General features: G+C 31.3%; 6 protein-coding genes and 1 non-coding gene across 15 annotated transcripts; 4 read left to right on the top strand and 3 right to left on the bottom strand.

Moving 5' to 3' along the window:
• Window positions 1–8,114: 8,114 nt before the first annotated feature.
• On the bottom strand, window positions 8,115–8,964 carry LOC129316131 (uncharacterized). Its single transcript, XM_054960402.1, has one exon. The coding sequence runs from the start codon at window positions 8,948–8,950 to the stop codon at window positions 8,399–8,401; it is 552 nt and encodes a 183-aa protein (XP_054816377.1). The 5' UTR covers window positions 8,951–8,964; the 3' UTR covers window positions 8,115–8,398.
• Window positions 8,965–11,176: 2,212 nt separating this feature from the next.
• LOC129315813 (30S ribosomal protein S16-2, chloroplastic/mitochondrial-like) lies at window positions 11,177–13,692 on the bottom strand. 2 transcript variants are annotated; one of them, XM_054959884.1, is made up of 5 exons: window positions 13,433–13,692; window positions 12,706–12,847; window positions 11,861–11,906; window positions 11,471–11,667; window positions 11,177–11,385 (listed from the first exon to the last, which is right to left on the bottom strand). In XM_054959884.1, the coding sequence occupies exons 2-5, from the start codon at window positions 12,836–12,838 to the stop codon at window positions 11,339–11,341; spliced, it is 423 nt and encodes a 140-aa protein (XP_054815859.1). In that variant the 5' UTR covers window positions 12,839–12,847; window positions 13,433–13,692; the 3' UTR covers window positions 11,177–11,338. The 2 variants fall into 2 exon arrangements, with proteins under 2 accessions (XP_054815859.1, XP_054815858.1); XM_054959883.1 differs by having other exon boundaries at window positions 13,396–13,686.
• An 8,021-nt stretch (window positions 13,693–21,713) lies between these two features.
• LOC129314995 (protein DUF642 L-GALACTONO-1,4-LACTONE-RESPONSIVE GENE 2) lies at window positions 21,714–24,184 on the top strand. Its single transcript, XM_054958487.1, has 3 exons — window positions 21,714–21,905; window positions 22,409–22,903; window positions 23,496–24,184. The coding sequence occupies exons 1-3, from the start codon at window positions 21,812–21,814 to the stop codon at window positions 24,014–24,016; spliced, it is 1,110 nt and encodes a 369-aa protein (XP_054814462.1). The 5' UTR covers window positions 21,714–21,811; the 3' UTR covers window positions 24,017–24,184.
• A 3,450-nt stretch (window positions 24,185–27,634) lies between these two features.
• LOC129315220 (cytochrome b5 domain-containing protein RLF) lies at window positions 27,635–31,586 on the bottom strand. Of its 3 annotated transcripts, none has more exons than XM_054958787.1 (6): window positions 31,432–31,586; window positions 30,540–30,640; window positions 29,959–30,376; window positions 29,140–29,274; window positions 28,953–29,003; window positions 27,635–27,899 (listed from the first exon to the last, which is right to left on the bottom strand). In XM_054958787.1, the coding sequence occupies exons 2-6, from the start codon at window positions 30,573–30,575 to the stop codon at window positions 27,823–27,825; spliced, it is 717 nt and encodes a 238-aa protein (XP_054814762.1). In that variant the 5' UTR covers window positions 30,576–30,640; window positions 31,432–31,586; the 3' UTR covers window positions 27,635–27,822. The 3 variants fall into 3 exon arrangements, with proteins under 3 accessions (XP_054814762.1, XP_054814764.1, XP_054814763.1); XM_054958789.1 differs by having other exon boundaries at window positions 30,545–30,640; XM_054958788.1 differs by lacking the exon at window positions 31,432–31,586 and adding an exon at window positions 31,266–31,421.
• A 9,567-nt stretch (window positions 31,587–41,153) lies between these two features.
• Window positions 41,154–46,867, top strand: LOC129315800 (cycloartenol-C-24-methyltransferase). Of its 2 annotated transcripts, none has more exons than XM_054959862.1 (14): window positions 41,154–41,392; window positions 41,487–41,591; window positions 42,252–42,318; window positions 42,863–42,936; window positions 43,029–43,118; window positions 43,211–43,261; window positions 43,857–43,911; window positions 44,232–44,279; window positions 44,505–44,588; window positions 44,974–45,090; window positions 45,472–45,555; window positions 45,660–45,785; window positions 46,020–46,117; window positions 46,560–46,867. In XM_054959862.1, exons 2-14 carry the CDS (start codon window positions 41,509–41,511, stop codon window positions 46,621–46,623), a joined length of 1,041 nt encoding a protein of 346 aa, XP_054815837.1. In that variant the 5' UTR covers window positions 41,154–41,392; window positions 41,487–41,508; the 3' UTR covers window positions 46,624–46,867. The 2 variants fall into 2 exon arrangements, with proteins under 2 accessions (XP_054815837.1, XP_054815836.1); XM_054959861.1 differs by having other exon boundaries at window positions 41,155–41,392; window positions 41,493–41,591.
• A 1,555-nt stretch (window positions 46,868–48,422) lies between these two features.
• Window positions 48,423–48,495, top strand: TRNAR-UCU (transfer RNA arginine (anticodon UCU)). Its single transcript has one exon. It is a non-coding gene; the product is annotated as a tRNA-Arg (tRNA).
• Window positions 48,496–54,822: 6,327 nt separating this feature from the next.
• LOC129316341 (pentatricopeptide repeat-containing protein At3g53170) lies at window positions 54,823–61,293 on the top strand. 5 transcript variants are annotated; one of them, XM_054960706.1, is made up of 5 exons: window positions 54,823–55,236; window positions 55,787–56,882; window positions 57,331–57,453; window positions 58,104–58,299; window positions 60,785–61,293. In XM_054960706.1, the coding sequence occupies exons 1-3, from the start codon at window positions 54,892–54,894 to the stop codon at window positions 57,351–57,353; spliced, it is 1,464 nt and encodes a 487-aa protein (XP_054816681.1). In that variant the 5' UTR covers window positions 54,823–54,891; the 3' UTR covers window positions 57,354–57,453; window positions 58,104–58,299; window positions 60,785–61,293. The 5 variants fall into 5 exon arrangements, with proteins under 5 accessions (XP_054816681.1, XP_054816684.1, XP_054816679.1 ...); XM_054960709.1 differs by having other exon boundaries at window positions 60,776–61,293; XM_054960704.1 differs by lacking the exon at window positions 60,785–61,293 and having other exon boundaries at window positions 58,104–58,742.
• Window positions 61,294–71,309: the final 10,016 nt, after the last annotated feature.

The raw sequence follows: 71,309 nt of genomic DNA, 5'->3' as shown, positions 1-71,309 counted from the left end.
TAGTTGTGACTGTATGGGCTCGCCCTGCCCAATTTGTTGCTGTGTGGGCTCCGGTTGTGGCAGTGAAGGTATGTCATTTCCTATTGGCTCTATAGAATCACCGACAATTTCGCCACCTCTCCTAGTTTTAGACACCATCTCTCCCCTCCTAAAGGATGGAAGTCACATAATTAAGTTAACACTAATCTCAAGACAAGAAAAATAATGGAGAAGCATTATAATTTAATAATGTATATTCCCAATAAACTAGGTTAATGTATAACAATTTCATAATTTATAAGAATTGGAACCATGAAGCTCTGATACCAAAATTTGTAACACACCAAAATTTTTTTTTTAAATAATTTAACTCAACCATAGTTGGGTTACAGCCACCCAACACATTTTTATATCAATAATTTCGATATAAAATATTTTATAATTGGCTTCAACTTACACACTATAACATTTCAGATAAATTTTTACCTCCCACATGCCATTAGGCTAAATCACATTTGTCCATCCTTATACTCCCAACAAGTAAACTAAATCACATTTGTCCATCCTTATACTCCCAACAAGTAAAATAAGCAATTTAGTCAATTTTCAACACAAGCCAGTTATTTGGCCTTATAATCATGCCATTTTAACCAATCCAAAGTAAACCAAATATTAAAATTACAGTCATCCAAATTGTACCAAAAATAGAAATAGTTTGAAAGGCATGATTACATTTATATATTCATATAATTGACAATAAACATAAAAAAAGTCCTAATATTGGCAATATAACACATTATAAATCATAAATTAAATACCCAAAAGAGACAGTGGATCTATACCACTAAGCCTCTGGGACTCCTCCACGTGTCACTCTTGGCTCTTCTCCTGAAAATTGTTAACCACATAATGAGACTCAAAAGTCCCAGTAACCAAAGCCAATTTATGATAGTGTATACAAACAGTTAAGTGTGTGCTTACTAAGTGAGAATTAAAAATAATATAATTCCAACAAATATAAGAAATATTATAATAAACACAAACAACCATCCTTATATCCCTCCATTAACCTCGAGCCGTAGCCCTCACTCGGTACTAAATTACCCGGCCAAAGGTAGATTAGCCCGAGCCCTTACAAACCACCTATTGAGCTCCAATAGGGGCGTACCACGTGGCACATAAATACAACAACAATAGCAAGTCTCCCAACACCTCCCACAATAATTAAACAAATTCATAATAATATTGCACAATTATACAATATTACAAAATTCATAATTTTCTCAATAATCACCCAATTAACAAGAAGTAACACTAATCACAAATTAAAAGCATGGTTACCTTGTGGCTTTTTCAATAAATTATTCCTTAAAATTTCTCTCTCACCACAATCTTCACCAGTAATACAATCTACAAATAACATATTATTTATAAATATTAGTTTCAATTTTTGAAACTAATAAAATAATTCTAATAATAGAATTAAAAATATAACATAATTCTTAATCTCAATCTTAATACAAATCTATAGTTAATACTATTAAGTATAATTTTTAACTCCTCTTTTAATTATCAATAAACATTGATAATCTAAAAATCAAATTTTAAACTAATTTCTATTATCAAAATTTTCTTTTTATTTTATAAATTCGTACCTAAAATACCCAAAAATAAAAAATTAAGTCTCTAGCTTAGAATCATAATCCTATAACCATAATAATTCATTTCTCATCCCAAATAATCATCTAAACCTCAATAAATCAACATATATTTTCAGATCTAGTTTAGAATTTGATCCATAAGCCATAAATTCAAAGATCATTAACAAATTTATACTCTATAACATTTATTATACTACTGACAACCTCAAAAACCATATTTATTCAACATAAATTCATCCCTCTTTCAGATCTTAAATTTTCTACCACTACAAACTCAGAAACTAAAGAAGAAGGATGACTAAGAAAAATTTTTAGAACACTTACTTAGTCTTGAAAAGCTTAAAATCACACCCTAAATATCCTATTAAAAACTCTTACCTTAAAACCCAGCACCGGTGAATTTGGCTCACAGATGCTCTCTCTGCCGAAGCTCACGCACGAAAGAAGGAATGAAGAAATGAAGGAACAGGTGAGTTTTTATAAAAATTCAGTGGGTCCCACATTTTTTTTAAATTATTTTCTCTCTTCTTCTTCTTTTCTTTTTATTATTATTTTATTATTGTTACTGTTGAGGCGGCGGACGAAGCAAATTCGTTTTCTTCTTCTTCTTCCTTTCTTTTCCTTTCTTTCTTTTTATTATTATAATAATAATAATTTAATAATATTTTATTTTTTTATTTATTATTATTATTTTTTTTTTTTTTTATTTATTTTTTTTATTTTTATTTATTTATTTTTTTTTTTCATACCTCTTTTTTTTTATAATAATAATTTAATAATACTTTTCAAAATTTTTATTAACCCAAATTAACTATTAAAATTTAAATTGGGATGTTACACGCCATAGTGGATAGTACATGCAACCCAGTGCATGGTTAAATTTTTTGATAAAAAACACACGAACCAAATAGAAAACCAAAAGGAGAAAACAAAGAACAAACAAAATTTCTCTACTAAAGCTTGCTACATTGGAGGTTTAGGAATATTTTGAAACTTCTTAACATCAAAGGTAAGTCTCATATGCCCTCTACTTCTATTTTTCTTCTATTTTCTTAAGGATGGAGTTAGGGGTTTAAGTAAGAATAACAATTTTCAATCCATATGAGTTACGGATCTGAACTCATTGACTAAAATGGAGATAATGAGAGTTATTTAAAGTATTTAAACTTAATATTAATGGTTTTATGAGTGGTTAGTTGGTGAGGGCCATTAATGGCTAAAAATGACATTAATGGAAGATGTTAGAGTTGTTTTGAAGCCATTAATAGTAGTTTAATGGCTCATTAATGATAATGTAGACTGTTGGAACATGTGAACCTAATGGGTATGATAGGAGATTGTATTTTATATGAGTTGGAAAGAGTGTTTAGTGCAAAAATTATTTGAATGAGGGTAATAATGAATGTCCTCGTGATTGAATTGTAAATTAACTAATTTGGCACCATTCTAGCTTAAAGAGGGCTTTAAGAAGTCTGTGTTTTGAGAAGTAAACCTTTGACTTCTCCATAAGGTAACCGAAGAAAATCTAGTTTGTATAATTGTTTGTTAATTAATTATTGTTGAATTAAATTGTTTGAAACTTGTTGGGTGTTTAAAGACCCATTGATGAAAATTTTAATAATATGATAAATTATATATGTATTGATGTTAGACTGTTGACAACAATACGTATGATTATACATATGTGATTAAAGATGATGATTGAGAACTTGTCATTTTGAAAATGAATAATATGTGATATTTGGTAGATTATAGACAGTATATGAGATATAATGGAGTAAAATTATGTGAACATGAGATTATGTGATTAATGTTGTTAAAATGATATCCTAAGTGTCAATATATGTATAGCATAATCATTGGTGGGAGTTTCACCAAGGGAGAGGAGTAGTGTTAAATCTACATGGCAATGACAGCTTACCGTTAGAACCAGAATCTTGTCTTAGCACCGACTGTTAGAATCGGGAGGTAATCATTATCCTATAATTGATTAGGGACTGTGTCACTTATTCTTCGAGAGATTCGAACCTAACTGGTCTCCACTGGTTCATGAGAAAGCTAGATTAAGGATACAATACTCCATGATTGTTAGTATTGGGGAAAACCATGGATCACAAGTGAGTAGGTTTGTCCTAGCCCAGCAGCTCCTTACGAGCGAAAGGTTAGGTTAGTCTGAATTATAAACATAGCTATTGAATAGTCACTAGTTTTATGGAAGAGGTATCAAGAGAGCATAACATTGGCATTAATCATGTATCTAATTCCAGCCACATGGTTGTTGTTATTGTGGTTTTGTGTATTTGTTATTACAAACACATGGTTGTTATTATTGCAACCCCAAGATATGTATATTTTTGAAACATATATGACAACATGCATTTCATGTCTGGTTACATGGTTGTTAATTTTGTGGTCGAGGCTATAATTGTGATTTATGTATGTGATACTTGCAAAGTTATAAGTGCCATTTGCATTTGTAATTAATTGATATGCAGTTGTATAAGTTAGATTGAATTTGGCTATTGAGTGGTTATACTCACCCATCATTCTTCAATATTATAAGGCCTAACCCTTCGGATCAAGATCAAGGAAGACGACTAAAGGCATAGGATTCTATGTAAATCCTACATGCAGGCCTCTTAGTTTAAATTATGTGTATTTGAACAGTTAATTTGCCAACTAGGATCTCATGCGATTCTTTTAACTACTTGCTCTATTGTGTTAATGGTTTGAATGTATTTTGTGCCCTAGATTTGTTTGTGATGAGGATTGTAAAGCTTAATTGGGCCGAAATACTAATGTAAGTAGGGTAATGTGAAATTGGTTGACATTGATGTATGTTATGTTGATATATGCAAAGTTAACTCTCCCTAATGTTTCGTTAATCAAAGGGTTGAGTGTTGAAATTATGAAATATGTGTGCTTATTTGGTTGTGGTGTGTCGCACGAGTCCTATACAATCCATTGAATGTGGTCTGTACTTGAGTCATGAATTGGACACCCTAGTTGTGTGTTTAAGTCAAAAAGAAATGAGTTTTGTACAGGGTATCCAACTTTCAATAGAAAAATAATTTAACTGTAAAATTAGTGCCATTATTTAGAGTCAGGAGAAAGCTCTCTGTAGACACCTAGATTACATCAATTGAACGTCAGATGGAGAAATAGGACATATCGAAAGTTCATCCTAGGAGTTATAATTTGACCACAAAATGCTATCAAACTCATGCAATGCGTCATGGTGCATGGTGTCTCCCCACGGCACACCTCTACTACACTGTTTTGTTGTTTTCGATTACTTTGGCAAATGCCTTAACTTGCTCAAAATCCCATACTTCCGCATATGTTTAAAACTCTGATTTGTAAATGTTAAAAGTGTATGAGAGCATTATATAATATGAAAATTTGGGATCCCCATTTGCGTAATTTTACAAAATTGATAATCTAATTGGATTAGTTTCATGATTATCTCACTTTTGGAGTTAACTGAGATATAGAGGGAGGAGTATTACAACAACCCAATGTTTGAAGAACATATTGTGTGTCATTGCTTCTCCTAGGGGATCATGACCTAACCCCCCCAACTATCAGCTCATGATGTTCCACAAATATAGTGCAGGAAGTTGATGAAAGAAACCAACACAATAACCAGGCTTTATATAGCAGGCAAGCAGCAAACAATTTACGATCAAGTTACATGTGCGGGGAGGATGATAGAAAAGTATGAGACAGCTCCAATTTCAATTGGGTCACATCACATAGAAAAAGGAAGGAAGGAAGGAAGGTTATTTCTAACAACAATAGTCAGTGACTTTAAAAAGAGAAGAGAATTCATTATCTTAAGAATTTTCCCCACTCTTTATCGCATTCCTTTATCTTCTAACAACCGATGCAGTACCTTGAATTCTGAGGGTAAAGACACCAATTCCTTAATCGACATGAACATTTGGAATTTGAACAATTTTGGATCAATCTTCAGATCCTTCCCTTTGCCATCTTTCCTTAAACATTGTACAGTCAAATATCCGTAGTGTCTGTAAATTGGACTGTAAGAGCATGGCAAGAATGGACTTATAGCTCGTGGAGTAACATGAGATTCCTTATGGACTCCGGAAGTGATGTCAAGACAAAAGCATTTGACGAGTTTAAGCTTCTTTAATGATGTGAGACTGCCGATCGATTCTGCAAGAGACACCAAATTAGAGCATTCTATGAGTTCGAGCCTTCGCAGTGATGTGAGATTTCCTATTGGCTCTGGAAATGATGTCAAAGCAAAGCACACATTGAGTTCAAGCTCTTGCAATGATGTGAAATTTCTATCTATTCAGGGATTGATTCCAAATAATTGCAACGATCTATTTGAAGTTCCATCAATGATGTTAGATTCCCAATCCATTTTGAAAACTTTTGCCATAGTTATTATGGCAAGAGGGAGTCCAGCACACCACGTGACTATGTCTCTTCCAATCTCTACCAACTCAGCATTTGGTTCTCCCTCCTTTTTTAAAATAATTTCCACTATTGTTTCTAAGATCTTGTTGCACTTTCTCCATCTCATTACAGGTTGCTTGCCCCAAAATTTTTTGGGCTACTTGTTTTAAGCCGATACAAAGCTTGGTTTGATCTGGAGAAGAATAAGTTCACCTCTTTGGCCGTCTTGTTTCCTGCCATGACGCGTCTCCTCAAAGCTTCAGCAGACAAATCATCAAGCACATCATCAGCGCCAAGAAACAAGTCTTTTGACATTCTGTAGCCAGTCGCTAACTTGGAGATTTGTGCCCTTCCTCTCCGCATCGGCAAGCACAGCTCTTATAGGAGACATATTGATCTTCATGTTCTCCAAATCTTCTTTAAAATTCCAAATCAATCCTAATCCTTTAGCATCCTGAGTTTTGCAGAAATAACATCCATCTTTTGACGAGAGAAGTCAGATTTGCTCGCAGAGAAATATCTTGAACTGTTTGCTGTGTAAGTATTGGAGGGAGAGCAATTTGTGGTAATATCAGAACTTTAAGAGTGAGATTTTTACAATTTATTATCGAATTTATATTCCGTCAGATTGTTAAACTTGGAAATCATAAATAGAAAGAAATGAAAATAGAAATAAATAGATTTTGTTCATATTTAGTCCAGTCCCCTCTGTTTCAATAATGGTTTTCTTTTTACATAAGTGATCCAAATTCTTGCTTTTTGAGGACAATTACACATTTATGCGTTTACTTTGTTTTATTTTTCCCCCTCTTAAAGAAGCATTTTATCACCTCTTACTTGTATATTTTATCATTTCCTTGTGTTTTTTCATTTGTAGAAACTGTGTTACACAAACGTTGAAGTTTCATATAAAATGGAAAGTGCTTGATTTTCCTTTTTCACCACTCAACTAGATATACGTAAATTTGAACTTCTAGCATTTCTAAAAAATAAAAGTTAATGTATACTATGTATTCTTACATTTTATCGTGACGCTTCTTTTTTTTTTTTTTTGGGTCAAATATCGTGACGTTATTTAGCCACAAACTGAATTGAATGCAATAAGATTATAAGCATTCCCTTCAAAAAAGATTTAAACAGAACACACAATTACAGAAGTGGTTAAACATGAAGCAGAAAATATCACCATATCTATCTAGACTGGCTGGGCTCTGAAGTACAGTCGACGAGATAGACCCATTCCTTGGACCTGCTCCACATTGAGTTAAAAGGATTTTAAACACAACTTAAACTAATCCAAATTAAGTCGAGTGAAGAACTTTTTGAGTGGAAACTTTACTATCAACACTGTTGCATCATCAAAATTCAAACTTGAAATCTTTGATTAAAATAGTACAAATCTCTTACAAGCTAAATCAAGAGTAGGTAACTTCCAGGACATTTTAATTTTAATGGCTTAAACTTCAAAAAAAAATGATCACTCATATGAATTCACAGATCTTTACTCAAAGTATTTTGAGGCCGATGGTGTTTCACACAACTATCACTTGCAGTCCACCAAGTGATCAAAATTAAGGGTGTGATTGTTCTGCTGTGGATTTGTATCCCCTAAAATTACGAACTTGATGTTTCTAACTTCTAAGTTAAACCATTTTCACCTATTTGCATCACTGTCTCATCACAGTAATGCTTTCACACTCTCTCTCAGTTCAAAAACAATTTGGCATCAAAGAATCCAAACCAAATTCGCTGTCCTCCACAGCACTTACCATCTTGGGAAACAAGAGATATACAAATGCGTAACAAACAGCTTGAAGCTTTAGAGTTAATCAAATAAATTATTGCAGCATCCGTCAAAATTCAGTAAAATCAATGATCAATTTGAAGAACCTATCGGCAATATTTCCTCTTTTTTCTTTTTTTTCTTTTTTTTTTACGGGCAGAACAATCTTTCCTATATTAAATCTTGTCGAGCTTTGAAGTTCTCAAAGTTTCATTTCCTGTAACATAATTCTGATAATATAATAGGAAACAACTTGGAACAGAGAAACAAACGGACTAAAGCTCAATATCTCTGCATAACTTAAATGTTACAATTTCTCCAGAATCTGTGATTTTCCAGGGGGGGTTACCAAAATTAAGATGGCAAGAACAAACCAAAAGTGAGAAGTAAGTAGCAATCCCTAATCAGAAGTAAAATTTTCAATACAGGTGAAAAATCTACAGTTATAAAGCATCAAAATTAGATATTTATCTACACAAACTGTGAAACTGGTAAAACGAAAAATTTTCTATTCAACCAAGAAAAAAGGTCAAGAGAAGAGAATTGATCAGCTCAATAGAGGAGTCATACTGCTGTGCAGATTCTCAACTTCTTGGACCCTTCGAAATTCTTCTTGTCCTTCTTCATCTTCATCGTCCCCACACTCATACATAGATCCAACCAGACGAAGCTGATCCTCCAAATACCTATGCAAGAGACCCTTCTCCTCATCTCCGCCGCATCCGCTGCAACCTTCCTCGCATCGTCTCAGCTGCTCATCGTCGCGGGAATCGCGGAAGAGTTTCCGCCAGAGACAGCGGCGGAGGCAGAGATCTACGGCGCAGAGAAAAGGGAAGGCGAAGAACAGGAGGCATAGAAGAAGAGGAGAACAGAGCAGGAGCAAGAGGTAACGAATCCGGCGATTGCGCAGCCAGGAGGAGGTGGCAGCGACGGCGGTCACGAGGGACGGCGGTACGATCGAGGCGGTGGCGAGGCGGTGGGAGTCATGATTGTACGGCGGAAGGGAGGGGAAGGGGCCGGTGGGGACGACGTCGTTTTTGGGTCTGGCGTTGCCCCCGCATGGGTGGGTTGTTTTATTAAGCATGACATGAGGGAGCATGTGACGTCGTTGACTGTGTTGCTGGTTTTTTACTTTGAAGCCGCTTAAAAACGGTTGATCAGTTGGACGCTTTGAGATTTTTGGGCTCTCAAATGGGCTTTCAGGCCCATCAACATTGTTGCATTAACTCTTTCATCAACTATGATTTTTTGGGGAAAAGACCATTGGATTTTTTTTATCAAAGTAAACTTTTGTTTACCATATAAATAATAAGATAAATTAGTTCACTGGCCCCAAAAAATCTTGTACTCAGAAAATGTTAACCAAATTTTTGAAAATTTCAAAATGTGATCAGTTTACATTAATATATATATATATATAAAGGGTTTATCATTTTTATCCAAGATAATATCATTGAAAATTTTAAAATTTATAAGGAATTTATTATTGATATACAATGGTATATCATTGATAAATATAATAAATCAATCATAATATAAAATATAATAAATGTTGGACTGTTTGCTTGATTTGATCCTATAATATAAGATATATCTGTAAAAGCTCCTAAATAATATTGTATTGTTTTAATTGTTAAAAAAAACATTGCACCACAAAAAAATTGAACATACCACTTGCGTGAATAGCTAGAAGACAAAAGTGCCATTTAACCCTAATAAAAGAAGAGAGCAAATTTCATATCCCCTCTAATCCTTACAACCTTAATTAGACACATTCTAAAAAAAGATGTGTGATTTTTATTATAAATCACTTGATAAGATATTGATTAATTTTTTTTAATATTACCTTTATTTAAAATTATTAGTTATGAAAGATAATTTGAAAAGAATTTAAAAATTATTTAAGAACAGATAAAATCAATATTTTATTTTATTTTAAAATAAAGCTAATGATTTAATTATCTTTCATCAATTCTAGTAAAATAGTTAAAGGGAGAATTTCAGGTAAGAACCACAGAAACAACTTATTTATCAGCGAGTCCGAAAAACTTTGAAACTTCAATTCATTTTAAGAGAGAGAACTCAAAATAATTTTAATAGTAAAAAAATCAAAATACCCTTCACTTGTTATGCAGAATCACTAATTGTTATTTTTTTTACTTTACTTGTTAATTTACTAATATGAGTTACGAATTATATGAGTTGATATGTTAATAATTATATAAAACTTGACATCAGTTGTTAAATTATTATATTTACTTGTTAATTTACTAATATTAATTATAAATTAGTAATTTATAATTAATGTTAGTAAATTAATAAGTAAAGTTAATAAATTAACAACTAATGTTACTTATCATTTGAAAAACGAATATAATTTATAACTGATATTAGTAAATTAATAAATAAAATTAAAAAAATTAATTAGTGATTCTACAGATATTTTAATTTTTTTATTATTAAAATTATTTTAACTTTTTTTTAAACTGAATTAAAGTTTTAAAATTTTTTAAAATCCACTAACAATTAAGTCTTTTCTGTGGCCCTAAACTAAATTCTTTCATAATTTTTAATATTTCTTATAATAAGAACCGTAAAACTGCGACATACGTAGAGGGGACTAATAAAAGGTGCGTGATCCACTCATGTGAATTTTATCGGGCCTTACATTACATACTTTCAATCTGTCTTTCCAAATTAATGTGGTCAGAGATGTCGGACTTAATAATTAAAAAAATGAATAAAATATATGAATTTTTTTTTTTTGGTCGTGGATTAAAACATGATTGGAAATAGTGTATACACACAAAAAAAATATACATGATTAGAAATAACAATACCAGAGATATTACATCTTTATCCCTCTAAAATGTGCTAACATGTTACTCCTTTGAACCACAATATAAAATATATTTAATTAATTCATAATTTAAAAACAATATTAATTAAAATCTTAAATTTTTAAAAATGTTCATATCTTTTAATTTATATCATCATTAAATTTCCTATATTAAAAAATTTAATAATAATAATAATTAAAATTTCAATGCATGATATTTATAAAAAATAATAATAAATGAAGAATGATTATAATTGAAACAATAAATATAAAAATTACCCAATACTTTATATTTTGAATTGAGTAAATTTTTTAAAAAATAATTTATATTGTAGTGGAGAGAGAGTATATCAAATGTTTTCCCCCCCAGCAAAGCACTCAGTATTTTAGGCCTCCTACATTGAGTTGAGGAGCGCTCTCTCTCTCTCTCAAGGAGAAAAACATTTGGATCTATTGTAAGGAAGTCCTTAACATATTGGTCCCTACTTCATCACCAAGATTAACCATCAATTCCTTTCCAGAAATAAAATTCTTATTTGACAAGGTGGAAATGCCATCAGACTCTTTCTCTGGCTCTAGATGACATACTACACATTCACAAACCTTTCCCGGTAGGCACTTTCAACAAACAAATAGCAATTATTCTCTTCAAGTAACTAGTAAGGCGATTGAAAATACAGATTCTGGTGACATACCTAGAATAGAAGGGTCAAAGAATTAGAAAAAGTAAAACTTAAAACAGCACAATAATGTTTTATGGAGTGGGAGTGTCATCTTCACCATCATCTTTATTGTTGTCATCTTTAACTGGCATCACTTGACTCAGGATACGCCCAGTTAGAGCATCCACAGGGCGTGTATCACGTGGTCCGCCTTTACGTCCCATAGCCACCATTGGTGGTGGAGGCAATAACCCTGATCGGAATAGAAGACGCTGTACCGGCTCTGAAGGTTGGGCTCCAACAGAAAGCCAATACCTGGGGAAGAAGGCGATAGAAGTTAATGCTGTCAGATAGCAATTAACATTTATGTTCCAATGAATTCATATGGGTGAAGTATTTTTGGCCAACCATATGGCTGAAGTTGGGCCAATAGCCAATCAACTGCTTAAATCAACAATGATATGTGCATTAGAAATCTAAACAACCGTTGAAAAAGAAAAATACTTACTTTACTCTTTCAAAGTTTAGACCCATTCTTTTTGCATCATCTTGCCCTGTTCAAAATTAACACAAATTGAAAAGAATTAAATGGTATCATTGGAACCATCTATGAACTTGCTCATCACTAAATAATGAAGACAGCAGAGTAACAGATATAACTAGGCATTTGGAGCCATTTTCTCTGGGTCTAGAGTGTATTAAATTCAAAAGAGGGGAAAGGTACAAAAAATGTCACCACCTCCAAAGATACGCCTGGGTTTGAGCAAGAATGCAAGATAACTCTTTCAATCACAGTTTCATTTAAAAAAATAAAAAATAAAAAAATCTAGTGGCATTCATAACTCAGATTCTAATTCCAATGACTCCTTGAAAGGCTGAAAGCTAAGGTTAACACTATTAACAATCGGACAAAAGAGGAGGAAAAACATCTTATTGATCCAGTGTCATTGTGTGCACCTACCAATACATCATAATCTATCCTAGTGGACATCAAAAACAGCTCTGTGCAGATACTTATTCACTTTTGACCACTAGAAAGATGCAAGCCAAAATCTGGTAACTAGTATAGCTTTATTTCCAACAAACTAATTTCGACAACGCTCTAAATCCATTTACTATAAGCAGTTAGGTTTCGCACTTAGGAATCTGATTGCCTTGAGCCTGATATTCCCCTCAGTAGTGATGACTTTCTGTACCTTGCTCACACTTTCTCGGAATTCAGACAGAAACAAGAATGCTGCAGTTACCGCAATCTGATCCCTAAAGCTAAAAACCATACCTCCCCTTACGAAAACACAGATGGACATTCCAAAACCAAAAAAAGGGGGCGAATAAGAGAGAAGAAGCGAGAACCTGGTAAGGGGTTGTAGTAACCTAAAACTTCAAGTTGCTTGCCATCTCTTGGGGATCTGCTATCGGCAGCCATGACCCGATAAAATGGCTTGTTCTTGCACCCAAACCTTGATAATCGAATCCTTACCACCATTTTTGAATTCTGTTTGCCAAGTTATGAAAACCAGATTGGTCATTGAACCGGCCGAGGTTAGGATTTAAGGTTTAATGAACCAGAGGCCTAACCAGTCATCAGAAAATTCAATACATTCATCCATGTCCAAGACTTAATATCTCATACAACGCACGACAAAAATTCTAACAGATTAAAACACATAAATCAGGGGTAGAAGATCAAGGAAATTTGAAAAGAGAACACTAGAACATTAGTATTCGAATCCAAAACAAAACACTCTAATTTATGTCTTAATATAAACTGGATAAAAACATTTGATTCCATAGCTTGCAGATACAAAACACGACTCAACAATGATATCAGAGGTATTTTAATGACTTTTTTCCCTAGTAAGGAGCAAACAATGCAGATTCAAAACAGTCCTATAACGACGGCTTCCATCAACATAGCATTAGTCCCTGTGAAATCATTCAAGAGTGAACCACAAATTCAAGGTCGAGACCCACAGAACCACAAACAGTACTATAATTACTAAAGTGAAGAGAGGGAAGAGAGAAGAGTGGGAGGGAGCGAACCAGAATCGAGTGAGGAGGGAGAGAGAAGCTGCCGGACCCACGACGACGAGAAAGCCAAGACCCACAGACACGCGACGACAGACCTACTGCCGGGAACACCGAGACCCACGGAACGCCGAGAAGGTCGAATCCGCCGGAGGGGAAGCAGATCGCAGACGAGAACGCCGACTGAAGGGAGGAGAGAAACGAGAACTCGGCCGAGAAGCGAAGGCCTTTGAGGGTCAGGACTGCACGCGGCGAGGCCGAGGATTTTAAAAAAAATAAAATTAAAAAAAAATGAATCTACAATTCCTTTGCCGGATTCTAAATGAAGCCCTTGCTTGATATATTAAATATGTTAAACTCTCATCGTTAAAATATTTTAGTTTTATCCTTTGAAAAATGTAGTTAAGGGTTTTTATACATTTATTAAAGGATTATCTAATTTCAGAATTAATTTCACAATTTTTATAATTAAAATTTTATATAATTAAGATGTGGTTTTGGGTCTGGCGTTGCGCCCGCAGGGGTGAGTAGCTTTATTAGGCGTGACATGAGGGAGCATGTGGCGTCCGGTGTAGCTGGTTTTTTAATTGAAGCCTCTTCAAACCGGTTGGCGAGTTTCACGTTTTGAGAGTTTTAGGCTCTCAATTCTCAAATAGGCTTTTAGGCCCATCTCCATTTATGTAAGATCTCTGAGGCCGACAGTGATCTTTCCTTGTAAGCCCACCCATGATTTTTTTTTTTTTAAACCCCATTCAATATCTTTAATCAAAGTTAAATATTGTTGTTACTAATAGGGATAATATTGTATCATGTTTAATTATTGAAGGAGAACATTGCACCACAAAAAAGTTTAAGATATTATACACTCTTTCATGAATAGTTGGATGACAAAAATACTCAAAACTCTAATAGAAAGGAAAGCAAATTTCATATTTCCTCCTATTTTCATTATAAGATACATTCTAAAAAATGTGTAATTCTTATTATAAGTCACTTGATAAGATATTAACTCAGTTTTTTCTAATATTATGTCTATTTAAAGTTATTACTTATGAACAAAATGTTATGCAAATTTAAGAAATTTTCATTTAAGGACAGATAAAATCAAAAATTTATTTTATTTTAAAATAGAGTTAATAATTTAATTGTCTCTCATTAGTTCTAGTAAAATAATTAGATATCCTTTATAATGAGAACTATAGCACTACCATGCATTTAGAGGGGGGCTAATAAAACATGCACAATCCACTCGATTGAATTTTATTAGACTTATCAGACTCAATTTGTCTCTCTAAATTAATGCAGGCAGGAGATTTAATGATAAGAGGTCAATGTCCACCAAGAACATGAAGGTCTTAAACTTTTCCAGATCCAGAGGAAATATTCTCTGTTCAGCGAAATCTACTCTCTATTATCATTATCAAACTCTTAAATTAACTCTTTAATTTTATCTTTTTTACATTTTTAATTTATAATCGTGTTAATTTATTCATAAATTCATATTAGATAAAATTCAATTATCTTTAGGTTTATCATTTTTACATATCCAGCTTAAGTGCCAACCCCCTCATAAACTCATTGAATAAAATAAGTATATATTGCATAGATCTTGGTTCATAAAAGTGATAGGATCCAATTCAATAAAAAATAAAACTCAAAAAACAAAAACTAATATTAATAAAAAAGAAAACAAAAAATATTAAAAATAAGTTGCCCTATTTTAAAATTTTTATATTAAATGTAATAATCTCTTAATGTAGATGAATTTAATTTCAATTATCTATATTTAAAATATATTTAAATTAAATTATGATCATATTTTATATTTTAATTGTTCAATTATATATTTTTAAAGGCTACTTATTAATAAATGTGAACTTTTACGAGTTTACGTTCTAAGTCTATATTTTGCATTATATTCCTATATTATAAGTTTATTTAAACTCATGAATTTAATAACCTTACTCCTTACACTTACAAACAAAAAATATTCCTGGACCTAAAAGATAATCCATACACCTCTTTTACTTCTGAGATAATAGAACATTTTTAACCGATCGTGTGAATTAGAATAAGAAGTAGAAAATAAGCTAACAACTTTAATTTTTCAAAAATGATCACGTCTTTCCAAAACTATCATTTTTGTTTTCAAAACAGTGTATGGCTATTTTGTTGGTAATGAATAGTGTATGGCTTTAGTTATTTTTAAAACGCTGGATACGTTGGATAAGAAATCTTTTGGTAATATATTCAAGAATACAGTATAAGAGAGTGGTATAAAAATTTTGCATTGACTTCAGGATTTAGAATAGGGATGTAAGAAGGAGTAAATTGAACTTGCTTCAGTTATATCGTAATCGGGAGGGGAAACAAAAAACTTAAAGTGCCTGTCATTGTTGTTACTCGTATGTGAGTTTTAATATATATATATATATATATATACATACATACATATAATTTCAATTTATGTTTATTTTTTGTGCAAGACATTTTTAGTATTTTGATTGAAATTAAGAAGAAGTTGTTAACTCAATAACTTTGTAAAAGATAGTAAGAAGTTTTCAACTCTACCCGTATATGGACCCCTGATTCAATAAGAAGAGAGTCAAATGAGGGAAAAAAAAAAATCAACAAACATTAAAAGGCGACAATATGAAAAAAATCATAATAAATATTTTTTCAAGTGCCTTATAAAAAAGATTAATTATTTCTGTTGAAAGTGTTATATAAAAAAAAAGACTGAATAAACCTTTAAAAAATAAAATAATAAAATAATAATATTTCAAAAGCTAAATCAAGTGACAGAGTATAATAATGGAATGCATGATCCATTCCCATTCACATGGACTCATGTGGATATGATGGTAATAAATAGTAGTAATGAAATGGAAAGGATAAGACTGTACGCGAGTCTATCTGTCGTCTACACAAGCCTGAAGCGTGAAGGAGTGAGGCCAGAGCTTACAAAATTTAGCCGTGTTTTGGCGATTTCGGTGTCAGACTCATGGGTTTATATTTTATTATTTCTTTCGCTTTATTTTTTAAAAAATAAAATTTTTCTTTATATTATAATACTCTAATCTTATATATAAATCATTTTTAATATATTTCATTAATATTAAAAAAAAATTAAAACTCATAAATTCTGTCTTAAAATTTAATAAGTTATCAACTTTACTTTCATTAAATATGCACACTTCAATAATATATTTTCTCTTTTCAATATTTAATGGAGGGTAAAAAAAATTATGATAAAAATTTAATAATGTGACTTATATATAGGATTTAAAAAATTTTTGTCTCTCTGCTGTATAAATAAGATTAAAAAGAGTACATTTTTCAAGGAAAAATGACACGAAAATACATTAAAATATGCAAATGATAATGAGATCGTGTAAAATGTAATAATTCTTCTTAAGTCTTTTAGGACCTTTTTAATATTAATGTCTTTTTTAAAATGATTATAATGACCTCAATTTAAGAAATTAGTGACAAGTTTGATGAAAGCAATGACTATGCTTTTTTTTTTAAAAGCAATGACTAAAATTTGATAGTAAATGACAAGTTTCACACTGAAAATTTTTTTAATAACTAAATTTTATGTATTGTAAATATTAATAACTATGTTAGTTTAAGTGATTATTACTTTTTTATTAGTAATGACTAAAACAGTATAAATAATTATAACTTCCCTTCTACAAATTTTTCAATAACTATAGTCAAAATGTTATAAATATCAATAACTATTTTAATTTAAGAAATGACTATTTTTATTATGGTATAACTAAAAGTGATAATAAATGACAAGTTTCAATCTACAAACATTTTAATTACTTATCTTTTTTTAATTTTAAATTAAAAGTATTATAGTCATTTCATAAAAAATATTAATGTTATAAAAACTCTGAGAAACTTAAAAAAAATTATTTTATTTTTTAAGATCTCATTATTATTTGAACATATGAGGTAATTTTTTGTCATTATTTTTTTAAATTTCAAAGAATAATTAATAGCAACATTATTTTATTATTTATTTATTTAATATTTTATTTGCTGGGAGAGAGAGCACATGCACTGTCTCGTTTCAGGAAAAAGATGCACTTATGGCCCTCGGTCCACACTCCACAGTCCCGCCAACAGGTAAATTATTACGGTTTGCATTTTATTACAACAATGAACTGATGATTTCTTTTTCATTTTGTTTTCACATATACAAGCGCATGTGGTCATCGTAATGAATATTTGATTAGTTATTAAAATCCAGAGGTCAATCTAAAATCAGATGGATGATAATTAAAATATATAAAAATATTCATACTAAAATATGAAAAACAGTAATATTTAAATAAAAAGATCATTAATTCTCAAGCAAGTGAAAAATTAATTCATAAAATATTATTTATATATATCTCGTAAAAATACTAATTATAAGTTTATAAGAAATACAACAAAATTAAAAATATTAATTAAGGAATTTAAATTTGATTTATGGTTCTATGTTAAGAAGAGGAAAATGATAAAATAATAAAATCTAACCCTAGTAAACCCATTTAACCTGCCGAGTTAACTAGTCTGAAACCAAGTCGTAGAGTGACTGATTTGTTCATTAACCAGACCAACCATGCGACCGATTCATGGGTCAACTTCTGGGTCGGTCTGAGATTGCTTATCATGATTGCAACACTTCCAACTTTTTTACCATTTACCAAAAAAAAAAAAAACTGGAATAATTTTTTTTTGTGTGGAGTAAACAGTAATACCATCTCCACCTAGAAGTAGCAGTGCCAAGATATGACAAAGCAAACAAGAATTTAAGAGGTATTATTAATGTATTATGTATAAATTATAAACCGTGTCATTTCCATTTTTTGTTTTTTTTTTTGTTTTGATAAGAATAAAACGTGTCATTTTATTTGCTTCACAATTCTATGGAACAAGGACTTACAGTCTAATTTAACTATAAACAAAGAAGGGGTAAAAAGTTGGACTTGCAGTCTAACTACAATGTTTGCGCATCAAAGAGGGCAATTAATTTGTACGTGGGGTGGGGAGCCACCTTGTTAATTAAGGTAAGCTTCATTTGGACCATCATTCCACACGCCAAAGCAAATAATAGTAAATAAAACTCACCTTGGAGAAAGTAATAACCTATAGGGAGAATAATAAATACTCTTAATAGAATTAATTAATTAATTTAAAGTAAATTTTAAAGTGTTAAATTTTAAAAATTTATAAGTTTAGTCCTCAATTTTATAAATTTATTATGACAAATTTATAATTTATGTTTTAAATTTTAACAAAAAAATAAATTTATTTATTTTTCAATCATATTAAAATTTTAAAAATAAATTATAACATTTATAATAATAAAAATGTAAAATTAAAAATTAAATTTATAAATTATTGGAGTTTGGCACTTTAAAATTTATTTTAAATTAATTGATCTCAATCCTCCCTAATATATATTGTAAAAAATGAAAATGAAAATATTTTTTTGTTTAGAGAGAGAGGGAAGCCTTTGGAGAAAGTAGAGTGGCTAGTGAGCCCCATTTTATATTGAACCACAAATAATTTCAACACTTTTGAAATTAAGAGCATCTTTATCAGTATCTGATTTCGTGCCCCACATGCACATGCACTTGTTTCCTTCTTCCATTCTTCCCAACCGCGTTTCTATTCAATTCAAGTGCTTTTTGCCCGTCGTTTTTTCTTCTAGTTTTCACTAACACTGATATGTAGAATAAATGATTTCATGACTAAAAAATCCTTATGCTCAATTTTTTTAAAAATATTTAAAATGAATGAAAATTATAATAATTTGAAAGCTTAGTTTTTTTAAAAAAATTAGTGATAACGTTAAAAAATACTAATAATAAATTTAATCTTTTTCAAAACTACTGATTTTTAACTTTCTCAAAACAAAAAAAATTTCATTTGCACTTTTTAGTTGAAAAAATTTTATATAAAAACTTCGTTTCATTTTTTTAAATAAAAAATTTGATCTAGACATAAGGTGCATATCTTTTTTTTTTTTTGGGGGGGGGGGGGGGCCAGACATCAGGTGCATGTCTAGTTACTGGTAAACCAAACTTCCCATGTATGCATGTTAGGTGCAGGACTTCATTGCTGGATTGGAGGCTGAATGGTCAAAAAGCTTGTTAATATTGAATTATGAGAAAGACTTAACTATAATTTTTAAATTATTTGCTGCTATATTTTTAAATAAAAACTAAGATATATGTATTTATATTTTAAATTTAATTAATTGTCAAATTTTGATTACTTTTAAGAAATATCCATGTAGGGCTCCATGTTGCCTATCTTAATTTCCATTTAACAATGATTTTTGAATTATAACTTAAAAGCATGTCCTAATATGATGAGTTCCCATAATTCAACCTACCTAAAATTCGTTTAATAAAAAATGGATATGATATTTTTTGTTTTAAAGATCCCATTCGATGGATGATATTAATTTGTATATGATGTATATTTCTCTTAAAAATATAAAGTAACTGAGATATTTTTAATTTTATGCAATATTTTATTTTGACTTAACTAATATCATTTTATTTTTTTTTATTACATGAACAAAATAAAATTATAATGTCGTATCTTACAATCAATAATAATAGATAGAATACTACATTCTCCCCCTGCCTTATCTTCTTTATCATCTTAATAAAAAACACGCTTTAAACTTCAAAATTTTTAATAAAATTTTTAATACCTAATATTTTGTCCTGATTAATATCTAAATTTAAGCTAAGTACATTGTATACTCATCCATATGATTCAGGTGTTTTTTTTCCCACATAATCATATCTCAGTCTTATTGCATTTGCATAAAGTCTAGAATAAATTATATTGTCCATGATTTATAATTTTTTGAAAGAGGAGATCTTCAATATAATTCAGTTGATGAATTGACATAAATTATTAACACAAACTCAACATTTTATTACTTTTTTGGTATGTAGGAATATAATTTTTTAAATGAATCATCTGGTATTTCAAGCCTATCTACATTGAGTTGAAAGAATTTAATAAGAATTTAGGCCAATTTGAATTAAGTCTGAATGGGATTTGGATAGAAATTCTATAACTAATGTTAACAATTTTTTTTTAGATTCAAATTTGATACCTCTAACTAAACAAATATAACTTTCTTATTTGTGTGTGTTTAGTTTTTAGTTTATCAAAAGTTTATTTAACAAAAATCAGATTAGTGAAAGTCACTTATTATAACAAAATTTATATCTGAATACTTTTTTCAAAAGTCATTTTGATTTACTGAATATTGTTTGGGTTATAATAGTGAAATGTATTTTTGAACGTAAAATTATAAAAAATGACATTGATTTATGATGCTTTATAATTTTTATTATACAAATGTAATATATTTAAAATATTTAAAAATGTGATAAATATTTTAAATAATACAAAATTTGATCTATAATACTAAAAACTTGATCTCTAGTTATTTGTACTTTTTAATTTGTAATTTTAGAAAGTGTGACAAAAATTTGTAATTTTTATTATACATTAATGTTAAAAATTAATACGAATAATTATGCAATTTATAATACTAAAAAATTAATACCTAATTATTATTATTGAAATTTTAATTATATTTTTAATGAAATAATTATTTTTAAATAAAAAATAAGAGATTAAATTAAGGATAATATGATCAAATAATATCCTACTTTTTAAATTTATTTTTTAAAATTTTTAAATAGTTATATTTTTTAAATTTATTTTTAGATGTGTTTTTTATGAAATATTTTATTTAAATAACTTTCAACCTTTTAAAAATAAAATTTTATTTTTTGAATATGAAATGCAAGCAAACTAAATGGCCCTTAGTTGTATCAAGATTGAATGTGGTTATTAAGCGAGGGCATTTAATTAATGCGATCAGTTCCCAGTGGAAAACAGAAATAGAGACGTTATGTTTGGCTCCACTCATTAGCCATGGATCCCCAGTGGCCTCCAAGAAAAAGGCAACTGTCACACGTAATTTGGTGGATAACATTAATCGTCCCACGCCTAATCATAGTAACAGACAATCCACCGACTTTAAAAACGAATTTATAATTCAAACCACCCTGAAGGAGATATAAAAAATATACTTTATAATAAAAAATAAAAAAGACACAATCAAAAAGTCCTATTAAAATGTAAACTGTAAAGCACAATTATAATTTCTAAGATACCATGAATTGTGGAGAAAAACCCGGTTAGAAAACTGAGAGAAAGTTCTGTCCACGTGGGCTGTTTAACGTGATTTTTGCTTAGTCTTGTTCAAAAGACCACTTTTCCTTGCCACTATAAAACGCTGTAAAGCTTCACTACCAGCTTCTCCAACCTCAAAACCCTATTCTTCCCTGTAACTTCAGCTTCAGATTTGAGCATTTTGGCAGTGCAAATGGGAGTCACAGTTACATTCGTGCTCTGCTTGACTTTGCTGTTTGCTGCTTCAGCTTTCGCTGCTGTTCATCCCAGACCCAGAGTTGCAGAAGGTAATGCTTTGGGGGGAAAATGTGAAACACTTTATGCATTTTTTATTTACCGGATCAGCTTAAGCTACATTTGCTTTCATTCTGATGTTGATATGTCTAAACTCTCAAATCTATTCCTTTTTCCTGCTTTATCCTCTCTCATTCTTACTAAGAGTTTTTACAGTGTAGTGCCTTAACTCAAGATGAAGTTTTGGAGTCTACTGGAATCTGATATGCTTGTTGAAATGTGTCTATGGTCTTACTAAGTGCTGCTACACCCTTTATGGCTAACCTTAGAATCATTCCACTGTCCATTATGCTGAGAAAGAAGATAGATTGTGCTTGATTTTAATATATGCACTCTTGGCTTCACATAAATTCCACTTTTCTGCTATATCTACTCTCATTCTCATTTCCTGGGTGTGGCTAGTGTCCATGTGATTTTTGCTGTTACTCTACTCTTTGAGGTTGAGTTTGGAAGTTTTGGGTTACTCTGCATCTGAAACTTTTTCTTCTTCTGGCAGCTTATCTTGAAAATGGAAACTTTGAAGAGAAGCCAGACCCCAAAAACCTCCAGAAAACAAAACTTGTTGGAAAATTTGCCTTACCCAAATGGGAGATCACTGGTCTGGTAGAATATGTGACTGGGGGACCACAACCTGGAGGCATGTTCTTCCCTGTGACCCACGGAGTTCATGCTGTGAGGCTAGGCAATGATGCTTCAATTTCTCAGACCATTAAGGTCAAGCCAGGTCAATTGTATGCCCTAATTCTGGGAGCCTCAAGGACTTGTGCTCAAGATGAGGTCTTGAGAATCTCAGTGCCTCCACAGAGTGGGGATGTGCCTTTGCAGACACTGTACAGTCTCAATGGTGATGTTATTGCTTGGGGATTCAAGGCCTCTTCAAACATTGCCAAGGTCACATTCCACAACCCTGGAGTTCAAGAGGACCCTGCCTGTGGACCACTCTTGGATGCAATTGCTATCAGAGAATTCTACCCACCAATGCCTACCAGAGGTAATGAAACCTATCTATATACTTCTGATCTGTGAACTGTGAATTCCTTTTATAGTATCATAACATGTTTGGATTTCAGCAATAATTTGAGTCATTTTTGGTTTCTTATTTTGATAAATACATGTTTGCATGTATCTTTTTAGCACGTTAAACTTTCAGGTCATGCTTTGTAGATTAATTATTTCCATATTCACATCTCTCAGATGTTATTCACATTTTCACAGACTTGTAAATACTTCCAAGTTTGTCCTTGCTGCCTAAATCATCAATATAAAAGTTGTAGTTACTAAGAAAAATCCTTAGGAGAATCTAGTTTATAAAATATGAGTAGGTCAATCTAATTTTGAAGAGACAGGTGAACCTGTCAATAACGCTTTTGAGTAGGATTCACATTTGACATGCTTATGTGTTTTGTTATGATTAGTCTAATCTACCTATCTTTTGTAGACTAAAGTTAACCTATAATAATATATCTACCTTAGTCAGCCACATAGATTGAACTAGAAGTGTGTTTAGGACTTCAAATTCCTCTGGGATTTCTATTTTGGTCCATTCAAGTGTGTTTAAAACTTTCTTGTTTGGTGTTTTACAGGCAATTTGGTGAAAAACTCAGGCTTTGAGGAAGGTCCATTCCCTATATTCAACTCTACCAATGGTGTGCTTCTCCCTCCTAAGCAGCAAGATTTCTTGTCTCCGCTTCCTGGTTGGATCATTGAATCACTCAAAGCTGTGAAATTCATTGACTCATGGCATTTCAATGTCCCCTATGGACATGGGGCTGTGGAGCTTGTTGCAGGCAGGGAAAGTGCCATTGCTCAGATCCTCAGAACAGTTCCAAACAAAGTCTACAACATCACTTTCGCTGTCGGAGATGCCAAAAATGGCTGCCATGGATCAATGATGGTTGAAGCTTTTGCAGCCAAAGAGACTCTTAAAGTTCCTTACAAATCTGTAGGGAAGGGAGGCTTCAAGACTGCCAGCTTCAGATTCAAAGCAATTGAGCCCAGAACCAGAATCACATTCTACAGCTCCTTCTACCATACCAGAATTGATGACTTTGGATCTCTCTGTGGTCCTGTCATTGATCAAGTTGTGGTGTTCCCTGTTGCTTGAAGTTGAGTTCATCAATTATAGTAATACCTTGTGATTGGAAATTTTCAAAACAGTTCCTTAATCTCATGTTTTTTTATAATTGTAAGATGATCAAACATATTGTCTTCTGGTTATAAATTATTTATCAGAAGACTCACAAGTCACTACTTATTAAGTGTTTGATTTTCACTTTCTTGTTCTTTACATGACGAGGGGATCAACCCAGTGTTCCTCAAAGACTGATCCCAAGTAATTAATTGTATAACAAAATTTATATATTCTTATCGAATGGGTTGGCAAGTATTACTAAAGGACTGATCCAAGTAATTAATTATATAACTAGTTTTTCAATTCTAATTGAACGGGTAGGCCAAGAGACGCAGGTGAGCAAGTGATGTGTAGGTGGTTAGGCAAGAGGCAATGGTTTGAAATTCAAGATGGTCAATTTCTTCGACCAAACTGCAACATTTTTTTAGGTGAATCTTTTGTCCTGACATAAAATTGGATTAAACTGAAGAATTAGATTGCTGAGATACGCATAACATGACTCATACAACACGTGACTGCAATATTATTGTTGTTATTTTTAAGTTGTTCCTCTACTTATATCAAAACTAAGAAGTAAATGACCTGTCACATTATAGACGACATAAAACTCTTGTAAGAAGCTCCTAAAATATATCCGGATATGTCATATGCGTGTGACCTTCAGCTTCTATACACAAAAAGGAACATGATTGGAGTTTTTTCAATTGAATTTATTGTTAAATTTAAGTGATTTAGAGGGTAATTTTACCATTAAACTATAGATCTAGGAATGTCTAAGACTCTAAACTTACTTTTGGTGCAATATTCTCCTTTAATTTTTTTTAACAGTAAAATGTCACCCCAACATTAACAAAAAAATAATTTTAAATCAATAGTCATGAGAGCAACGTACTTATGCCAAGATGCCTCAAAAAACAAGGTCGGAGGAAGTTGCTTATAAATCGATAATCTCTTCGGACTACTTTTGATGGAACTTGTGTCGATCACGTGTGTTGAGAAATGAACCATATTATTCAAGACTGGTAAAAAAATACGACTCGTTATAGATTTTATGATATAGAGAGTACAATCGAGTTTTATATCCATGACCATTTCAAATATCAATTTGGGAGCTGAAATAGGATATGCATGTGCTGAAGCAAACGCTGAGCCAGCAGGATGTTGAGTGGTGGTCCCACTTATCTTCAACCCAATCATGCTTCTCCCAACATCAAGCTCAAGCAAGACCATGCCTTCATTAACAGAGCTAAGCAAAGCAAGACCTCTCGGTAAATGCAACCCTGTAACATATCATGTCATGTGCTTGACGAGTCATTGAGATCTTCCAAATTTGTCCCTTCTGTCAAGTTGCTTGCTTAACTTGTATGGGATATAAGATTGATGATAGAGAATGGGATAAATTAGTGTGAGTGCGTGTGGTTTTTTTTTTTAATAAATAATATAAAACCTATAGAAAGCCACATCATTCATAAGTGATGGGCAATTTGACTTTGTCCAAACTCTATGCAAAACATGAGCATATAATATAGTTTAATTGACAATACTCCGTCCGCTCTTATTTATAATAACAAAAGAATAATTTTTTTCTTCAATTTATGAGATATATTATTAATTTTTATCACAAGTTTATCCTTTTACCTCCCATTAAACATTAGTGAGAGAAAGTAGATTGTTAAAGTTATATTTGTAGGGGAAAAGTTAAAAATTTATTAAATTTTTAGATAGAATTCATAAGTTTTAATATTTTTCTTGATTTTAATAAAACATGTTAAAAGTAAATTATTAATAGAACTGGAGAGAGTATAAAAATAAAAAAAAACAAGACACAATTAAACATCACAATTGCTAAAGGACTGGCAGAAAATCTAACAAGAATGGAGAAAAAGGCCCAGAACATCGTAAAACTAGTGGGATTGCCCATGTGAACTAATAAGAGTAGATCCAAGGAAAGGGGGTCTTTTGTAATGAAGTGATAAGATTGGATCTATGCATAGTAATCTGTGAACTCAAGTAGGGACAAGTCCAGATCTTTTGGATCAGACAACCACAGGTGGATGCATCTCTAGCATGTTATCAGGCTGGAAATAAACAAGACAACATGAACAAGTTTAAGCATCTTGATTCGCGACAATGTGTTGCACGCGGAACACCTTCCTGAGCAATCTTGATCTGATTAGGTTTTCATTTCAGAAAGTATCAGTAACCAAATACCTTAAACTACATTGATATGATGATATGATCATGATTGAAAATTTCTTCTTTTAACTTCAATCGTATTTTAACCACCTACTTATGGGTTATGACACGATCACACAATCTCAAGTTGGTTTTCGCCTTTTAGGTAGGTCTACTTTGCTTCCTTTGATTTTGAGCTTTTTATCAATTTTTTTTTTTTAAGAAAAAGCAGGGGACCTCATAGTTTGCCAAGATTTCAGATGGGGCTCATGTAAATGCGAAGTTATCCTAACTAAAAAGAAGCTTTTACAAATGGCAATTCTTCAAGGGCAGGTAATATTAAACGCTTCGTTGTCAATGAAGCCTAGATGCAGCTAGATATGCATAGCGTACAATGTTCCCTACTTTATTATTTTTTCTAATTACATGGTTTTTCCACAGCCGTTTATATATATATAAAAAAAAGTTCGGATTGAAGATTTTTTTTTTTTTTGGTTGGGGGGGGTGGAGGGGGAAATGGTATGCTTTAAATAAAGAAGAATCTCTAAATAAAACCTTCCTTTCCCTTCATTTTTTCTCCATTATCCTCAATCCCAAAAATGCCCTTAAACTAAAAAATCAGTGCAGGCGAGATCATGCCTTTTGAAATTTAGGTTATGACTTGCCTGCAGCAACTGCCCAGCTCTATCTGAGAGAGCTACAAGCTATAAAAATTCCAAGGGAAAAACTACTTTATCACCTAAAAAGTTTGAAGTCAATTTCAAATCTGTCTTGCATATTTGCAAAAACTCTTAATATCTCCCTAAAAGCTATCAATATTCAATCACCGAACAGAATCAGATGTATAACAATTATTAGAAGATGCAAATATGGAGACCACACTGCCTACATAAATATTGCACAACCTAATGTGATCACCCTAGTCCTTGAATGTCATCAGTTTAATTTTTCTCTTCCTAACCTAACCTAGCTAGTTGAGACTTGCTTCCTAACCACAACAATCCTTTTCATAGCACTCCTACATGGACCAACCAGAGTGGGTGCATTTGCGAGGCCTTGCATTTGATAGGTTAGCCAACTCTATTGAGCAATAAGATGATACTAGCATTTAGGAAGACATTTGAGAATTTCTGCAAACATATATGATGAAATTGACACAAAATAAACATTTGGGGCAAAATTGAAATTTGAAACATATCCTACACTTCTGGGATACAAAAGGCACTTTGGCAGTTTTTTATATTCCGATTTGGCTTTGAGCTAAATTTATCAAGTCCATTTTTGGTCTAGCATATAATCAAATATGTCATGCTCAAATTAATACCGAACGCCATTACAGACCCTTAGAGAGGTGGAGCAGCAACTTATAATTTACGGAATAATGATATGACTTCCTTACCAGAATGTACAAGTTCATTAAATTGAACAGATTCAACGATCACATATTAAATGCAGATAAATATCCCAGTTTACAACTTAATACTCGTGTAATTGTACATCAGATTCCCATAGGGATTCTATAAAAATAAGCATGTGACAAAATTTTATTCCTCATTGTATATGAACCCTTACCAATTCATTATTAGAACACAACTGTTCTTTCTTCACTGAGTATCGTCTAAAGTGCCTACAAGGCATTTCTCCAATAAGAATTCTGCATTAACCCAAGCATGGTATTTATCTGGATTAAATGATTAAGGATACAGAGGCGAGTAGTCAATTAAATAGCAAAAACTGTGTAACAGCCCTCCGCTCACCGCGCCTACCCGAGGTCTTTTGCGGCGCTGGACACTCTCCCCCCAGGCCTCACAACAGGGCGACCCCACCCCTTACGGTGAGCATCAGGAGACAAAGGCTTCCCCGCAGTAGTGTGCCGGATTATTCCCCTTGCGAGGAGCCTCCCCAGGTTCGATCCTCCAACCTCTCCTACATAACAAAGTTGAAGCTGAACCTGGTACCACTGAGTCAAGTTGATTCAATGATACCAGGTTCAGCCTCAACTTTGTTATGTAGGAGAGGTTGGAGGATCGAACCTGGGGAGGCTCCTCGCAAGGGGAATAATCCTGCACACTACTCCGGGAAAGCCTTTGTCTCCTGATGCTCACCGTAAGGGGTGGGGTCGCCCTGTTGTGGGGCTTGGGGGGAGAGTGTCCAGCGCCTCGGGTGACGGTGAGATCCCGAGGAGGGCTGTTACAAACTGTGCACGATATAGAAGTATAAAGAGAAAGTAAACCTTAAAAAAAAAAAAAAAAAAGAGCAAGCCCTGTCTTCCTATGACTTCAAAGGATCTCATGCATGGGATGCATGAACAAAAAGGTAAGAATAATCAACATAATTGATGAAGTGAGACTTCTGAAGCACTTAGGTCTGTCTCTCAGAAATTGTACTTGTTCCAACTTCAGATGATTTTGAGTCATCTAACACAATTGTGCAACCCAAACTCCAACTCCCCGAAAATAAATAAATAAACAACGACAAAAAATACAAAGCAATATGTTGACCTAATTCAGAAGTGCAATTTTCTACACGCTTTTCAATATCTCTTGCGAGCAAGAAGCATTTATCAAGGTTAGATAATGTACGCAGAGGAAGCTTGAAATTTGACTCAGCAAGATAAGATGATGATGATGATGACAACGATGATGATATATCCACCTAAGTGATATAACAATAGATTCATTGAAATATGCTCAACCTTAAATTACTTCACATTGGAAAACTGCAAAAAGGATACTGAACAGAGAGGTACAATCTTTTCCCACGCCCTTCATTAACATATCAACACCTGAGAGACAAATTTTGTATTGTTCTTAAGCAATAAACTTTACTCTTTTCAAGAAGATAGGAATGTTTCAATGAATTTGACTAACAAAAATTGAAAAAACTAAACCAAAACTTGCAAACTGAGCCTATAACCATACCACCAGGGTGAAACTTCATATATGGGGATATATTGTAAACACGTCCTTTTAAAACAGTCCACATTTGCCCTTCTGTTTGGTGTTGTCTAACTTCATCCATAGAAATAAGTCTTCTGTTGGACTTTCCCTTCAAACCTGGCATCAGATGGCTAAGATTAAAAAATTACTTCTCAAAAGATGTCACAACTGGCAGAGAACTCATTCATCAGAATGGAATTAAGAGGTGAACTTGTAGCTAAAAAGCTCTTAGATGAATTATTTTATTATACGTATGAACAGTTGGCCGATGTCATCTTTGAAAAGTTACATTAAATGAGTAATTAGGAATCCAGGAGTCCCTACCTGCTCAAGCACAAGGGCGCACAGAGCTTAATTTTCTTTGGAGAGACAAAAGAAATTCTTAACAGTAAGGAACTACAGCCATACAGGCGTTGAAATGGCACATAACTTAAACAGACACAAATTTGTATATGAAAAAGTGGTATGATGAAAAAAAAATCATGTTCAGGAATAACTGAAAATCTTTCAGGCTTAACCCTCCAATCTCATCCAAACAAAGACAATACAGGAGACAAACACTTTGAAAGGATAAAAATTGGAGTCAAGTCATGGACATACAAAGTTATAACGTCTATAGAAGTTAACTTTCTTCCAACCCATTGACATCAACTACCAACTTGTATTGATATCTGAGTAGTTTAAGTGACAGAACAATAAGAGACAGCAATAAGAATTATTTTCTTGCATGGGACCATATAATTTTAAGTTTCCAAAACATCCAAATGAACAATTGCATTAAAAAAATTTCAATAAGAGAACCTGCAATGTCAGGATGTGATCGAGTAAGCTTTAACCAGTCCATTTGGCTATAGCCCTTTTCAAAAGGAACTTTGGCCCGAGGTGCTGGCTTTTTCATAGGTTTCTTTTCTTCTAATAACTTCTGAAGTGAATTCTCAGCATCACTATATACTGCTTTTGTGTTCAATTCATGTGCCTGATTTGATGGTGTTGTGTCAGTTACACTGTAAGATAAAGAGCCAACTGAAGCCTGCTTCTTAGAGTTGGGATTATTTGGCAACCCATCCATCCATAGGGCACCACTATTCTGACTATGATTATGACTACTAATATTACTACTACTAGTAGCATTGGAGGATTCTTCTTTTATGGTAATATCAGCCATATCTGAAGCAAGCTTGTTTGTTTCGAGATCATCCTGATTGATAGGGGAACTGACCTATGCAACCATGACATCAAAGTTAGAAAGAAATGTACAAAGCAACGATATAAAGTCAAACAAATTTGCATTGCAGAGTGTACATCTGAATAATAAATTTCATAACACAAGAAAAAGGAAGGTATAGTATAATTTTACTGTCTAGAAAAAGTAGTGATCTCACCTGACAAAATGTAAAATCGTTATTATTGTCCATCATAGACCCACAACACAGTCCCAGAACTTTTTATTATTGACTCCGCTCCGCCAGCTGGAATAAATTCTCTGATAATGAAAAACAAAGTCATTATGCAAGCATTTCCTTCATAAAAAAGATTAAAACTTTCTATCAATAAAATAACCTGCTCTACAATGAAAATGCTAATCATATTGTGAAATCAATAAATTTATAAATTTACAAAAAACATTTGTCTACATGTTTTAAGAATTGCTAAAGACAAGGATGCGGGACCTCAAACTTTTGCGACCCAAGCAGTATCGTTTAGGCACACTAGTAATCATATAATGATGATGACGAGGAGGAGGACTCCTCATCCTCCTAGGAGGACAATTTCATGGCTAAATGGTTGCTAACGGGAAACATTCATGGCTCAAAGCAACCATTCATTATAGAAATTTTGTCCTTGTGTAAAGCTTAATCAAGAAAGATGATTCTTCAACCTAAAATTGTTACTAAATTCAGGAAAGTGGAATCAGAATCAGCTAAAACTTTGTTCATATCTCTAAGAACGCAATGCAAGCGATCTTGACACCAAAACTCCGAAGTCGGTATTTTAAGAGCTGCCAGAGAACTAAACAATGATTGCCCAGAACCTATCCAGAGTAAAGAAGCAAAAACCTAACGGTAAAAGAGAACACAGTAGACAAACTTCAGCCAATCGCATCGAACCTTAGAAATTGCAGAAACAAAATTTTACTCCAAAAGCATGCACCATAATTCCCCCATCAGCCAAGCAAAGCAAACAATCAAATTCATGAATTCATATATTTAAGAATTCTTAAAGAAATCTTCAATGAATTATCGAAGATTCGAGAAAGAAAAAGGAACAACTCACTGTCAAATTTGGCAGGAACAAGCACGACTTTCACCTGCGAAATGGAACGATGGAACAGGATTTTTTCAATTTTTTAATTTCCCGATTTCAGAATCTGGCGCGTCAATGTACTTCTTGCTGGCGCGCGTAAGTCAAACCACAATACCGAATCTTATTCCCGCTACCGTTTGCGCTTCATTTGTCCCCCTCCCTTTCTCTGGCCATTGTATAATTTTTCTACATATACACGAGTGAGAAGATTAATTTAATTTTAGTCTAACATTAAAAGATTCTAAAATTAAAGATAAAATGTATTCAAGTAATCTGATATTTATATTTTAAGATTTGGTCGATAGCAGTTTATCAAAAAAAAATGTAACAATACTTTAAAATTGTGTTAATCAGTCACAAATGCAAGATGCATGTCAGTGCCATTGCCTCCCATACTAAAGCATTATTTGTAATTATGAAAAATTTTATTTGTAAAAAAAATATTGAAATCAATTTTTGCCCCCAACTTTTAGATAAATTTTCAGTTTTTCCCTCTACGTAATGGCTTCTAGATTCGTCCATGATGTTAATGTTGAATTTAGAATATCAATGTTAAATTTGAGAACATTAGTTTCAAATTTTGCAATTTTTTTGGGATTGAAGAATAAATTTATCTTGAATTTTTTTTTTTAAGGACGTTGGATATCTTCAATTTTTTTATGGAACATTTTATCTTGCAACTTTCAAAGAGTGCTTTTTTTTTTTCCTACCGTTCTACTTATCGTTGGTTGACTGTTAAAGATCAAGTTTGACCATTAAAAGGAGACAAGGCATGCTATGTTGGATAGTTTATTAATAAAAATAAAAAAACTAAACATACTTTCTTCGTTCTAAATTCTAATCAGCCCAAGACGCCATTTCCTCTTCCTCTTCAGTCTTCGTCACCTGCTTCCACTTCCATCGTCACTTACTTCCATCACCAGCACCAGCATCAAGTAAGATTGAGTTATTAACTGACCTATGCTAGCTCTTTCTCTGCACTGGGTTCTCGCAGGAACCATCTAGGAGAAACTGTAGGAACCTTTCCCATTTTCCTGTCCCAAAAAAAATCACAAGAACCATAATGGAGAGCGTTAGGTTCTTGCCGGAGTCTCTCGATTAGCCCTAAATGTGTTCCAATAGAGGAGAGATCGTGAACTAATAAAAGCTTGATCTCTCGATTCTTGTGGTTGGTGCGACGATAAGGAAGAGACAACAAACTGATGAGGACGACGGTAACATCGAACCATCGTCTTCAACCTCATTGATCTCGACTTGCGATGAGTAGAAAGTTTCCCGTGAGAAGATGCGATTTCAAACACAAATCTAGATTATGTTGACATTAATGAGAAATTTTGTTTTTAATCTGCAAATCTGAAAAAGTTGTTTGAGTTTTCATGGCATTTTCCAAAGAAAAATATGGAAATGTTCTTGTTCTTGTACATTTTGAATCTAGAAATGTTCTTTCTCGTTCTTATTCTTGTTTTTCATTTTGAATCGGCAAATGAATCCAATGTAAATCGAGTAGGCATGGGTCGAACGAGAATGTGTTTAATCAATTGAGGGAGCTCTCTTTGCCTTTGGTTTTTCTCAAAGTGAGTATCAAAATTTTGAAAAGTGATTTGAACACTGAAAGGGTTTTTAAATTTGGATACCATCAATATTCAATTTTAATTTATAACTAAAAAGTAGCACCGTTGTTGCCTAAATTTGGATGGATCTGTTCCTTTGTTTTTATTCGAAGGTCTCTGAAAAAAAAATTTCAGGATAAATTTATTCTTCAATCTTATTTTTTTATGAGTAAGGAAGGAGTATGAGAAACAACGTCAAATTTTGGAATATCAATATTAAATTATCTATTGACCTTTTAGCTTTTAGTGTCAAATTCTGATATTTTGTGTGTGTGTGTGTATAGCATACATGGCGTATTAAGTTAACTTTTACTCTCCCATGCATGTAATGCATAAGAACAAGAATATGAACGAAGAGGTAGGAGATAAAATACTTTAAAGAGTTCAATCCTTCTAACAAAAAGGTGAATTATAAATATCATAACTCTAGACATGATTAGATCTTAATTTTTTTTATACAATTACCCTATGCCCTTGTATTAAAAAAGAAGATTGAGTGAGAATGAAAATTCTTAAATATTTCTCTTACATCTTATCTTTATTAAACATTTTCAACCTCACTTCTTTGTTACCCCCCCCCCCCAAAAAAAAGAAAGAAAAACCACACCCCCTCTATTTATTAAAAAAATCAAACACTTTAACACGTTCCTTATCCCCTCCCCTCTATCTAAACAGGGGGTAAAAAAACAAAAAAAAGTTAAATATTAAGAAAATATTGAATTAATAATTTTACAATAAATTACCGTATTTAAAAGATGTAAATTAGAAATGTATAAATAATTGCAAATAAATCATTTTTATAAGAGTTTCTTTTAATAAGATAAAATTATTATTAAAAAATTATAATTCTGGACCATACTAAATTTGAATTCTAAGAAATTAAAATGTCATTGGTGTAATAAGCATCAGGATTCATCTTATAATTCGTTTGATATGATAGAAGAGTTTTTAATAAAAGTATAAATGGAGTTGGAAGTAAAATTGAAAGTAAGAGTGAGTTTAAAAATATGTTTGATATGTTGATGGAAATAAGATATAATTTTGAAAAAATTAATCTTTTAGTTCTCCAACTTTTAAGTCACTTATAATTCAGTCCCTCAACTATGACTCGCTGTAACTCAGTCCCTCAACTATAACTCGTCTATGACTCAGTCTCTCAACTTTTAAATCACTTACAAATTAGTCCTTTAACTTTTGTTAATTTTTTTTCATCTTAGCTTATATCTCACATTAATGAATAAAAAGAGGGTATTTTAAAATAATATATGAGCTTTTTTTTATCCTTCTTATTTGATAAAAAATTTTAAAAAAATTAAAAAATAAGGACCGAGTTATAGGTAAATCCAAAGTTAAGGGACTGAGTTGCAGCGAGTTATAGTTGAGGGATTGAGTTATAAGTGAGTTAAAAGTTGAAAGATTAAAAGATTAATTTTTCCTATAATTTTTAATTAATATATCCATTTATAATGTGAAAAGACTTGAATGTCTTTGCTAGAAAAACCCTATCGTTTATGATGAAAGAGTTTTTAATAAAAATACAAATGGAGTTGAAAGAAAAATTGAAAGTAAAAGTGAGTTTAAAAGTAAAATTTAAATGCATAACAAGTGTACAAATGTAATATAGTATAGTAAATCAAAATTGTGTCACAAAAAACTAAAAGGATTGGACACAAATGAAATTCAGTTTCATCTTAGGTAAGCAAACCAATCAAAGAGTAAAGTTTTTATGAATTAAAACTAAAATTTGAATAAAAGCAATAAAAATAATTCCAAAGTGAAATAAGCAATCAAGAAATATCCTAAAAATTCTAATGTCTTTTTAGACTTTGCATTTCAATATGTCCTAGTTATTGAGTTTAATTTTCACTTGAGAATTAAGGCTTTAATTTAGATTCAAGCATCCGTCGATTGCAAAAACTCATAATCTAACTATCTTATAATGTCTCATACAAGTCAAGATTTAATTATGTACAATACTTATAAAGATTACCTATGACTCTTGAGTATGTGTTTATCTCAAGCGCAAATTAAAATAAATCTTAATTATATGTTGCTTAATAAATTAGATAAATTTAATCATCTAAATGCAATTCCTTTCTTTCAAAGGAGAATTCCAAAACCTAAACATATACTATAATTGGCCATTAAATAGTAGGAGAACAAATTAAACTCACTAGGTACTAAAGCATTCATTAAACATTAACAACTAAGAAGAAATCTATCTATAAAGTATAAAAATTCATAGTGTTAAGCAAAATTAGCCACACATGGCTCCAATTATGCAAAAAAATTTAGCAATAATACAAAGAATCAAAGGCATAAAGTAGAACAAGAAGAGATTGCAAAAAAATCTCATCACAAAGCTCTAAAATGAGGCTCTCTAATCTTCAATCTAGCCCTTGATTGTTGCCCAAAATCACCTCCTAGACCTCAAAGACAAGTAAGAATGTAAAAAATGTTGGAACCCTAGCCCCCCACAACTTAAAACTAAGAAAAATTGATACTATACATTTTGTTGTTTGACGTGGGTATGTTGTGGGCCATGGCCTCGCTGTCCCCTATTTCTCTATTGTTCTACAACACATACTTGCCATAGTAGGGCCATGGCCTCCCTTCAAAATATTTACTTTTCATAATTCTTCTTATTTTTCTTTCTTCAATTTCTCTCCTCTTCTTGTTAAGGTCTTCTAAAATACAAGCACCACTCATTTTATTCTAAAATAAATTATAATGATTAAATGAGAATGATCTATTTGCAAATTGTGATAAATTAATGAAAAAATGAATTTGAAATTAGTCAAAAAAAAAGGAGGTGACTCTCTACTTGCAAACAAAATCCATTCAAAACATACAAAAATTAAATGATCATCAATTTGGTATGTTGATGAAAATGAGATATAATTTTTAATTAATATATCTGTTTATAATGTGAAAAGCCTTGAATGCCCTTACTAGAAAAACCGCACCTGCCACCTAAATAGCTATAGTTGTCTCTTCCTCCTCCTCAACACAAATAGCCACCAGCCATGAACAAGATAGCGAGAATCGACAAATAGAAAATTAAGATGAGATTGAACTAAAAGTTGAACTTCATATGTAAAGGGGAGGAAGAAATCAAACTGGACATTGAAGACAAAAATCAAACCAAATATAGAAATTGAAGACCTAGAAGTCAAATGCAAAGAAAGAAATCAAAGACAAGGAAGAAATCAAACCAACAATCGAACAAACTTACCATCAAGCTTTATATGCAAAGGAGAGGAAATTGAAGACAAACATCAAACCAAAATCAGATTCACCCCCTCTAGAGTAACCAATTACAGAAATTGAAGACCCAAAAGTTAGAGCATCGTCGTTCAAAGGAGCATTGTTGTCCATCATGGATATCATTTTGGGGGTGCATTGCCATTTGAAAGAGCATCACCGTTGGTCATCATCGTTCAAAGGAGAAAAGTTAGAGCAGGAGTCATCATTGTTTTCCATCATCCTCGCCAAAGTCACTGCCTTCCATCATCATCATTGTTGAAGTCATGGCCGGTTGGTTCAAAGTCCTCTTTGCTACTCCTCAATGTTGATAACAAGGAGTGACGGTGATGGGGCAAAATGGTTAGACTTAGAACGTCGATGGAAGTGGAACTGGGTTTCATGAAATTAGGTGAGAAGGTCAATTCTATTAATTTTGATACAAGTGACTTTTACAAGAAAGCTAGTTCAACTATACCAAATATGTAAAATTTGGGATTTTTTTTTTTAGCTCCAATTCTTTCGTACCAAATATGCTAAAGTTGGGGATCGGAAAAACAAAAGGCAAAGGAAAAAAAGAATATCACCATTTTTTGAATGGATATAATAATCAACAAGTTATATTTTGCAAGGCAAGAAAAAACTATATCTGGACTCCTGAAAATAGGAGTATAATATTTTGGTCTCCTGTTTGCTTATTTAATTACACAGACATGCTTTTTATTTTTAAAATCTGACCTTTTTTAAATAAAAAATTATATCACATGTACCTTTTTATATTTTTATATTTTCGATTTCATGCATCTAACTTGTACTATTAAATTGTATTATTAAACTTTTTTTCAGTCAAATCATTTAATATAAAATAAATATTATGTTTAATAACTTTTAAAGCATGGGAGTGGGGAGCAAGCATTGTTGCATTCTTCTAAGCAGCGCAAGGTTAACTAAGAAACATGTCTAGTGTGTTGTCAATCAATAATCAATGCTCCAATGACTTACCACACATGGAAAGAGAAAAATTCAAGATATTTTGTAACGTTTCGCCCTCCAACTATAGATCTTGATGAAGATTAACACCGAAACTTGTGCTAAAATACAATCTTGCCCACCTAAGATATCATGGCAAGTAAAAATACACTTTTTTTTATTAAAAAATACAAGATATTTTTAATAAAATTTCACTCTTTAGTAAATTAGTTATTGTCTTCATACTAATCTTATTATATTTATCTATATTTAATAAAATATTTTATTTTAAAATAAATATAAAGTGATTTATTCCCTCTGATCCATTTTATTGATTACCTTCTAGAAGGGTGAAGTGGTTTATTTTATAAGTCATTGAAATGATAGTGATATTTTATTTTAAATGAAATATTTAAACTATCTTTAAAAAGTAAAAGAGAAAGAGAAATAGAAAAATAATATTATATACTTTATTTACTTTTGAGGGTTATGTTTGTAATTTTACTAAATTTTATTTTTTATATTTTTGTTTTACTAGTATTGATGAGATTGGTAGAAATGACTTATAAATAAGACTGAAGGAGTATTTAATAATGACACTTTAAAAAAAAATAATTATACTTTAAAAAATTTAAAATATTTTATATTTTTAACATTTAATTCTTAAAAAATTACCTTATATTTTTTAAATTAAGGGAGCACTTTCTTATAGATTGTAGTATTTTGCAGGTTCCTTTACCTTGTTTTTACACATGTTCGCGTTTGGCTCGTGTTTGGCTAACTAACTTTTGACTCTCAAAAAAATACTTTTGTAATTTTTAAAGGCCAAAAGTTACTTAAGTATCCTTTTTTTTTTTTTCAATGAAATCAAATTTCAAAAACATTTTGAGAAAGCCAGTGAAAGTAGATTTACTCTCAACTTGACTTGGATGAACTTTTAGAATGTACGTGTGCATGTTGAGGTATTAACAGTGGACCTAAAATATGTACCTATTTTTGATATTACAATGCTATCTCTAATTCATTTTCAATTAATTTTTAGTATTATGTATATTGATTATTTATATAATTTTTGTCCAATATATCAAACTTTGTATTTTTTTATCCTTATTATTTAATATATCAAATTTTATGTTATTTATAATTTCTATTGCATATATTTTTCAAACATTTCTAAATGAAGCATTTGTATAACAAAAATTAAATCATGAGTATTACTGTTCCTTTTGATAATTGCATGCCAAAATCACTTTTCATTATACAAGTTTATCAAATTAATTTTAAAAAAAATGCATTCAAATACAAATTTCAGTATAATAACTAACCTTTATTAAAATACTTTTTGTTAAATGAAAATTTGATAAACAATTTTTTGGCTAATTAAAAAAAGCCAAACACGCATGTATATGTTGTCACAACTAGAATTTTGAAATATAAAAATAAAAATTTTTCTTGAAAGACGACTTATTTATTTATTCATTTTCTTCTAGTCATGGGTATGTAACTATGTATTTTTTATTATTCTTTTGGAATGAAAATGATGTATTTATTTTAAAAGAGAGATAAATAGTTGAATAAACACATGAGACCAGTTGACCACACCTCAATTATATAGACAAAAAGGAAATGGTGATAGAGTAAAGCCTACGGGCAAAAGGATAATTGTTTGCACATAAGCCTCATTTGGTATAAAAGACTAGAGATAGGGGAGTACTAGTTTTTTATGTTTGATATGAAGTATTGAAAAAATTAATCTTAATCTCAATTTCAATTCTAATTTCAATCCCATCTATATAGGATTACTCAATACACCACCCTTGATATTTGAAAATCAATCTTGAGATTGATTTTCTCTAGACTAAATTATCATCATCTTTACACTATCTCTCCTGTCTCTCTACCCTCCTCCCCCCAATTCCATCCCTCACCATTCTCTCACTTAGTCGAGTCTACCATGGCCATCCCTAACATCGGTGCCGTCCTCCACCACTAACAGGTTCGTCTTCTTGCCTTTTCCTCTGTCTACCTCCTGTCATTCTCCCTTCATTCTCCTTCGTCTTCCTTTGTCTTCCTTTTGTCTTCCACCATCACCATCGTTCTCCCTTTGTCTTCCTTTAGTCTTCCACCATCAATATCGTTCTCGTATACTCGCCTTCTTACCTTCAAATATGCATTGAACAGGGTTGTTGCATTTGCCTTTGAATCTTTGAGACCGATCACAAATGAGAATCGTCATTGCATTTACTCCCAATTTCATGTTGTTGAAATGGGTGATTGACGATAGGGTGGAGATTGGGGTTGTGAGTGGCAAAGAGATAGGTTTTGAGAATTTTTTTATTAATTATAAGAGATATTATAGTCTTTTTATAATTTATATTTAATTATAAAATAAAATGAAAGAAAATATTTCCTACCATTATTACTTCATACCAAATATAATTTTAAAGCTCTAATTCAACTTTTAATCCCAATTTCAATTTCAGTTTCAATCACAATCCCAATCCCTTCATATTCATGCCTACATATCAAATAGGGCCTAAGAGTATTGGCCATTTATAGTTGGACACTAATTGTTTGCACATTTGATAACCATGGTTAATGTTAATACTTAATAAGCCGTCGGAATTTGTTTAATTTCACGATCCCATCTGCTCAACGAAAGTGGAAGATGGATCCGATCCCACGTGCTCTTAATTATATTCTTTTGCTAGGTCACCAAAATTGCAGGCAAAGCTGGGCTTCATTTGTGGCTACTTGCTTAAATTGGCTTTTTTTTTTTAAATTTTTTTTCTTCAATTCGAATAGTTTAATCCCAATTTAATTGGACCTTTTCTCCCCCACAATTCATGTAAGAGAGAAGAAACAGATTTTGATTGAAAAAGTTTCTCTCGTCAATTGCTCGAAATTTTTTGTCAAACAATAATAATTTGTAGGGTTAAAATGTTTTGGGAGAATAATATTAAAGTCCCATACAAAGAAATTAATTACTATAAAGTCTATTAATAACTAAACTAAACTATATTATTGTCAAAATCTCGTAGATAATTACAATTTTAATATAAATTTAAATGGTACAGCAAAACATAAAATTGTTATGAATTAGTTTTCTTATAATTTCATTATTTAATGTCATCGAGAATTTTAAAGCACGCGAGATACACATTAATGGTTTATTTTTATATTTTTATCATTAAATTTTGTGATTGAAATATTAGAATTTTTACTCTTTCAAAAGTAATATGATATTTATAAATAAAAATATAATTATCCAATTCAATTTTTTTCATATCATTTAAATTTTAATGATAAACTTAAGAACTAAAATATAGATAACTCATCAACGTTTCATAACGAATTCTCTTAAAAATGAATTCAATTTTTTTCTTAACTTTTTGTACCTTTTTTTATTTGTCTCTTTATAAATTATTTTTTTGCTTTAATTCTATTTAATGATGAATACTTTTAAATGTAACAATAATCTCAATTCTACTTTTTTGTCCCCTAGTTTAAGGCTGAGAAGAACCCTGTTTTTTTTTTTTAGTGAAAATGTCATTTTTTTAATCGCTCCCTCATTTTATTGGGACAATGTCACTCATTGTTAATCTCATAAAACAATTTACATTTTATTTTATTTTAAATAAATGATTATTTTTAATAGACATAGATTATAGAATAAAATAATTTGTGACTTTTTTAAAAAATTAATTTATGGAATTATAAATAAAAAATTAAATTTGACCAAACCCAAGCCGGAACAGTTAGTCCTTGTAGGTTCCTGTTTACCAGCGTGGCGTTGGAAGCTACGGCATTGTAACACAGACACTGGACCCAAAAAATGTGAAAACGATGCAGCCGGTCATCGCAATGAGAGCCGTTACAGTCTCCTGACTCTTCAATGTTCTCACAATCACAAAGACAAAATAGCCACATGACAGCTAATATACCTTTACAACACACACGCACATCCGCTCTTTCTCTATAGCATTCCGCCTTCTCATATTTTTCAATTCAGCAGCTCTCTCTCTCTCTCTCTACTCTTTACTTCCGTTTTTGGCTGCTCTCATTCTCTCTCTACACTTTCAGCTCCAGATTCACGTTGTTCTTTCGATGTAAGACAAGTCCTGCATTATCTTCGTTAACTATTTTATCCTTTGCAATTTAAATCATCAATGATTCTGATGCTTCTTGTTTGGCCTTTGCAAGTTTCAGCTAAACTCTGCCTGAGATGTCGAAAGCTGGAGCCATAGATCTAGCATTGGGCGTGGGTGGAAAGATTGAGAAAGCCGAAGTTCTGTCTGCTGTTGAGAAGTGTGAATCTCTGTTTTCTTTATCTCGGATTCTACTTTTAGCTCCATATTGTAATTTAGTATTGTGATGTTTAAAAGGAAAAAAATTACGTCAGTGGAAATGCTGATTATTGATTTGAATGATAATTGAAGAAGCTCTGGTGCGGAATCTGATGTCAAAGGATTGATGACATACTGATCAGTGTTTATTTACAGCTTACAATTAACTTCAATTTTTATCAGTTGCAAGCTTGTGTTTAGTCATTCAGATGTCAATTCTCGGTTGCCTGTGATTATTGTTTTGTTCTTTCCCCTTTCTCTTTGAATTCATCAATATACTGTTGCTAACTAGTAAACTACTTTGAGTTTTGACTTTTCTGTCCTGCGATGGGATACGTGTTTGCTATAAAAATCTTCAATAATAAGTAATAATGACGTTCATTGTTTCCCATTCAATACCACATGTCATAATCTTACGGAAGGACATGATAAGTGAATTAAGTTTATTTGGTCTTAACTGACTATTAGTCTATTGGTAGTGAGTATTGATATGTGAAAAATCATAGTATACTCCTAAATCTAGTTAATTAGCTCAAATTATCTGACAATACATTAGATTTGGTATTTTTGGTTATTAATGCTGTTCACATTGCATGATAAAATGTTTGATCTTATGATTCAGGTATGAGAAGTATCATGTCTGTTATGGAGGTGAAGAGGAAGAGAGGAAGTCTAACTACACTGACATGGTGAGAGAGACTCATGTTTAGCAATCGAAGTTTTTGTTCTTCTACCAACGAACCTGTGGCTCAACTGGCACATATTTGTCTTTAATATTTGAATGAACTTGATGTACTTGAAATTACAAGCTGCTATTGGTCAATTATATTTAGTAGAGGGAAGCTGCTTTTCTGATGAACTCCTGAAACAGTTCCAATCGTAGAAAATTCTTAGAAAAAAATCATCATGTGATATTCTTGCAATTCGTTCAGAAGATATATGTTTCTGTTGGGGTAGGAGTGACGGGGGGCATTGAAACAACGTCCAAACTACCATTTTGGACATTTAGGTGCTTAAATTAATTATCAAACAAGTCAGTCTTGGGAAATGGAAATCGTGATGAATAACCCAATAAGCTCGTAGTAATATTAGTTAAAATTCTCCCTTGCTAATAATTTGATCTCTCATATGATGCCAGTTGATAACTTGTGATTTGCCAAGTTGGATTATTTATTTTAACTGCGGGCTAATTGATTATATGCAGAAACAGCATAACCACATCTCCATTTTCAGGTTAATAAATACTATGATCTTGTCACTAGCTTTTATGAGTTCGGTTGGGGAGAATCTTTCCATTTTGCTCCAAGGTGTCCATTTGCTTCATTTGTGCGCTTAAAAATAGAAGAATTTACTTTTTAGCCTTCTGCTCATGCATGATATCAATTTTCTCCTAATTTAGATGGAAAGGGGAATCACTTCGAGAGAGCATCAAGCGACACGAACACTTTCTTGCTTTGCAACTTGGCCTGAAACCTGGACAAAAGGTTTTCCATCTTCAACAGAGCAAATTAACAACACTTCTACTGTCTGTTTAAGAAACTCACGAATTTTTTTTTTTTTGGGGTTTTATTTTAGGTTTTTAGATGTTGGATGTGGAATCGGAGGACCACTTAGAGAAATTTCTCGTTTCAGGTGAATGGGACTTGAAATAACTTGACTGGTCTAGAAAAAATTGGTAAAACCAAATTAGTTTTTGATGAATGTGTTAGCATCTTAGAGGTAGCTGTTAATGGTTGGATCGTTTTACTAATTTTTAGGTTGACTGAATCTTCTCCTTCATCTTTGACTTGCCAATAAATGCAATTATTTTATTCCACTCACTCTCTCTTGCTTTGGTAATCATCTTATATTGTGTGTGTGTGTGTGTGTGTGTGTTCAATTTTCATAAACCGAGTTTAATTCTGTGGTTCCCTCAGTTCAGTTCCCTTCTTGAGTTCCAAGGGAATCCTATTCAATAAACTCACAATACATAGGCTGTATACTTATAGGAAAAGAATACCATTTTCGATTAAAATTAAAAGATAAAATTTTTTTATACCTTCCATGGAATTTCTAATGTCATTGAGAGTTTATATCATCTGGGAAGGTGTGATACTTGAAGTACATGAATTTATCCTGTTCTGCCTCGTGGATCTAAAATTTCCTCTTTCATAGAATATTTGTCTCGGAATCTTTTCCCTCGAAGGAGAAAAAATGTTAAGTCGGTTAATTTAATGGTATTTTGCAGCTTGACATCAATTACAGGGTTGAACAACAATGAGTATCAGATAACCAGAGGAAAGGTATGTGTTTGTTTCCCACTTGACAACACGAAGATAAAATTAATTGGCAAAACAACTTTGACATTTGTATTTAATCGTTAAATCTATTTTTCTTGAAAATTGTTTCACACTATTTCCTTGTTCCTCTCATCATTAATTTATTGGTTTGAGCATTAAGTAAGTAGTATTCATTTGCAATGAAGTTTTGAAGTTAGTAAAGCGGTGAGCTTTTGAAGTGAGGGATGTAGATAGTTATAAGAAATCTTAGTTTCTTATCTTTGCTCCGTAATGTATTTTTGAAAACTGCAGTTTGACCACTTAAAAGCAATTTTGGCTTACAGGAACTCAATCGCATATCTGGTGTGGATAAGACTTGCAACTTTGTGAAGGTAAATCTTTCGAATCATTTTTTTTTCCTTCTACTTTTTGAAGTGTTGTCCGTCTGGTTTTTAGCACAGATGCACAAATTTCTCTATGCTATTGTTCTTGTTATATGGAGAGGCTTTCACATTTGTAATACTTCTACTACTCTGATAATTCATGCATATTTTAATGATTAAATAATATATTTAAGGCTTATGGCTGACATGATCATAAATAATCTGTCAATGCAGGCTGACTTTATGAAAATGCCATTCCCAGACAATACTTTTGATGCAGTGTATGCAATTGAAGCTACCTGTCATGCACCAGATGCGGTTCGTGCCCTTTTTTATGCTGTATGTGAGAGAGAGGGAACAGAGTATTTAGACCTATTTTCTCCTAATACTACCAATATGAAAAAATCACACTTAAAGAGGTTATGTTTGTCATGTGTCAAATTCTCACATTAAACACTACACTAACCTTGAATTGTTTCTGGACATTTCTCGTTTAGTCATGCGGCTTTGTTTGTGTCAATGTCTATGCTTCCTTAACATGAGCTCTTACAGAGGGTCATGCTGTAAGGACCAACTTCTGACGTGATCATGCATAAGCATGAAGCACATTATGAACTTAGAATTATTTATTTATTTATTTCTGTTTCTTTTAGAATTCTTTCTTTCTTTTTTTGTATTGGTCTAACACTTCTGATTTGTTTAGTATGGATGCTATAAAGAGATTTATAGAGTGCTGAAGCCTGGTCAACTTTTTGCTGCGTATGAATGGTGCATGACTAGTTCCTTTGATTCTAGTAACCAAAAGCATCAAAAAATAAAGGTATATAATATCGTGGCGTTGAAGGAAATTAGATTGACATTACCTACTCATTTTCTTGAACTGAATAATATTTGGTGGATCCAGTGGAGGAAAGATAGATCAAGTTAGTCATGTAGGACACATAAGCATGTCAGATACATATTTTTTAATGAGATGCTTCTGACATGCTTATGTGTCTCTATGACTTCTGCTTTTGTCTATCTATTGTTTTTTTTTTTTTAATACAAAGGCCACGGCAAACCGTGCAAAGAGACTAAGTCCTAATGATATCTAAAGCCAGAAGGCTTTTGCAGTCTGTCTATCTGCCTTTTATGGACCAGATCTATCTATGTGAAGCCTCATGATGAGTTGTAACTATATAGATTGGTTTAATTGGTACAGGCAGAAATTGAGCTTGGCGATGGGCTCCCTGACATTAGATTGACCACAAAGTGTCTTGAAGCTCTGAAGCAAGCAGGTTTTGAGGTTAACTTCAAACCTTTTCACCTTTCACTAGTTTTGTTATTTCAGCTTTTAGAGACGATCAACCTAATGGACTAAGAGGAGATCCATTTATTTTGTTTACAAAGGTCATATGGGACCAAGATTTGGCAGAGGACTCTCCTATTCCTTGGTATTTGCCTTTGGATAAAAGTCACTTCTCGCTAAGTAGTTTCCGTCTAACATCTGTTGGCCGACTATTCACAAGAAACATGGTAATGCTACTGAATATCTTGACTATTCTTTGTATTTCAACTAAAAATAATTTAAACATTTACATGAAGGAGATGAACTATTATACTCATGAGCAACAAGGATCAAACACTTGACCATTCAATTCAATCATAGAAACTATGATTCCATATCATTTTTCTTTTTGCTAACTACTATGATTCCATATCAAATGTTATGAACTCTATTAGTATTCGTTGACTGGCTCCAAATTGTAGGTTAAGGCTCTTGAGTATGTTGGACTGGCACCCAAGGGAAGTGTCAGGGTTCAAGATTTCTTAGAAAAGGCTGCAGAGGGACTAGTTGAAGGCGGAAGGTAAGTTTTCCTTCCCTCTGTTTTTCATTTTCAGCAGATGCAGAAGCATGAATTTAGTTTCGAACAAAACCGTTCGTTGTCAAAATAAAATGTCATGCATTATCCAACCTTATTCTTCTCCTGAAAATATCTTTTTTCTAATGATTTGTTGATAGTAAAATGTTCCTTTTTGGAAGATAGGCCAAGCACTCATGATATTGATATAACCACTTATCAGATGATACGACAAGATGCTTACCGAAAAATTCTTTTTAAAAAATAGAATTCAAAATAAGCATGAATGTGATATATTGTCTAACAGGCTCTAATTCTCTAAGCAATCTCTACACAGGCTTATAATTTTTCTCTGTCTCCCCTACCCCGTCCAAAAAAAAAAAAAAAAAAACGCCGGCGACAAGATGTTAGAAACATAGACATAATTGTGGATGACTGACTGTTTCAGGAAGGAGATCTTCACACCAATGTATTTCTTTTTGGCAAGGAAGCCTGATTCAGACCATCAGTAACAAGGCATTAGTGTTCATTGCGCTGCTGTAGTCAGGAGTTTTAGTGACTCGAGGAGGCAGAATTATATTTTGGAATTGCCTTCTTATTGGACGTTTGCCAATGTGAGTTTTGCTGCAGTTTTGAATTGCCTTTTGTGTGTGTGTGTCTAGTGTAGTTTTATCTTGAGCATATGGCGGTAGCCTCCTCCTCCGTTGACTGCACCTTACTATCCCGTCTAATGAATGAATTTCTTTATCGATCTAATTACCATCCATATATTACTTTTTTTTTTTGTAAATTATTTTTTATTCTTATATATAAGGTGTTTTTAACAGAATTTTACATATCAATAAAAAATTATTAGTTAGTTGAATACATATAAAATCATAATAATTTTTTAGTTTTACTGTTACTAATGTCATGATTAATGTTTCAGTAGTGGGTAAAATATACAATTTATATTTCTTCTGCTTTTCAAGACAAGGCAAATTTGCCTCATTGTTCAAAAATATTATAACACTTCCTGTATCTATGAACAAATTTTAACATGATACATGGAATGCTGCCAAAGCTTGTAAAAAAAAACCGAAGAAGCAAATCAAAAACAAGGCTAGGTCAAAGCCTGCCCGTCATTCACGACCAAATACAGTATGATTTGACGGCATCTCTTTAATCAAAACAATCTCGTAGCCTACTTCATGGGTGCTCTTGGCCTGTTGATTTGCTTATCCCCTAATGACAATGTGAACGTATAAATTTGCCCAGGCTATTACTAGTGTTGGTTATTTGGATAAGAAATTAAGAATATAATTTATCTAATATTAATAATGTATTTAGTCAAAAAATTTAAGTAATAGTTACATTACATTTTATATTTGTGAGTTGTGACTTATCCCCTAGTGACAAACCTTACAACATAACACTTTATTCTTAAGCTGTGGTTAATCATAAGTTATATTCCGTTTTTTAATAATAATAACGTCATCGTTATAAATTAACTTGTAAATATATGAAAAATCAAGGGTATTTTTCTAAGTAATTTAGTCTATGCTACTATTTAACTTTAACCAAGTATAATTATCTCCAAATGACATCAATAGTTTTCCCTGAACCGAGTGGCTAGTAAAGGCTAACTTTTAAAGGTTAAAATTTGAAAGTGTGTTTGATAAATGTATTTTTAACAGACTATAAACCTAACATACATTGTAACTGTTTATTTCATATAAATGCTGCTATGATCTTAAAATATTTGAACATGAGAAGATTGAAATTCCTTAGATGGATGAAATTCGAAACTCCTTCATTCCCCAAGTTTTCCCGACATCGTAATGTTAACTCAAAACCTTTCTACCACTCGAACGATAATATATGATGTAATTCTTTCTAGGTCTTCTCTATTTTTTCAGTCTTGTTTTAACTTTGACAGCTACAAGATTCGTAGAAATATGCTATGCATATGAATCTCCTCGTCCTATTGACATTTTATTCTATCCAGAACTACCAATGCATGATTTCTTCATATCAAACTCATTTATAGACAGCTCAAAACATTTAATGAATGAATGAAAGGCACAACAATTTTCAGCTCTGAAGTCAGTGACAAAACAAAAGGGCCAAGGCTTTTAGAAAAGTAAACAGGGCCAAAAACGGAAATATAGATTAGGTATTCCTCACCAGTATGGGATCTCACCCTTAGAAGAATTGGTTACGGTTATCTTGGCATTTCAATTTCACGTACAGTCCATTCGCAACACACAGGGCTTTTGTTTCAGAAAAAGAAAAGCTTATAAAAATTTATATTACGGGTGCCTCACAATCAGCACCTGTGGCCTAATGGATAAGGCGTCTGACTTCTAATCAGACGATTGTGGGTTCGAGTCCCACCAGGTGTGCTATCGATTCGGGAAACGGGGAACGGTGATTGTTTGCTCTAATTTTGGGCCTTTTTTGAATCCCAAACTTAAGAAGATAGCCCAACAAATGAAAGCCATGTTCTCCCTCGTTCATGGGCCCAAATCCTAAAATCCAATTACATTATGGAGAGAAGAAGGCCATAAAAATAAAACTAGAGAGTGAGAGCTAAGGAAACGGGGAAAATCACTCAAATGTCTCATAAAAACATTTAAAATACTTTAAAGTTTCATGAATTTAAGAAATTACTATCAAATTTTAAGAAACTTAAAGGTGAATAAGCCTGAAAATAAAATTACTTATTTACCCTTTAACATTAAAAAAGAGATTTTGCTTGTGCCTGCTTGTCTCATGAAACCCTTGATTAGAGTTACTGAAAATTGTTGCATATCCATACTTGTTGATCACGGTGGCATTAATCAAGTTGGGAGTGTTTCATCTACAATAATAGCATTTCATCGACAGAAAACAATTTTTTTGAGTAAACGATTGGGTAAATCACCAATTAACAGCAGCATATCCATTGTTAGCTAGGTAAATGATTTCTTGTGCGTTAATGATTTTATTATTGTTAAGGGTATGATAATATTTTCTGGGTATACTTGTAAACATTTGGTTTGCAGAGCTAATATATGAAATAATTTAGTGCAATATTGATACATTGAAAAATATCCAATATGAATAACTCTACATGTTATCAATAGTGTTTTCTTGTGTTTTCAATATACTATGAATAGTTATCAATATACTATATTATGTAGGTTGACTTATAAGAATGCAAGTACTACTAGAAAATGTGTATTATATTATGTTTTTTTTTTCTTATGAGACATTTTATAAATTATTCCCAAGCATCTAATGCAATCTTATTTTGTTGAAAAATCTTTGCTATGAAACAACATTGCATCTTGTCAATAGTGGATGAATGTGTTGTCAATACAGCGTGTGTAATTGTCAATACACTGTGTGTGGTGCAGGTTAACCTATAAAATGGCAAGTTCTTCTGGAGAACATATATTATGTTTTTTCCATATAGGGGGGCACCAATGACTAGAAGGCTTCAGGTAGGTCAAAGAATAAAAGAAGGGAATCTTAATTCCAAAATAAAAGGATTTATCATCATGAAAGATGCCATGAGACTATCATACATTCAAGACTTACAAGAATCCTAATCCATGCTAGAAAATATTAGAGACAAATGTATTTTTTTGTTTATGTATCTAGAATTTATTTTTTGTTTACTTTTTTGTTTATTACATCTAATATATTAGCAAATAGCAAATGCATAGCTTATAAATGAAGTGATACCTTGTAAGTAATGACCAGTGGCAAGTACTTAACAGGTTCTTGCACTTGGTTGATATTTGAAGGGAATAACAGCCCTTAGTGCCTCAACACTTGTCAATAGTGAATTACTAACTTGTTAATATAGTTACAACCACTTATCAATTGCCAACAGCAAGTAGTCAACAGGTTCTTGCGCATTGTTGATTTTTAAAGGGAATAACAGCACCTAGTGCCTCAACATTTGTCAATGGTGAATTAATACCTTGTCAATATAGTTATAATCACTTGTCAGTTGCCAACAATAAGTAGTCAATAGGTTCTTGCATCTTGTTGATTTTTAAAGGGAATAATAACATCTAGTGCCTCAGCACTTGTCAATAGCAAATTACTACCTTGTCAATATAGTTATAACCATTTGTCAATTGTTAATGGGAAATAGTCTATAGGTTCTTGCACCTTGTTGATTTTTAAAGGGAATAATAGCACTTAGTGACTCAGCATTTGTCAATGGCAAATTACTACCTTGTCAATATAGTTATAATCACTTGTTAATTTCCAACGGCAAGTGGTTAACATGTTCTTTTAACTGGTTGATTTTTTAAGGGAATAACAACACCTAGCCTAGTGCTTCAGCACTTGTTAATGGCAAATTAATAGTTTGTCAATATACTTATAACTACTTGTTATTAAAGTGATAAACACTTGTCAACATTCAATGTTTGCTACATTCACAAACTTGTAATCAGCATTCATAATAACATTATCAAAGTTAACTACACAAAATGGGCTAATTATATAAAAGGATATGATTATCAATAAAATTATATCCTAAAGTTTTATAAAAAATCTTTTTACAAGACACATCAAGCAGTCTATCAAATCCTAACTTCTCTACCCTTTTCATAATTTCTCATTTTCCTTCACATATTTTGCTACTTCACTAAATTGACTAGGAAAGCAGTGTGTATGGATGGAATAGTATATTTCTTCACCATTGTCATCACTTTATCTTCCATCTTCCTTTATCTAAAAAAAAAAATAGAGAAGTTCAATTAGATATGTTGAAAAGAGATTTTTGCATACTAGTCATTAATACTAAGTTCCAACTCAGAGATTTTTGCATTGGCATTGTTTATCAATATCCATAAAGAAGAAGAAAAGACAAGTCATAGAGGAAAATAGTTCACTAATTATGATGGTTTACTAGTCAATAGAGCATATTGTTGTTGTCAATAGAGTTTATGGTTGTAGTTATTGGAGTAATTAGTTTTTATTTATGGAATAAATAATTTTTGTCAATAGAATATATGATAGTTGTCAACAAAAAAAGCAATTGTTGTCAATGAAAAAATTCATAGATATTTAAAATTACAAATTTTTAAGCAGAATTGAGAATTTTGTCATCAATACACCAACATCTTGATAAGAAAAACCATGATTATATTTGATTACAAAAATCTTATGCATAGCTACACTTTTGTAACAACTAAGAAATATACTTGATTATTTATAAGTCTTCAAAGATGAAAATTGAAGCAAAAATGAAAATTTAGTACTAATTTCAGAAACTATTCACATAACCTTAGTCATTATACAACAGATCATTATCTCCTTTCTTCTTTCTGTTTACAAACAATTATACTAGTATCCTTAAGCAAGTCAAGAGTATATCTTCTTTGGGATCTACAAATTTGTTTGCCAGACTAGACTACTACAGAGAAAGTCCGATGATGGCGGTTAAGGCATATTTGAGTTAGTGAAATAGGAGCTCGCTGCTTTCTTTATTTACTCCTTCTAGTCTTGGACTCTCTGACAAGAGATGTTATAGTCTTTTCTAACAGAATGCGACTGCGAGAATGGTGGTCAGCGATGAATTTTAAAGATGTTAGAATGAGGAATACAGAACCGTCCACTGTGGGTTTCAGCTTTTGTGGGTTAGTGAGAAACAGAGTAATTTTCAAGTATTTCAAATACAAGGCAAATTGATAATTTTATTTTCAGATTTATTCACCCTTAAGTCCCTTGGGATCTAGCAATGATTTCTTTAATTCATGATACCTCAGTGTATTTTAAATGCTTCCATAAGACCTTAGAGTGATTTTTCCAAAAAAAAAAAAACTTTGTCCTAAGGAACATTCTTCGTATAATATAGAATTTGAAGTAAACTCTTCAATTTATAATTTCTAAATAATGTCATTTATTATAATTTTTATATCGGTTACTCAATATATTCTTTAATAAAGAGAGGTAGACTAGTTGTGAGCAGCTAATTACTAAGGGTTAAAGTACAAAAATATTTATAATTTTTTTAGGAACTTTTGATATTATGAAGTTAGCAATAGTGCACGGATATCATTAATTTTATGAAAGAGACTAACGCTATCTAATCTGTTAAGTTTTATCTTTAAAATTTAACGATTAATGTTAAACTATTTAAAGAGGCTGATAAAAGTTGGACTCTTTTATAAAATTAATAAATATTTATGTATCATTATTGATTTAAACATATTAGAAATTTTTGGAGAAAGAGTTTATGATAATTTTTTACCTTAATCCACAAGTAAATATCATTTGAAAGTAAGTATTCATACTTAATAGGAGTATCAAGAATAACATCATCATCATTTAAATGATATTCTTGACAAGCCAATTAGCACAACAATTTGCTTTCTTAGTCATGAGAGTAAAGGTGACAATCCAGTTATACATGAGATCTCAGATTTCTCTTATCCAATTGATAAGTGAGTGGTGCTAAAAGCATTCTCAATTGATAATTCTTAAGACTTTTGATAAACTTTTGATGAACTGAAAGCAATAAACTTTGTTTGTGTCCTTAGTTCTAACCAAGTCTCAAACTGATTTTATAGAAGCATGATGCATGTACCCTAACATTTTTGATAAAACTTGTGATTAAATATCATTTATATGAAAGCCTCATATGTAGTTCCATTTCTTTGTCAACGAAGCCATTATTATTCAATCTAGTCTAACCTTCTTGTGGTGTTCTCTTTTTAGTGTGTGGGAGTCTCAATAACTTTGATTAAGATGCTCTTCAAAAATTGAGCTTAATGTCTTTGACAATATTTTAGGGGGAGGAGAAACCAATATCTCCATCAATACTTGTTTCATTTGAGTAGAGCTTATTACATCTATGCCGTCAGAAGAGAGAGAGAGAGAGAGAGAGATATATATATATATATATATATATTAATATACTGTAATTTTCAACATCATTCTCAAGTAAAGAGAGAAAAAATATTAAATCTAACAATATTCAATGTTGATGATGTCTTAGTGTATACTAAGTACTCCCTGATCCTATTTAGAAGGCACTTTCTTATAGATTCATTTGGTTCTATTTATAAATCATAATACATCTTTTTAGGTAATATTTAAAAAATATTTTTAAAATTATCTTTCAAATTAATGTGACACTACTTTTTGAATTTGTTATATAGATGCATATTTAGAATTCTACACACTTTTATTCCTTATATTTTTTTGCATTGATATTGATGAGGTTAATGAAAATAACTTATAAAGAGAACTGGAGGTAGTGGACCTAGGCATAGTTGAGGGCAGGCAAGTGCCCCCACTCAATTTGAAAAAAATTTACAAGGAAGACGCGAAAATTTTAAAAATTTTCCCCCACTATTCTAATAGTTTTGAACCCACTAAACCCAAATTAAAACATATTTGAGTTCAAGAAATTTTTAGGTCTTTTATATTTCACTCAAGTTTGAAATGTTTTAAATTTTGAGTACATTATATTTAAATTTAAGTTATTTTTATGAAAATATCATTTTAATTTTTTCCTTTCTTAATATTATTTTACAAAACTAAATATTAAATTATTTTTTATTATTTTTAAATTTTATTTAATTATGCCTCCTATTGACTCAGGATCTTGCGTCTGCCACTTGCTATAGGAGTAAATGTTGTTTGCATTGCCAAACTGAGTTTTTTTTTTTTTTTTTTACATGTTCGAGGACTTCTTTGGTTTTCCTGCTTTCTACATTGACTTTTGTGGATTTAAGGATACCAAAATTGTTTGGTTTCCATGGATATTTTTCAAAGTTTATTCCAATAGCACGATCAGAAAGCTTTAAACATTACTTTTTCTAGATTTTACATTTGAAAATGAAGCCAATTTAAATTGAAAGTTGAAAAATAAACTACCCCACTTTATCTCCCATTTCCTAAGAACTCTTTCGTCAGCCTTGTATTTCTTCTTGTGGGTTCATGAGCCTCTCTGTACAGTTGTAATTTAACTTATTTTTAATTTAAAAACAAAATAAGGTCATCCAATATCTCTCAAAATTTAAAATAAATGGGTTCCATTGACCAATTTTTTTTTTGAAAAAATAGATATAATCAATTTTTACATCATGCTATCAACAATGTTTAATAAAATCAATTTTTATACCATGTTAAATTTTATTCTTAAATATATAGAATTGTTTATAATTTTTTTTGCATATCAAATTTTATATACTAAAAATTTCATATTACAAAATTTATGTACTTTTGAGTAATTATATATTTAAAAATATTTTTCATTATATATCATTTAAACAATTTTCAGTTTATTAAATTAATTTTTGAAAAAAATGTATCTAAATCTAAATTTTATTATAATAATTAGTTTTTTTAAAAAATTATTTTTATTAAATGAACTTTTAACAAATTAATTTTTGACTATCTAAACAAACATAAACATTAAGTATTGTAAATGGATTCTGAAAATAATTTTTTTTTTCATTAAAATAAACTTAACAAGAAAAGGATTTTGGGATGGTGTTGGATGGGGTTTCCAAACACCCCAAAATCCTCTTATCTATCATAATCACAATAATATTAAAAATAAATCATCCCCATCAAGTGAATTGATAAATCATTGACAGGTTAAAAAAAAATTAATAAATCACTGAACTAACACTAATTTAATCAAATATTTTGTTTAGGATTCATGTAATAACGATATTGACTATTTTTTTTCCATCACAATTCATAATTAGATTATCTCTCTGATTTTCTCCCCCTTCAAGCCATTGTGGTCCTTGTCCCCATCGTCTTCTCCCGCAACTGCAATGGAGCTTCATCTCCTGGCGGATCCCAATAACTTGTGCTGCTCATCTTTCTTCTACTCAACGCCCGCTACCCTTTTCGCGAATGTCCTGAATGAAAAACCTTGCAACATCCCAAAGCTACGTCGTTTCTATGTCCAGTCATCGAAGCAAGGCTCCAATCCCGTATCCTCTGGGCTCCAGAAAGACCCCAAGAAGGCCTTGTCTCGGATTCTCAGAACGGAAGCTGCTATTAGGGGTGTTGAGAACAAGGCTAATTCTAGGAAGTACAGACAGCTATGGCCCAAGGCTGTTCTGGAAGCTTTGGATGAAGCTATCAAAGAAATTCGCTGGGACGCTGCTCTTAAGGTTCGTGGTGCTTCCCTAAGTTCGGGTTGTCAGCTTATTGGTGACGCCATTTGTTTGTTGCATGGATTGGTTTCACAGTCTGTTGTTTTTTTTAATATTGCTTCTGTTAGTGTTATATATTTTATTGCATCAGATAAATTAGTTCATATTGTGATTCATGAATACGGTTATTATTGAATGTAGTCAAGAACCTTTATCGATTTGGTGACTTCATCTTCGATCTCCTATCAAACAAACAGTAATCTTAGTTCATTTTTAATTTTGAAAATTTGCATAGTCTATTTAATTTGTTTAAATAAAAAAAACAGAATTTTCTGATGTTACATTCCTTAGTATTTTGTAATTGACAACGGCGACTTCCCTTTATGCCACTTCTCAATTCTTTTTTTTCTTTTTTTTTTACTTTGGGATCACTACACTAAGTGTCAGCAACTTAGCATTGCTGCCACTGTGGGAGGCACATATGTCAATATTACTTCTGGGCCATAAAATCTGGGATGAGATTAACTTAAGCCTTCCGATATATCTTGAAGAGATTTCCCTTTTGCAGATTTTTGCTCTTCTCCGTAAGCAGCTTTGGTATAAACCAAGATGCCAAACATACACAAAATTATTGATGATGCTTGGCAAGTGCAGGAAACCAGAGGAGGCCAGCCTGCTATTTGAGGTCATGTTGTCTGAAGGGATCAAACCTACTATTGATGTCTACACTGCTCTTGTAAGTGCTTATGCTCAAAGTGGTCTACTTCATAAGGCATTTCATGTAGTTGAAGATATGAAAGCAGTCACTAACTGCAAACCTGATATATATACATATTCCATTCTTCTCAATAGTTGCACAAAACTCCGCCAGTTTGATTTGATTGAGCACATTCTTGCTGAAATGTCATATCTGGGGATTGAAAATAATAATGTGATATACAATACCATTATAGACGGATATGGGAAAGCTGGTATGTTTGAGCAAATGGAGTATTTTCTGACAAATATGATTGAAATCGGCAACTGCCATCCTGATGTTTTTACGTTGAATTCTTTAGTAGGAGTCTATGGAAATAGTGGGCAAATTGAGAAGATGGAGAAGTGGTATGAGGAATTTCTGCTAATGGGAATAAAACCAGACATCAAGACATTCAATATCATGATAAGGTCCTATGGTAAAGCAGGCCTCTATGATAAGATGAAGTCTGTCATGGATTTCATGGAAAAGAGGTTTTTCTCTCCAACAATTGTAACGTATAACACAATAATTGAGGTGTTTGGGAAAGCTGGAGAAATCGAGAAGATGGATAGATACTTTAAGAAAATGAAGCATCTAGGAGTGAAGCCTAATTCTATAACTTACTGTTCTCTGGTCAATGCATACAGTAAAGCTGGGTACATAGAAAAAGTTGACTCAACCATGAGGCAAGTGGAAAATTCTGATGTAGTATTGGACACTCCCTTCTTCAATTGCATGATTAGTGCCTATGGTCGAGCTGGTGACTTAAATAAAATGGGTGAGCTATTCCTGGCAATGAGAGAAAGAAAATGTGAGCCTGATAGCATCACATTTGCTAGCATGATCCAGGCTTATAATAGACAAGGCATGACAGAGGCTGCTCAAAAGTTAGAAAACAGGATGATTACCACCAAAGATAGCTTAGGTATGTTAAATTTTATGCTATTTTTCCTTTCTTAAATTCTTCTCATTCTTTCTTTTTCCCATTTGGGAGAATTTGTCTCATCTTTTTAGTTTTTATCAATCTCTCTCTTCCATGTATGAACTTGTGCATCTTTGTGCTGGACTAGAGTTAGTATCTGTACCTTTTAACAATTTCATTGCGAGTTCCTGTGGTACAAATTACCCTTGCCATTACATATGAAGTAGGAAATAGATGTTGCCAGTTCCTAAATATGGCCTTCTCTCCTTTCCAGGCCTTTGGTTGATTATCCAATCAGGTTTTAATTTCATTTATATGAATACCGCCAATGTGTTTTTTAATCATGAGATTCACTAAAAAACCACTCATGGAATAAATTTTTTTCTTTTATTTGTTCTTGTTCCCATATTTAATGCAGATTCTGAATTTCTCCTTGTGTAATGTTTATCAGGCACTAAGTTGATCAGAGGCTAACATGTTCAATTTGATGGAAGAATTACTTTACAATTTTACAGTGCACAATGCACACGTTCCATGATGACCTGAGATGCAAAAGATTTGAGAACCCTAGCAGGTAAACAAAGATATTTTCAGAACTAAGTGGTTATTTTGGCCAACTTGTTACGTCAATCATTTTCACTACGTTAGTTATGACTTCAACAGACATAGAGTTTGACTGGTTTTAATATGATTGAAACTGGAAGGATACAGCCTCTTGTTTTCGGATATTATAGAAGACAGAGAAAAATCATATAAATTTGCTTACCATAAATTAATTTTTTGTGGCCAAAGTTTGCTATAATTCTATAGATTATAAATGGCTTAGTCTTGAAGCCATTATTCATCCAGTCTTTTGTAAGTTTCTATACAAATGCGAACATTAAATAATTTCTTTAAAATGAAAAGCTTCCATACATAAGCTCTTCTATGAAAATGTACTTGCATTTTATGACCATGCATGTGAAGAGGCCTCAACTTGGGAGTTGTAACTCTCTTTTTCCCTCTTCCTTGAGTGGCTTGCCTTCTGCATTTCCCAGAAGCCATGTGAGATGAAACGGACACTCTACAACGTTCATCATTCAATAGGGTTTTTTTCAGCTGAAGAAACTTTTTGTGGAATGCTTAATTTTAGTTTCTTCTAGTTCTGTTTACTTTTTGCTATTAACTTTGTATTACATGCTGAAATCATATGATTTGTTTTAGTTTTCAAGTTATTTCTTATAGGTGAATCTGTCTGGAAATGGGCAAGGCTTTGTTATCAACATGGCACTGGATTTCATTGCTGATGTACCTAAACACCACCAAGTTTGATTACATAGCCCCCGTCACACTGACTGAAAGTTGAACCTGGAAGACTACAAGTTTTGTTGATGTGAAGTGGCTGCACTGGTTCATGGATGCTTTATTGTCTTTCCTGAAGGTAATACTTCTTGCTCCCACTGAGCCCTGCTGTCCCTCATTTAATAAGACGAATTATTTTCCCATAAGCAAATTACATATGCACTTCGATTGTGCCTTTTAGCCTAGTATAGTATTGATTGAGCTTAATGCATGGGAAGAACCATCTGTTCATCCATCAACTTAATACTTGCTTCATGGAGACAGACTTTGTCACCATTGTGCAAAATGTTTTCTTCATGTTTGAGCACATAGCTGTAAATCATAAATGAACTTGAAAGACTAAGAACCTATTTGGTTTGTTCAATCAAAAGGCACTCTCTTTTGCACAAAGATCGGCATAGGTAATATTTATTATATCCTCGTTTTCATTACTTAATAGTGACTGATTATGTTTATATCTTTTTTTCCATTCAAGAGAAAAAGTGACATTTGTATCTATAAAATCTTTTTAATTTTTTCTCATTTCATTCCATTCAACTAGCATTAACTACCCGTTTATTGTATGGGAGCTTTAAATTAACTGGACAAATTTAAACCATTTATTTGCTAGAAATATCAAATAACATGAACAAATATGTAATATATATAATTCACTGGTTGTTTGCGTAAACTAAGCAATCAAAAGTTGTCAACTTATTACAATAATGTTCAACGCGGTAAGTTGAGTTGAAGATCCATCCCAACAATGAATGAATTTCAACGTCTAATCCTATCCAAATCATGAAAAATCTCTCTATACACTACATCTGCAGTGGCATTTTTGGCTATGTTGTCACTACCATGCACAAGGATTTTAAGACATTCCAATGACCGAACTCTTGAGAGAGCAATATATAACTAGCCATGAATAAATACAGGCTTTGTCAAGTAAAGTCTAACATGCGGTAGAGATTGATCTTGACTCTTAGTGATAGTCATAGCAAATGACAAAGTCACAAGGAATTGTCTTCTTTATATTCAAAATGGCCATCTATTTTTAGAAGGATTCATATCCATTTTGTGAATAAGGACCTTTTTGTTTGGTCTAGATCCTTTTAATGTGATGGCCTCGATTACACCTTGTCCAAGTTTAGCGATTCGTAGTTTAGTATCATTACATAGTCCTACAGCTTGAATAATATTTTTGAGCAGCATAGTTGTTGCACCAACCTTCAAACTAAGTTTGTGTGGAGGCAACCCAGAGCTATTAATGGAATTAAGGAATTCTGTATTATATAAGTCATCAAAGCAATCTTTGTCTTGGGTTGATTTGCAAGTAGAATCACAACTGAAAAATCCAATGGGTTTACCTGGTAATATTGAGCACAGATAATCATTCACTTGATTTATTGCATCAATTATGGGTGCTAGTATTGCTTTTTCATTGAAGTAGTCATTATTTGATAACTTGTCTAAAATATCAGAATACGTTTCATGAACAATCGCTTGCAATGGGTCTATGTAATTTATAATCAATAAATCTGTAGGAATTTTTATTTTTGCTATCCCATCTTGTGGTAATCCAATCTTTCTATCGCCAACATCTAATAACCATTGAGAAAATTTCTTTACCTTCATTTGATCGTCACTCTTATTTGAATCCCAATTTTTTTTTTTACCAAAAAACATTTAATCAATTTGGTCAACTGACAAGTTATTTTACTTCCAGAGTACTCCTGTCTAAAGCTGGAAATACGGGCGGGCCTGGTCTTTATGGGCTCGGCCCTCTAGGGCTTAAGCCATAAAACCCGGTTTTTCATTTTGACCCCCCATTTTTTAAGCCCGGCCCTTATATTCAGGGCTCAGGCCAGGCCCGTAAGCCCTTTTTTAAAAAATAAAAAAACTAAAATAAAATTAAACATTATAAATAAATTAAAATATTTTAAAATTAAAAAAATTAAAATCATCATAATTTTTTAGAAATTAAATAACATACATTAGAAGTCTAGTAATAAAATTTAAATCTTCATTTAAAAAATAGTTCATTTTTTTATAAATATACAAACATAATAATTATAGAAAAATAAAAAATATCATAAATTTTATACTATACACTGATATTTATTAAATTATATGAAATTAATTTTAAAATAAATTAAAATTAATAATAATATAATGTATGTAGGATCAGGTGAGCAGGTCATTAATTTCAAACACGTGTTTTACTAAAAAAAATAATAATAAAAATAATATAACAGGGCTTGAAGGGCAGCCCGGACCCGAGCCCTATTTTACAGGGCTTATCAGGGCCTAACCCTCAAGTCCGATTACTTTAAAAAAAATTTATTTTCAAAGCCGAACCCTTATTTAAACAGGGTTTTTAGGCCTGGCCCTCCAGACCCGGCTCTTATTCCCGGCTCTACTCCTGTCCTTTATTTAGCAAGATCAACTATTTTCCTATGAGCAAAATGCAGATGGATTTTTTTATTTTCACTTGAACTAAATTTGTGTGGAATCTTTCATAGAAGTCTGGAGGAATATAAAACTTGTATCTCGTTAACTTGAAACCATGTTAGTTCTTCCAGCTGCTGCTCGTTCTTGTATCAGATATCAGTTCAACAAGTTAGTATGAGCTCTTGGGCAGTACGTGAATCTTTGTATGTTCCAGGCATCACAGAAAGCTAATGAAATCATCTGGTCCAATATGTATGGAAAATTGCAATCTTATTTTCTATAAATGCATAGGGAATTCAGGAGCCTAAATTGTTAATACGAGATGAATAGCTATGCCTCTATTATTTTCTATTTTTCTGGGCAATGTTAATGAGAGCAATTTGGTTATTTGAGCAAAAAAACTCCACCAACAACTGGAACAGGGAAAGGTGGTCCAAATAAGTATTTATGGTTTAGGATTTTGAGAATCTTTTTCAATTTTTGTTCCGTTGGGCCTTTAGTTGGACTTCAATGTAGTACGAGTTCCCACTTGCCAAAATTCCTCTTGGAGGAAAATTTAACACCTTGGTGTCTTGTTAATTTATGACTGTAATGGATTTGAGGGTTTCTAGTTTATGAATCCGTTTGGTTCTCTTGACAAGGATGGCCGAAAGTGGCACTCAATAGTCAATGGTTTACGGTTATTACTAGATATTCATGAGAAATCAAATTGGTTTACACTTAACTGCATATATGTCATGAAAGTACATAACACTCCATAGTTTCGATGCCTAACTAACGACACATCTCTTTGGACTTCAACCAATAGGATTGAGTTTAATAAAAAAGGATTATTTTTTTATAACATAACAAATAAAGATTCAAAACTTTGAATTCATTCTGGGAGAATGTTTATATTTAATGTTTAGTCATGTTTTGAATATGATTGCATTTAATAAAGATATTTTGGTCTTGAAACATCTACAATATTCAATATAAAATATAAAATCTATAGCGAGTTGTATCTTTCATAAATTATAAAAAGTTAAAAATATGTTTCAAGCTCCATAAAAAAATATATTACTTAATTATCCACAATATTACCAAAGATTAGCCACTTGTGCTCATTATGCAAACATAAATATCTGATTACTTATGAAATATTGGCAAAATATTTTGCCCTACATTATTACCATGAGAATGAATATTTTTGTTGAAAAATGAGATATGTAATATTTATTATATTATCATCATTACTGGGCAATATTTATCATTTTATTATTTTTTATCTGAGGGTACATGGATTTATTTTTTTTTTTGGCAAAATTTTGTCAACTTAATTTTTAAATTTTTGGCCTGAATTTAATTCTTTTTAATTTATTTCCTTTCATTTTACAAACAAAAAGAATCTGTAAAACTATTTATTTTCTCACGCTCGTTCACATTATCCTAACAGATTTAATAAATTTAAATGTAGAAGAATCAAAAACAGAAAATAAAAGATTTTAATTCTGGCCCCCTATTTCAGTCAAGGCAGGTCCAGATTCCAAATGTTATAGATTCATGGTATTAAAATTATGGAAGAATTTTGGTGATGAAATTGCATGGGAATTGCCTCAGTTTGAAATAATATGAGTGAAAGGAATCAAATTGAAAGCACAAGCTTGAGTGGATCTGTGAATGGACTAAAGAAATCAATTTAGTTGGTCGTTAAAGTAACAGTATATCACCAAATCATTGGGTTCAGTTCATCTGTATTAGACTTGAACTGGTCCAAAGTCCAAAGTCCAAAGTACGTCACATAAATTCCCTTTACATTAGTTGAAACTTGAAATTCGATTCTTCTAGAGTGCAACATAAGAACAAACTTTGAATCTGATTTATTTAGTATAGTGCACTCATGTTTCCCCCCAAAGAATTTACGTTTCATGGACAATAATTATCAGCTCAAGTGGTTCAATGCTTATTTATTATAAATAAGGTTTTTAGCTTGAGCCTTATATATGTAAAGGGGAAAATGTTAATAAAATAATCTTATACTTGTGATCAAACCGTTGAATAGGTCAAGGATCAATATCACTTCTAGAAACTTGTTAGTATTATCAAAAGAAAAGGATTAAAAAAACTAAATTTTAACCATGTTTTATTTCTAGATGAGTATACATAGGTTAGGTTGGATCAGGTATTTAACATTGTTCAATACTTCGCCCGAAACACTCACAAACTAGTTTCTTTTACTTAAATCTAACTTAACCCAAGATGGAGTTATTTCACTAAGATCGAGTTTACAGTGGCTAGGCTTGCTTGGTCCTTTCAATTTCTTTTGTTTAATTTAAGTCGAAATAACCTAATTGGATTAGGTTCCATTGGCAACAATAGGTAGAATTATAATTTGAATCATGTCAAAGGACATTGTTTTCAAGAGGTGTTGTACCTTGTAAGATTGATTGCATGGCAACTCTTTAAAATTAAATAGACTCGTCATGCAAAATGAACAATAGTATTGATCAATGAAAACTAATAGAATATACTTAGGCAATACAACCAATGAAGCAGTATGACAAAAAAAGGGAGAAAGCCTGAAAGTTCAAAAGCTAGTGCAAGTTGTTCAGCTTGTATGCAAACTTTATATAAATAGCTACCTAGACATGAATATTGGGCACTTTAACTTGCTAGATCAAAGACCATAAAATACCATTAAGCATTGATTTCTAGATCATTAACCACTATTAAGCTCTTGTCTAGAAATGTTGGGAAAATAAAAGGCTTTTATGAAATTTAAGTCTTGCTAATGACAATTTAATTCCAAATTTGAATTGCCTATTTTCAAGTATAATTGCTAGGAGTATTCAGTTTGGACTCGCCTCGATTGACTCGGTATCGTCCCGATTATATCGAGAGGGGTCTTGTTTTGGCCCAAAAATAATCGAGACAAAATTTTACGGGATGGAACGGGACACGAGATTACTATCATGACATCCCGTCCCGTTCCAAATATTATATATTATTTTTTATTTTAAATGCACATCCTATTAAAGTAGAAGAATAATGATTTGATGTTGTATTTGATTTGCCTGTTGTTGCTAATCTTGTAGCATAAAGATCATTTGTATTTGTTATTATAATGTATAGTTGTGATTAATATAATTCAATAATTGACTTTAAATTGTTGTGATTTATGTACTTGTGTTGTTTTGATTTTAAATTTAATAAATTATATGATTTAAAATTTTAATGAACGTTATTATTCAAATCTTTTTTCGATATTATTTCATTTATTGGGACGGTGAGACGTCCCGATTTTGTCCGGTCCCATCCTGACTTCTAATGGGATAGGATAGCTTTTGGGACAGGACAGGACGGGACACGGAACCAAAATTCAATCCTAATTTTTTTTCGGGACAAGACACAGGATAGGAATGCCCGATTCCGTCCATCCTGTCCCGTGAACACCCCTAATAATTGCAATGTATTGACTTATTATTGTGTGTGTTAGTTTACTTTTCATCTTGATTTTTACTAACTCACTCTCACTTTTTAACATATGTACACTTGGAGCTGTTCTCACATAAAAAATGTGAGACTTTTCTTTTTAATATATCTACATCAAACTTCCAACATAAAATAGTATCATCCAACCCTAATTAGCAGTACATGTAATAAATGCAGTAAAAATAATATTTTAATTTAAATGAATTTTACATATAATTTTTAAATTGGCCAATTTTTCAAATTAATTCGATACATAAAAGTCTAAATATTCTAGGGGGTTAAAAATATCAGAGGTTTCAAAGAATAAGATTACACAAATGCGTAAGAGAAACTTCTAATAGGGCAATCATCATTCACTAGTCACTAGGACTAGAGGAGGCACATCAATGTGTGTGTGTTTTCAACCAAAGAAAGACCGACCATTGAAATTTGAAACAAAAACCGCAAAGACGATAGTGCTCCGTGCCTTTCACGTGACAACAAATTTATCCACTAATCCTCAGTCCTATACTTTTGGATCATAATGACCCTTTCATGGAAAGCCAAGCCAAGAAGAAGTCACTTCTCAGACGCGTAACCAGGCCACTGAAAAATTACAGATATATAAAATTATATATATATACATACACACACACACACACACACACACACACATATATATATATATATATATATTAGTCATTTCAAATCTCAAAATATTTTAAAAATTAAAGTTTCAACTGTGAAAATATCAAGTCAAGCAGCGATCTACAAATCAGTTTGGTTTTTTTCTTTTTTTTTTTTTTATCAAAAGTTGACAGTCATGAAATTAATTCTTTAAAAAATTTAGTATCATTTATGGGGTTATAACTGAAACTTTTTAAATATTTTTAAAGTTTATTCAACATTTAAAAAAATAAATTCAAAGCACTCCTTTTTGTTTTTATAGATTACATACAGAACTCTGTTTTTATTCAAAACCTATAAAAATTTCTTTAAAGTAAACAATGAATTACACATATCGTCTCCAGATTTTGGTACAAGGAAATGAAATTCCTTTTATTTTTAAGGGAAGTTTATATATATGATAATTATAAGAAATGCAGTTTTAACAAAACTCATGAAAAATTTATGTAATTTTCTTTTTTTTCAAAAAAAAGGAGAGATCATGAAAAATTTATGTAATTTCTTTTTTTCAAAAAAAAAAAGGAGAGATCTATAGATAAACTTTTAATAATATTTATGAAAAAAAATTTTGGTAAACGTAGGAGTATGATTTACCCTAAAATTTTTGAACTTATAAAAAAATAATTATAAAATTTAAAAGTTTGAGTATAAAATTTTTTAAATTTAAAACTGATAATTACAATTCTTTATAAAGCAAAAAAAGGTTTATTTTGACCAGAGAGCGCCTTTCTTTTTAGTTTTGTTGCCTTTGCGGCTGATAATCAATTTGTATTTGATAATGTTTTTAGGGAGTTGCCCCATTCTGGCATCTGTCAAAGACTCCACGGAAGGTCTCCAAAGTTGAAACTATTATTCATGAATCATGCATCTTTAATTTTTCATATATAACAAGCAAGATTTTTTTAATAATTATTTGATATTTGATATTATATTATATTATATTATATATATTAACGGGTTGTATTTTAAATGATCTTGCATAAAAAATTATAAATTCCAAAATTGAATTTTATTAAAGACTAAAAAAATATGATTGTTTATTTTCTTAATACTGGAAACGAGATAATTAATTTACAGTGATTAAAAAAGTTAGTTAAGTTACTTACTTGTAACAAATGTGTGCAATTGTTTACCCAAAAAAAAAATATGTGTAATTGATTTTTCTAAAATACCCTCTTTAATAATTTTCATTCGAACTACCCCATTGATAGAAACTTTTCTTTAACTTTAATATATGCAATTAAAAAGGATGTATTTTACAAAAAAAAAATTATAAATTTAGGAAACAAAATGAATTAAATTTTAACATTAATCAAAAGAAACCCCTCAACTAGTTTCTATATTTAGATTTGGATTAAAGAAGAAGGACAACACAAACTTAAAGACTACCAAAAAGCATGAAAAATATACCATAAGAACATCATTTTTTTTTTGACAACTGCAAGAAGTAAACCTCATAGTCAATAGCAAATTAAATACGATAAGAATCTTTTTAATCTCTCTTACAGAATTTCACTTATAATGAAAATGAGGAAAAGCATAGTGGGGAAGCTTATTTTTATTAAAACTAGATTTTACACATTGTGTGAGGATATTAATCTCTTGTTTGGTTGGAAGAGAATGAAGGAGGTGGGGGAGAGAGAGAGAGAGAGAGAGAGAGAATTTGAATGGGTTCAATGTTTTTTTTTTTTGAAAAATAGCTCAAGTGGGTTTTTGAGAATTTTTAATAGAGATACTATTTATGTAAAAGAAAAAGATAGGTAAGATTAATTAAAAAATTTAAACCATCATTTTATATATAAAGGTCGTGTACGTTAAACTAGCGTGCACTTGAATCAACTAGTTAGAGAGTTAATCCATATTAATTAATAGATATCTCAAGTTCAAGTCTTAAGTATGTAAATTGTCAACCATATTAATTTGCATCAAAGATGTAAGAATGAAATCGAAGGTAGTGTGTGTGTGTGTTGAGTGAGAAAAACTCCAAAGACCAGAATCATATATGCAACGACGACATCATGCTTGAACAAAAAGTTAAATTCATAGTACCTTGTTTCAATGATAAACCATGTTCTTCTTCTTTTATTTTATTTCAATATATGCTTCAAGGATGTGTTATATACAACTTGCCATCATAAACAAGAGTCCAAGTCACTATAATTTTTTCATTATTATTTTCAAATGCCATGATGGGCTTAGAGAAAAAAAATTAAGATACTGTGTGAACCGAACATGGTTTAGCATATAATATATTATACATCGCTTTCACTTGTAGAACAAGCTCCCACGTTCTTCACAAATCATCACTGAATATCCAACCAAACCTTGTTTGAAGGAAACACGGTTTTGCATTTATAATTAATTTCGCTTTCACTTCAAGCATGCTTAATTAATTAAGCACTTTATTTTTACTCCTTTCTCGCAAACATTAACTTGTGTGAAAGGAATACACCTTTGGATAATACTCTCTCTGATTTCATTTATAAAGCATAGATAAATACTAGATTTGTACAATTGTTATTAATCTTTTTATTACAAGTTTTATGTTTTACTCTCATTAAATGTTAATTACATTATTATGCCGTAATATGTGTGTGTGTTTAATAGAAACAAAGTTAGAAACTTATATTAAATTTTTAAATAGAGTTAATAAGTTTTAATATTTTATTCTATTTTGATAAAATATATTGGAAGTAACTTATAAACAAAACTAAAATAAGTATTATTTTTAATTCACAATATATTTGATTTAGTGATATGATATTAGAGTTGTCTTTGAAATAAAAGATTTTTTTTTTATTGTAAGAAAGTTTATGTGAATTTGGTCCTAACAGTTCACTGGGATTTGAACATACCTCTAGACTCATATAATGCTTATAGAAATACTTGCAAATGAAAAACTTAAATTTAAATATTTTTATTCATTAGAATGATAGATATTAATTGCTTTTACTTAAAGAATAAGAACCTCGGTTGAGTTTTTTCACGCGCCATCAAGGTTCAGAAACCTGCATATATAGAATCTCTCCGTGAAGCTGTTAACATAGAAAACTAATAGGTTGAAGCTCCTCCATGAGAAGCTTCTTAGCTTCATAAAGTTGATAATATGATAATTTGATACTCATGGTCCGTAACTCAACTTTATCTATATCACTATATAATATTATTTTAATGGCGGCTTGAAATTTTTATGATTCATTCACACCTTATTAACCATTTAATGAAGAGCATGCACGCGTGAATAATATATAAGGTTAAATTGAAATTAATAAAACAAAATCTATTTAGGAAATTTCTGATTAATAACATGATATTTTAATCAAGGCATTTTAAAATAAATGAAACTATGTTTCAAAACTATTTGGTTTAATAATTTTAGCGAAACTTAAGGCAAATTTGTAGAACTAGATTTGTGTGTGTGAGATGTGCATAAGAGATAATAACTTTTAAAACTGTTGAAGATTGTATTCATATTTTTAACATTTAAACCTTGTTCATCAGATTCAGAGAAATATTCAGAGAGTAAAATTAAAATTTCATGGAACCTAACAAAATACGTAAAAGAATTGCCAATTTTTTTATTTAAAAAATGAGTTTGTGAGAAATTAAACCATGAATTATTTATTATTTATAAACATTATTATAATTTTTATATTTTTCTATTGAAATAAAAATATAGTCCGTGTTTGACACAGAAATTTAAGATTTATCACAATTACAGCTCATAAATAATATGACCTTGCATAAATTTGATGATGATAATTAAAAGAGAACGATTAGGTTTATTCAAAGCATCCACTTAATTTTATGGCAATTTGAGGTCCGTACTGTCACCTATATCCACTTTTTCCAGATTCCCCCCTTTCATTTTCCGGATATCACATCACTTTCCCAACTTGGATATTTGGAATTCTAAGCGATGCATGGAATCATAGAGGAAAGTGATATAGAAAAAATCATATATATATAAATAAATTTTAAGATTTCATATTAAGAAATGATACCAACTTCTTCAATTGAACTTTACAATGAAGTTTAGATGGACAAATTGAGATTTATAACACCTATTTTTATTGTGATTGAAAGCTTATAAGTTATATTTTAAAGATTTACTGGGACTATAGTGGGTTGATTCGAACCCATACTTTTATGATTGAAGGGCAGGTATAATCAAGTGAAATTTATCGTATAAGTCACAATATTTTTATTAAATGAATTACTTTTTTATGGTTATATATAATATCTTACTTTTATATTTGATAGATAAGTGAAATGTAACTATTTCAAAATAGGTAATGCATGATTGTCCCGTTTGATGGTATGGAATTGGGATTTAAGAAGTAGGAGTGGAAAAAAAAAAAAAAGTTATCTGATATGGTAGATCTTATTTCTCTAGAAAATTCAATTTCATCAAGATTGATAAAACTTACTTCCACCTTTGTATCTATGGAACTCACTTCCTACCTCTTTTCCTTCTTATTTTGAATAAGAAATTAAACCCTAAGAAGAAATTAAACTGTGCGACCCCAACAATAATTGCCAACTTTCAAAATCATACCAGTACTTAAATTGATTATTATTTGTTAATCCCTTAGTTTCAACATGAAATTCATTAAGATTCCACAAATTGTGGAAAGTGAGCAAGTATCTTATATAAAACATAAAGATTATATTTGCTGTAAATCTTGTTTGCAGGGGGGAAAAATTTGAAGATTTTTTTTTTTGAGTTGTTTTTTCACCTTCCCATGTGAAATACTTTGTCCTAAATAGTCTTAGATCACCTAAAGTGTTTCAAGTGGATTCCAAACAAGCAACTTGTTTCAAACAAATTGCAACCAAAAAAAAAATCCACAGATAAATAACTATACCTCTTAATGCAGCTTGGCATAATAAAAGAAAGGCTTTCATCATCATGATCGAAGACGATATAATTATGTTATTGTTATTATTTTTATAATACTTTCTCCGTCCAAATTATAAGATACTTTTAGATAAAATCTTATATATTAATAAATTTTATTAAATATTCTAAACAACCTTATCTTTGCAAAACAAAAATATAACTTCTAAAAATATCCATAATATAATATATTGAATAGAAAAGGGATAAAAATTAATTATAAAAAGAAAAAGAATAATATTAAAATTAATACATTTAATAAAAATTTAATCTATCTAAAGTATCTTTTATTTTAAAATGGAGAATTTGATTCAAGAGTGTCTTTTAATTTAAGACGGAAGGAGTATTAAGTATGCTTTATATTTGTCAAGGACAAAATAAATTTTTTTGAATAATATAATCACTTTTTTAAAATAAAAAATATAAATTTTTTATTTTTGAAATTTTTTATTTTTTATTCTATTCTATATTTCAAGTAGATCAATAAAGTGATGTTGGGAAAAATTAATGCTTATCGATTGGTCAACTTCAACCTTTGACTACCATGTTTTTTGGTGGGCATTTTGGTGATTTTGTCAAAAATCATAATACATTTTTCTCTCTATGCATTTCACAATTTTTAAAAAATAATTCCGATATTTATCACTTGTAAATACTGTTATTTGTTATATATTTATTATATTTATATTGATTTTGATTTTCGTATCCATATTCTTTGGCTGGATGAGAGGAAGCAGCTTTCCCACAAATTAAGAGAAGTTCTGTTATTGAAAAAGAGTGTCCACGGCTTCACATCCTAACAAACATCATTTGTATTTGTCTCATGGCTCTATCTTTTTTTTTTTTTCCTTTTTTTTTGGAAACTTTTACAATAAGTTTATAACATTAACAACAATTCTATAGTGATCATTTAAGTTCGAGACAATTCATCTTATTTTCCAAGTTCCATATTTTTCTACTTCTTTTTTACCCCTTTTCATTTCAATCTTTTTCCCATACATATCATTGTTATCCCTACAATTAAAAAAATTGCATGAGGTCTGCTCTAGTTTTTGGTACAGTTGAATTTATCCATATTATTTTTACTTTTTTAATTTTAAATTCATTTTATAAGAATAATAATCTAAGAATTGAACCTGAGATAAATATAATCTTAATCTCAGCAAGACATCATTCATTCATTTGGATAATAATATTGAAGGTAAAAAAATTAAATAATAAAATAATAAAAGACGTGGGCCTAATTAGACAGTGTCATAATTAATATTGAATAATTAACTAAAAATAATTGGACTGGATGTCTAGTTTGTTTCATCACAGAAATATAATGGTAGCGATCTCTGGAAAATTCGCGGCCTCAAAAGAAAGGCAATAATAGATGCATGGGTCCATTTTTTCCCTAAATAGTCCATCCGCCTTATTTCATAAAATATTTTTGAAAAAATATAATTTTAGCCCCTACACTTTATTCAAGCTTTATTGTAATTCTTGCACTTTTTTTTTGAGAAAATATAGTTCTTATATATTTTTTTGATTTAAATCCCTACACATATATATTTTTTATGTGATTTAGGTTTTTTCATGAGCAATGTTACAGTGACCTAAAATGTTAAAAAAAT

This window comes from Prosopis cineraria, unplaced genomic scaffold (assembly GCF_029017545.1).
Source record: "Prosopis cineraria cultivar Desert tree isolate PC_DT_omini unplaced genomic scaffold, ASM2901754v1 PC7, whole genome shotgun sequence".
In the NCBI taxonomy this organism is placed as follows: domain Eukaryota; kingdom Viridiplantae; phylum Streptophyta; class Magnoliopsida; order Fabales; family Fabaceae; genus Prosopis; species Prosopis cineraria.
The sequence above is the reverse complement of the archived record's forward strand: the minus strand, read 5'-3'. Positions and strand labels throughout refer to the sequence as shown.

What these genes read in the sequence shown, in the direction of transcription:
- LOC129316341 (XM_054960706.1), top strand. Translation starts at nt 54,892, where the DNA reads ATGGAGCTTCATCTCCTGGCGGATCCCAATAACTTGTGCTGCTCATCT. An exon ending in GCTGGGACGCTGCTCTTAAG is followed by an intron (nt 55,237 to 55,786) that starts GTTCGTGGTGCT and finishes TCCCTTTTGCAG; the next exon opens with ATTTTTGCTCTTCTCCGTAA. An exon ending in TACCACCAAAGATAGCTTAG is followed by an intron (nt 56,883 to 57,330) that starts GTATGTTAAATT and finishes AATGTTTATCAG; the next exon opens with GCACTAAGTTGATCAGAGGC.
- LOC129315220 (XM_054958787.1), bottom strand. Translation starts at nt 30,575, where the DNA reads ATGATGGACAATAATAACGATTTTACATTTTGTCAG. An exon ending in ACGATTTTACATTTTGTCAG is followed by an intron (nt 30,377 to 30,539) that starts GTGAGATCACTA and finishes ATGGTTGCATAG; the next exon opens with GTCAGTTCCCCTATCAATCA. An exon ending in ATCACATCCTGACATTGCAG is followed by an intron (nt 29,275 to 29,958) that starts GTTCTCTTATTG and finishes ATCTGATGCCAG; the next exon opens with GTTTGAAGGGAAAGTCCAAC.
- LOC129315800 (XM_054959862.1), top strand. Translation starts at nt 41,509, where the DNA reads ATGTCGAAAGCTGGAGCCATAGATCTAGCATTGGGCGTGGGTGGAAAG. An exon ending in AAACCTGGACAAAAGGTTTT is followed by an intron (nt 43,119 to 43,210) that starts CCATCTTCAACA and finishes TTTTAGGTTTTT; the next exon opens with AGATGTTGGATGTGGAATCG. An exon ending in TGAAGCAAGCAGGTTTTGAG is followed by an intron (nt 45,556 to 45,659) that starts GTTAACTTCAAA and finishes TTGTTTACAAAG; the next exon opens with GTCATATGGGACCAAGATTT.
- LOC129316131 (XM_054960402.1), bottom strand. Translation starts at nt 8,950, where the DNA reads ATGCTCCCTCATGTCATGCTTAATAAAACAACCCACCCATGCGGGGGC.
- LOC129315813 (XM_054959884.1), bottom strand. Translation starts at nt 12,838, where the DNA reads ATGGTGGTAAGGATTCGATTATCAAGGTTTGGGTGCAAGAACAAGCCA. An exon ending in TTACTACAACCCCTTACCAG is followed by an intron (nt 11,907 to 12,705) that starts GTTCTCGCTTCT and finishes AATTTTGAACAG; the next exon opens with GGCAAGATGATGCAAAAAGA. An exon ending in TGACAACAATAAAGATGATG is followed by an intron (nt 11,386 to 11,470) that starts GTGAAGATGACA and finishes CTTCTATTCTAG; the next exon opens with GTATGTCACCAGAATCTGTA.
- LOC129314995 (XM_054958487.1), top strand. Translation starts at nt 21,812, where the DNA reads ATGGGAGTCACAGTTACATTCGTGCTCTGCTTGACTTTGCTGTTTGCT. An exon ending in CAGACCCAGAGTTGCAGAAG is followed by an intron (nt 21,906 to 22,408) that starts GTAATGCTTTGG and finishes TTCTTCTGGCAG; the next exon opens with CTTATCTTGAAAATGGAAAC. An exon ending in CCCACCAATGCCTACCAGAG is followed by an intron (nt 22,904 to 23,495) that starts GTAATGAAACCT and finishes GGTGTTTTACAG; the next exon opens with GCAATTTGGTGAAAAACTCA.